Below are 67809 nucleotides of genomic sequence, written 5' to 3' on the forward strand. Positions count from 1 at the left end.
GTGGGGTTATTTTTGTTTGGTTGCTTGTGGGCTGGTTGGTTGGTTGGTTGTTTTGTTGTTGTTGTTTTGTTTGTTTGGGGTTTTGGTTTGGTTTTTTGCTTGTTTGGTGGATTGGTTGGGTTGGTTGGTTTTTTTCTTAGAGCAGAGGAAGTAATGAGATCTGGGTTCTGTAGGAAATGAGTTGGTGTTTTGCACCCAGGAAATAAGAACAGGTGATAGCTGGTGAAAAGCTGTTTCAGAAAGCAGCAACTTGATGGAGATCTGATAGAGACGTGGGGCAACATTCCAGCTGAATGGAAAAGGGAAACAGTAATCAGGAGAGTCCCAGCACTGAATTCTGCACTGAAGCTGATGGCTTTTTCCACAGGGCCAAAGATGATCCAAGGGCTGGGGCACCTCTGCTGTGAGCCCAGGCTGAGGGAGCTGAGGTTATTCAGCCTGGAGAGGAGAACGCTCCAGGGGCACCTCAGAGCTGCCTGCCAGTGCCTGAAGGGAGCCTGCAGGAAGGCTGCAGAGAGACTTCTCCTGAGGGTGTCTGGAGCCAGGCCAAGGGGGAACGGTTTGAAACTGAGGCAGAGCAGGGTTAGGCTGGAGCTGAGGAAGAACTTCTTCAGTCCCAGGGTGGTGAGGCTCTGGCACAGGCTGCCCAGGGAGGCTGTGGCTGCCTCCTGCCTGGGGGTGTTCAAGGTCAGATTGAATGAGGCAGCTGAATCTACTTGTGAGGTGTCCCTGCCCATGGCAGGGGGTTGCAGTAGATGATCTCTAAGGTCCCTTCCAACCTGAGCCACTCTGTGTGTTGCTTTTTTTAGTGTGCCTCTCAAGATGCTCTTGCCCAGCTATAGTTGATGGTACCTCTCACTAAAGAGTGGCACCAGTTTCAGGACAGCTCCCTCTTATTCATTCATCCCTATAAAGTCTTTTCTGCTTGTGTCTTCCTTGTTGGCTTATACAGGCGGAGTTGTTTCTCTTTCACATGGAAGCTGTTCAGGCACTGGGGCTCACAAACCAGACCTACTTCATTTTGCAGGGCTTCACTACTCTTCAGGTCTTCACCTTTGAGGTCATTCTTCTGATGTTCCTAATCACAATGGCAGGGAACCTTCTCGTCATCATAGCTGCAAGCACTGACCCTGCCTTGCACACCCCCATGTACTATTTTCTCCAAAACCTGGCTTTCATTGAAATCTGCTTCACACTCAGCATAGTGCCCAGGATGCTCGTGGATTTGTTGCTGGAGAGAAAGGTCATCTCCTTCTTTGCCTGTGCCCTGCAGCTTTACCTTGTGCTGTCCCTCATCACTGCTGAGTGTTTCCTCCTGGGGGCGATGGCATACGATCGGTATGTGGCCATCTGCCAGCCCTTGCACTATGCCACGAGGATGAACAGGAGAGTGTGTCTGCAGCTGGTGGTGGCATGCTGGGTGGCTGGCATTCCGCCTTCACTAGGACTCACGAGCTGGCTCTTCAGCTACCCCTTCTGTGGCCCCAGGGAGATTGATCATTTCTTTTGTGATGTCACTCCTGTCCTGGCCCTGGCCTGCTCAGACACACACTTATTCCAGTACCTTCTCTTCATCACTACTGATATCATTATTTTTCTCCCATTTATCCTGACTGTGGCCTCTTACATCCGGATCATCCACACCATTGTCCAGATGCCTTCAGCTGAAAGAAGGCTCAAGGCCTTTCTGACCTGCCTGGCTCACCTGGTGGTGGTGGCACTCTTCTACTGCACGACTGGCTTGGTACATTTAAAGCCAAAGAGCAGTGTGATGGTGCACAGCAGGAAGCTGGTGGCCCTTTCTTACACGGTGGTAACCCCCATGCTGAACCCAATCATCTACAGCTTACGCAACAAAGAAATAAAGCATGCCCTAAGGAAGGCCCTTGGGAGCAAGGCTTCTCTGCCTTCACAGGCCCACTGACTGGCTGGAAAAAGGTTAAAAATCAAACAGTTAATGAATACTCAAAGGCTGTAAAGGGTCTGGACGTTTTAGAATCATAGAACTGTAGAGATTGGAAGAGACCTTTGAGATCATCGAGTCCAACCGCTCACCCAGAGCTCACAATGCCACCACTGCTGGCAAACCACTGCCACCAAACCACAGCCCTCAGCACCACATCCATGCAGCTTTTAAACACCTCCAGAGGTGGGGACTCCATCACCTTTTGTTGGAAAACACAGAGAAACATCTCTGCTCTGCACAACAAACAGCTTCGATGGCATGGAAGATATTAAATGTAATAATTGCTTGTGATGAGTAGATTTAATGTGCTCTATTTAATGTTACAGGGACTCCATAAACAGAAGGAAAAGCTTTTTCCCTGTGAGGGTGCTGGAGCCCTGGAGCAGACTGCCCAGAGAGATTGTGGAGTCTCCTTGTCTGGAGACTTTCCAAACCCACCTGGATGTGTTTCTGTCTGCCCTGCCCTGGGTGACCCTGTTCTGGCAGGGGGGGTTGGGCTGGATGATCTCTGGAGGACCCTTGCGAGCCCTGACATTCTGTGACTCTGTGCTTCTATGCTTCTGTGACATGGGGGTAGCCTGGTCCTGTGCCTTCAAGACTTTCTATTTGAACAGTGTCCGGTACTCCTCGACTCCCCTGCCCTGCAGAACAGGCTCCCGAGGGCCTCTGCCAATGAATCTCCAGAGCAGGGATCCTGGATGATGCAAAAGCACGTGATGCCACACAATCTTGGGGCAGCAGCGGCGTGCTGGACCCGTAACCCGTATGCTGCTGGCTGGAAGCGCCCCGCTGCTCGGTGCGGTATTTATTACACACGCACACGGCCTCACCTTGCGCCTCTGCCCCAGCAGCACCGCCCCTCCGTGCAGCACACAGCGCAGTTGGGCGTAGCGCGGGGCAGCGCGGTCAGTCCGGCCGGTTAGCTCAGTCGGTTAGAGCGTGGTGCTAATAACGCCAAGGTCGCGGGTTCGATCCCCGTACGGGCCAGATGAGACTTCCGTTTTACTGCCAGCCCGATAACGGCTGATGTCTGCAGTTCTTGTTTTGTACCTTCTGGGGACATTCTCCGACCCTGGCCAATCGTCCAAGACAGAATAACAGAAAGGTTCAACGGGGGCAGAGCTCAGCATCTCCAAGGCAAAAGCTCTCCCAGTCCCAGTGATTTACAGACTTGGGTGAACAGCAGTTTAAAACCCAAACCACACACACCAGAACGTACACCCAGACAGCCCAAGCAAAACACACCCACACTCCCCAATGCACCCCAAAACACATCCAAACACCCCAACACACTCCAAAACACCCCAACCAAAACACGCACACCGACACACCCCAAACAAAACACACACACACACCCCAACTCGCACCGAGGCGCCCCAGAACACCCCAACACACCCCAGAACACCCCAACCAAAACACGCACACCGACACACCCCAAACAAAACACACACACCCCCCAACACGTCTCCCCAAGCCATTTTTCTTCTATAAACATATTAAATAAGAAAATTCAGTTCTTTGCTTCCTGTTTCTTGCTGCCATATCATTTTGTGACTGGGGCCATTGGGGCTGTTTAACTGTCAAGCTTTCCCTTTCCCTCTGTCCTCCTGCTTTGTCTCGCTCAGCTCCGGTCACCCATCGTGCGGGGACCCGCAGCGCCCTTGCCGGGGCCGCGCCACCCGAGGGAGGCAAGCGAAAAAAACCGACAATAATAAAGCTACTAGCAGAGGATGGTTTCGATCCATCGACCTCTGGGTTATGGGCCCAGCACGCTTCCGCTGCGCCACTCTGCTCCTGTTTCGGTAGTTCGCTGCCTGCCTACAAGTACTCAAGATCATGCGGGGCGGTCCCCGTGCGGGCCCCGCCTGTGTCTCCTCACCCTTGAGGATGGCCCTTTGGGACAGCTCCGGCCTCCCCCCACGCATTCCCCACCCTTTCTCTGCCGATTTTGGTTGCTATTCGAGGACAGAGATCACTGCAGGCTGCAGGCCACAGCCAGCAGCACCCATCCAAAGGGTGAAGAGTTGTCAGAAAGCAGCTTTGCAGGGGAAGGGCAGCGACCAGTCACAGTCCAATGGGGCACCCCAGCTGGCACTGAGCACTGCCAGCCCTTCCCTGGGCTTCCCAGCAGTGTGGGCAGCAGGGGCAGGGAGGGGATTCTGCCCCTCTGCTGTCCTCTGCTCAGACCCCCCCTGCAGTTCTGGGGCAGCTCTGGAGCCCTCAGCACAGCAGACAGGGACCTGGTGGAGCCAGGCCAGAGGCCACAGCAGTGGTGGGAAGACTGGAAGCCCTCTGCTGTGAGGCTAGGCTGGGAGGGTTGGGCTTGGTCAGCCTGGAGAAGGGAAGGCTCCAGGGGGACTTTCTGGTGTCCTTTCAGGACAGATTTTGGGCAGGGCCTGTGGTGACAGGACAAGGGGTGATGGATTTAAACCAAAAGAGGAACATTTACATTAGATAGAATGAAGACTTTTATTACAGTGAGAGTGGTGAGACCCCAGCCCAATTTGCCCAGAGAGGTGGGAGATGCCCCATCCCTGGAACCATTCAGCATCAGATGGTTTGGGACGCTGAGCACCCTGCTCTAGTTGCAGATGTCCCTGCTGGCTGCAGGGAGTTGGATTAGATGACCTTGAAAGATCCTTTCCAGGCTACATCATTCTGTGCTTCTTATGCTGAAACACTCTAACAGCATCCCAAATGGGACCAAGCTGAGCACACAGAATACATCACAGCCACCACCACCCTCTGTCTGCTGCACTGGAGGGAAGGTCCCAGCTGCTGCTCAGCTCCCAGCTGAGTGCTTCTCGCACCAACTGGCCTCTGGGGAGAGGTTTGTCTTCCCCCCCACCCCGTGTCTCTGTATGTTGTTTATTTTTCCCTGTAATAAACATTTCTCCTTGGGGCTGATGTGTGCCACCAGCACAGGAATTCTTTGTGCCTGTGAACCTGGCTGGAGTCCAGCCCCAGCCACTGCCCCGGCAGCCCTGCCTGACCCCGAGACATCCCATCCCATTCCACATCCTGTCCTGCCCCTCCAGAGCGCCCCTGGCAGCAGCCTCAGGGGATCTTCAGCCCCCAGCACTGCCTAGCAGCCCAGGACCCCGCGGCTGAGGTGGGCCCCAGGGCGCCACCCCCCCGGGCAGACCTCAGCCACGGCACTGCATTCCAGCCCCACAGGAGCATCCCCATATCTGCAGCACCTGGAGGAAACTCATCATAGTATCATAGAATCAGTCAGGGTTGGAAGGGACCACAATGATCATCTAGTTCCAACCCCCCTGCCATGGGCAGGGACACCCCACACTAGAGCAGCCTGGCCACAGCCTCAGCCAGCCTGGGCTTAAACACCTCCAGGGACAGGGCCCCAACCACCTCCCTGGACAACCCATTCCAGGGCTTCACCACTCTCATGGGGAAGAACTTCCTCCTCACATCCAGCCTGAATCTCCCCACCTCCAGCTTCATTCCATTCCCCCTAGTCCTATCACTGCCTGAGATCCTGAGAAGTCCCTCCCCAGCCTTCCTGTAGCCCCCTTCAGATACTGGAAGGCCACAATTAAGTCACCTCGGAGCCTTCTCTTCTCCAGACTGAACAGCCCCAACTCCTTCAGTCTGTCCTCATAGCAGAGGTGCTCCAGCCCTCAGCTCATCCTGCTGGCCCTTCTCTGGACACCTTCCAGCACCTCCATATCACTCTTGGAATAGGGGCTCCAGAACTGGAGGCAGTACTCCAGGTGGGGTCTCATCAGAGTTGAGCAGAGGGGGATGTGGTGAAGAGGTTATTAAATTTATGAATATGAAATATGAATTATGAAAATATTATTTTTATTAATTATCAAACTATTAATAACCGATGAATCACCAACTTATATACATGTTCTAGTGCACATTTGTGAAATAGATTCCACAAGTGGCTTAGTGTTATGATTATAACTTAATTCAACTATCTATAAACCCTTTCTACATTTATATAACAAAGGGTGCAGTTCCACCGCTTAGCCACTAGATGGAGACTCGGCAGGACGCGGGCGGCTCCTGGCTGTACACGGCAATATTACAATCTTTCTGTGCGTCAGCGCTTACTCTGCTAGACGCGGATACTTTGAACTGAGTGCTAATGGATGGAAAGCACGTGAACAACATTCTATTCCCTTCAGACAACAGGGATCGGTCCTGGTCGGGGTCGGCCCGTGGTGTCGGTGCTCAAAGTCGACTCGCACGGCAGGGTGGGACGACGGTGGCCGGTAGGTGGGCTGGGACGACGCAGCAGCAGGCAAAGCTACAGGGGTCGGCCCAACCACTGCGGTTCTCCGGGCTGATGCAAACAGCCTCAGGGAGAGAATGCGGCTGCGTTAGGTGGCAGATTCTCGTTTACTGAGCTTAAAGGAGCAGCGGGACTCTCGGAGTGGTCCCGGGTTCGGTGCAGTATAGACACAAACAATGCCTTAGTCCTCCCTGAGATTTGCAGGGCTCAGAGCGGCACTCGGCGGCTCCTCTCCCGCTACGGCGGGGCTAGGCATACATGGACTCGGTATCAATCAAGTCCCTTCTCCCCGGCAACTGGGCAGATCTTACCCTCGGGGGTTTGGTCCAGTCCTCCGGTGGCACGGTGGGCTCTCCCGGTCGGTACGACTGGCTGTAGCGACGCTGAGCTCAGGCGTCGCTAAGGTCCTCCCTCTGGGCTTCTTAACGATGCAGATGCTTCCAGTATGCGTGCATGTATAACAGAAGCTAAATAATAATCTCAATGGCAAAGGCTGCAGCTCGAGAGTTACTCTCTCGAGCAAGCACAGAGACAAAGTGAATGAGGGGGCAACGTGTTTACCAACTGGGGTGATACTTATAGATTCCTCGAGGCTGGCTTTGACCAATGGGCACTCTCATAAGCAACTGGCTTCAGCCTATAGAAAGCGTGAAGCTAGAATTATGCCCATACTTGGTGTCAGCACGAGTGCTGCATGCGCTGGGTGCGTGCAGGCCTGGCTAATGCCTTGGCTTTTGTCTTCCTCCTGGAGGAGGGGGAACTTGCCCACATGCTGGGACAAGACTCAGTATCGGAGCATAATGTGCCTTCACCACAGGGGAGAATCACCTCCCTTGCCCTGCTGGCCACACTTCTGATGCAGCCCAGGATCTGCTTGGCTTTCTGGGCTGCAAGTGCACACTGAGAGCTCCTGGTGAGCTTCTCCTCCCCCAGCACCCCCAAGTCTCTCTCCTCAAGGCTGCTTTCCAGCCAGTCCCTGCCCAGCCTGGATTTGTGCCTGGGATTGCCTCGACCCAGCTGCAGGTCCCTGTACTTGGTCTTGTTGAACTTCATGAGGTTGGCTTGTGCCCACCTCTCCAGCCTGTCCAGGTCCCTCTGGATGGCCTCCCTTCCCTCCAGCATGTCTGCTGCACCACACAGCTTGGTGTCATCAGCAAACTTGCTGAGGGTGCACTCAATGCCACTGTCCATGGCACCCACAAAGATGTTGAGCAAGACAGGTCCCAGGACTGATCCCTGATCCTCCTTCTTACCCTGGTTCCTCCTTCTTACCCTTTTTGCAAATGGGGGCAATGTTTCCCTTTTTCCAGTCTGTGGGGACTGCCCCAGACTGCCATGACTTTTGGAATAGCATAGAGAGGGGTTTAGCAACCTCCTCTGCCAGTTCTCTCAGTACCCGTGGGTGTATCCCGTCGGGTCCCATGGACTTGAACACTTTCAGGTTCTTCAGGTGATCACCAACCTGATCTTCACTTACAATGGGCAGTTCTTCCTGCCCATCCCTGGCATTGTCTTCCATAACATCAGGAGTGTGGCTAGAGGCCCTTGCAGTGAAAACTGAGGTAAAGAAGTTATTGAGTACCTCAGCTTTTTCCTCATCACTTGTGACCATGTCACCAGTTTCCTTTCTGAGGGGGCCCACACCTTCCCTAATCTTCTTCTTCCCATTAATACACCTGTAGAAGTTCTTAGTGTTCCCTTTAACCTCCCTGGCTAGATTCAATTCAAACTCTGCTTTGGCTTTCCTAACCAGGTCTCTTGCTGCTCAGGCAGCTTCCTTATACCCCCCCTGTTCTAGCTGTCCTTCCCTCCACTGCCTGTAGAGTTTCCTTTTAAGTAGTAGTGTGTCCAGCAGCTCCTTGCCCATCCAGGCAGGCCTCCTAGCATTCTTACCTGCTTTTCTCTTTGTTGGTATACAGAGCTCCTGGACACAGAGGAGGTGGTCCTTGAATCCTGACCAGCTGTCCTGGGTCCCTCTTCCCTCCAGGGCTTTGTCCCAGGACACTTTGGCTATCAGATCCCTGAAGCAATCAAAGTCTGCACGCCTGAAGTCTGGGGTCCTAAGCTTAGAATACTTCCTCCTGATTGCCCTGAGGAGATTAAATTCAACTGCTTCATGGTCACTGCAGCCAAGGCTGTCTCTGAGCCTCACATTGCTTACCAGCCCTTCCCTGTTGGTGAGAAGAAGGTCCAGCATAGCACCTTTTCTTGTTGGTTCCTCTACCACTGGGAGGAGGAAGTTGTCTTCTATGCAGTCCAGGAACATCCTGGATTGCTGGAGCCTTGCTCTGTTGTCCCTCCAGCAGACATCCAGGTGGTTGAAATCCCCCATGAGGACCAGGGCTTGTGACCTGGAAGCCACTTCTATTTGCCTGTGGAGGGCCTCACCTGCTTGGATCTGCTGGTCAGGTGGCCTGTAGGAGACCCCCACAGGAATATCTCCTTCCCCTGTCCTGCCTTTAATTTTAACCCATACACTCTCAACTAGCTCATCATCCCTCCCCAGGTGGAGCTCCACTGATTCCAGCTGGTTATTGACATGAGGGCAACACCTCCTCCTCTCCTTCCCTGCCTATCCTTCCTAAAGAGCTTATACCCATCTATCCCTACATTCCAGTCATGGGAATCATCCCACCAAGTGTCAGTAACAGCCACTATGTCGTGGCATCCCAGCAGCACAGTGCCCTTAACTCATCCTGTTTGTTGCCCAAGCTGTGTGCGTTCTCACAGAAGCACTTCAGCTGGGCTGGCCCTGTCCTCCTCTTGTGCCAATTCCCCTTGGTTCCTCAGAATGTCCTGGTGGATCATTCGTGGCTTGCCTCAGGGCAGCAAGTTGAGAGCCCTTACCAGCTCTCCATCCCTCTGCCTCTGGTGAGCTGCCCCTCTGTTTGTCACCAGCCAGCAGGAGACTATTAACCCCTTCCCCCCTCAAACCTAGTTTAAAGCCCTATCAATGAGCCCTGCCAATTCCTGCCCCAGGATCCTCTCCAGGAAATGGGTCTGGTCTGCATATTGGGCCCTCTGCTCCCTTCAGTAGGGACACAATCTCAAGCTGTGCCAGAGGAAGTTTAGGCTGGAGGTGAGGAGAAAGTTCTTCACAGAGAGAGTCATTCGTCATTGGGATGTGCTGCCCAGGGAGGTGGTGGAGTCCCCATGCCTGGAGGTGTTCAAGAGGGCATTGGATGTGGCACTTGGTGCCATGGTCTAGTCATGAGGTCTGTGGTGACAGGTTGGACTCGATGGTCTTTGAGGTCTCTTATAACCTTTGTGATACTGTGAGTCTCCTATAACGATGACCCTAGGAGGTTTCTTTTCTGGGTAAGTTTTGATGGCTGGCCTGAGGCAACCTGTCAGTGGTGCAGCTTCTGACCTTCTTGAGTCCTCATCCTCACCTATGACCTGTTCCTCCTGCAGAGCCCTTTACCTGTCACTGGTGCAGCTTCTGACCTTCTTGAGTCCTCATCCTCACCCATGACCTGTTCCTCCTGCAGAGCCTCATCCCTGTTCTGTAACTGCACTGCAGGCAGTGTGCTGCTCACAGTAGCAGACTTTCTCCCTTTGCATTTCTTCCGTCGGGCAGAGCCCTGTTCCCATCGGCCCTGCTCATGTGGGTTACTGCAGGGAGGCTGAGAGGCTTGCTGATGGGAGGGTATCAAACTCCCTGTTCCACTAAGAGTTACCTACCCCCTGTTCTGCTTTTGAAGAGGTTAGATTACGGGAATAGTCAGTTTTCCTTTTGCTGTCTCTTACAGCTCTTAGCCTTTCCTCCTCTTCTTTTAGCTCAGCCACCCTGCTCTTCAGAGCCCTGATCTGCTCACACCTAACACAGGAGTTGTTCCTTCCATCCTCCATAGCGAGTGCCAGGTTCCAGCACTCACTGCAGCCTGAACATCTGCATGCTTGTGAGTGGTCTCTGTTTGGGTGCCCACTGTTCTTCTGTCAGCCTTTGCTGTAGCAGTAACCATCTTGCAGTGACCACCCTCTCCACCCGGCGGGTGTGTTTTCTCCTCTGTCAGTGAGCAGCCTGAGCTGAGCTGAGCTGAGCTCCTCGAGCTGCCTCCTCTCCTCAGCCACACGCTGGGCTCTGTTTGGTTGGCACGGTTTCCATGGCAACCCCTCCCCCTGCTACGGCACTGCCCTCAGGCACATAGCAACCTGAGCCTGCTGCCCCTCTTCAGGAGGTGCTGAGCTGCCAGCCCCCTCCCACCTGAAAAGCAAGGGAAGCAAAGCCCAAAGCAAGGGAAGCAAAGCCAAAAGCAAGGGAAGCAAAGCCAAAAGCAAGCTCCCAGAGCTGAGCTCCTCACGCTGCCTCCTCTCCTCAGCCACACGCTGGGCTCTGTTTGGTTGGCGCACGGTTTCCTCGCCCCTCAGCGAGGCTGCAGGGGCACTGGGAGGCCCTGAAGCCAAGGGCAGTCCACTGTTCTCACACCATCCACCAGGCAGCCACAGCCCAACAGAGAGCAGCCAGGCTGGGCAGCACAGCACAGAGCCCCTGAGGGGAAGGTCTGCAAAAGCTCCAAAGCAGCACCAGCTCCAGGGGTGCCTCACCTGCTGCAGGTGTTTTGAAGGACCAGGTGTGTTGGGTTTGTGTCTGGTGGGGTTGTGGTAGTAGAGAAAGGATGACTGCTGTGGAGTCCTGTAAGAAACCTGGAGAAGTTCCCCCAGCTCCAAGCCAAGCCCACCTCTGGACAAGATCAAGCCCATTAGTACCTCTGCAGTCACTATGCAAGAGGTGAAAACCTGCTGGACAGGTGTCCCAGGGGAGCACTCTTGTTTGGGAGGCAAGGGGTATGTAAGAAAGAGAACCACACTGAGGAGCACCCTGAAGCAGCCAGGTCCCCTCAGCCCTTGGTGAGATGTCAGCCTGAGCCCCTGCAGCCCTCAGACACCAACAGTGGAGCAGAATCCTGCCTGCAGCCCATGGAGGACCCCATACTGGAGCAAGGGACTGATGCTGAAGGCTGTGACTCTGAGGGAAGTCCCTGCTGAGTAGCTCACCACTGGGAGGGGCCCATCTCTGGCTGGAGAGCCTGCCCTACAGCAACAGGCTGGGAGGGCTGGGGCTGTTCAGCATGGAGAGGGGAAGGCTCCAGGGAGACCTCAGAGTGGCATTTCAGTATCTGAAGGTGCTACAGGCAGGCTGGGCAGGGACTGCTCAGGAGGGGCTGTGGGGACAGGACCAGGGGCAGTGGTTTGGAACTGGAGCAGGGCAGAGTTAGGTTGGACACCAGGAGGGAGTTGTGCAGAGTGAGGGAGGGGAGACACTGGCACAGGCTGCCCAGGGCGGTGCTTGAGGCCCTGTCCCTGCAGCCATTCAAGGTCAGCCTGGCTGTATCCCTGGGCAGCCTGCTCCAGCTGGAGCTGTCCCTGCTGCATGAAGGGGACTGAACCAGGTGACATTTAGGGGTCCTTTCTATGAACCACATTGATTATCTGTTCCAGTGTTGAAGGCTCCGTATCTGGACACAGTGCTCCAGGTGAGGTCTCACCAGATGACCAACCTCAGCAGTACTCACCTTGTAATCCAGGCAGCCAGCCTCTGCCGCTGTAAGTGGCACAACCATGGCCAGAAAGAGTTTAGAAGAGGCAGCCCAGAAGCATGCCTGCTTGGGAAGGTGATCAGCCGCGGGCAGCTCACAGGCGGCAGGGCTGAGCCGCAGGGCTGAGCCGCACGGCTGCCGGCACCAAGAGAGCCTCCTGGCTGGAGCGCAGAGAGCGGCACCTGCCGGGGGCAGCCAGCAGGGAGCAGGAGCCTCTGTGGCAGCTTGGGCAAAACATAGTGGTCAAGTGGAATATATGTATTTAACAACAATCAAACCCCCAAACTTATCTCAGCTGCCTGAAGGGATCCAGCCATGGTAGCAACTCAGCTACAGGCTACTAGAAAGAACAGTAGGTACCCAGACAGAGCCGGTGCACAAGCACACAGCTGCCCAGGCTGCCAGCTGCAGAGAGTGCTGGGGCCTGGCACTTGGAATGGAGGGGGAAGGAGACAACACCTGTGTGAGGTGTGAGCAGGTGAATTATCTCCTCAATCTGATGGCCGAGCTAAAGGATGAAGTATCTAGGCTCAGGACTATAAAGGAACGTGAAAGGGAGTTAGGTATGTGGGAGCAGGGTTTACAAACCCCCCCAGCTGAGGGAGGCTACCCCAGAAACAGGGGGGGATGGGTACAGGTCCCTGTTAGGGGAAGCATGGGGAATCCATCAGGCCCTCTTCACCTCCTCCCTTCCCCTTGCACACTAAGTATGAGACCCTGCAGGCCGAGGGCAATGTGGATGAGAAGGCAGAAGAGGACCTTCTAAGGGGATGCCTAAAGCACATCACTCCCCACCAATCATCAGGGCTAGTGCCATAAGGAAAAGGAGGAAGGTAATTGTTCTTGGAGACTCTCCCCTGAGGGGAACAGAGGGTCCTATATGTTGTCCCAACCCATCCCACAGGGAAGTCTGCTGCCTGCCTGGGTAAGGGACATCACCAGGAGCCTACCGAAGCTAATCCAGCCTCTGACTATTACCCATTGCTGGTGATCCAAGCTGGCAGTGATGAGATTGATGAGAAGGGCACCAGGACGGTCAAAAAGGAATTCAAGGCCCTCAGACAACTGATTGATGGGGCAGGAGAGCAAGTGGTGTTCTGCTCAGTTCCCTCAGTGGCAGGGGAGTATACTGAGAGGAAGAGGAGAACCCATGCCATCAACAAATGGCTCAAGGGATGGTGCCAGCAGCAGAATTTTGGGTTCTTTGGTTCTTTGATCAAGGGGCAACTTTTACTGCACCTGACCTGCTGGACCTTGATGGGGTGAATCTATTTAGAAGGGGCAAGAGGGCTCTAGCACTAGAGTGGGCAGGCCTCATTGGGAGGGCTTTAAACTATGTCTGAAGGGAGTGGGTGGTGAAACCAGTCTCTCTGCTGAGGAGAGAGAGGGACATAAACTAGAGTTAGATGAGAAATCAGCAGCCCAGCTGCAGTGCATGTACACCAACACACACAGCATGGGGAACAAACAAGAGGAGCTGGGAGTCTTGGTTCACCAGGAAAGCTGTGATGTAGTTGCCATGACAGAAACATGGTGGGATGATTCACATGACTGCAGCACTGCACTGGGGGGTTACAGGCTCTTAAGGAGAGACAGGCAAGGGTGAAGGAGGGGTGGCCCTGTACATTAGGGAATCTCTTGATGCCTCAGAACTTGAGGTAGAGGATGAAAGGGTTGACATCCTGTGGGTTAAAACCAGAGGGAGGCCTAACACAACAGACATCCTGATTGGAGTCTGTTACAGAGCACCCAAACAGGACGAGGAGGCGGATGAAATATTCTATAAGCAACTGGAGGCTGTCTCAAGATCATCAGATCTTGTCCTTATGGGTGACTTTAACCTGCCAGACAGCTGCTGGGAACTTAACTCAGCAGAGAGGAGGCAGCCCAGGAGGTTCCTAGAGCATATGGAGGATAGCTTCCTGATGCAGCTGTTAAGTGAGCCTACCAGGGGGCAGGCTCTGCTTGATCTGCTGTCCTCAAATAGAGAAGAGCAGGAGATTGAACACATCCAAGTGGCCAGGTTATACACATTGGCCACAACAACCCCATGCAGAGCTACAGGCTGGGGTCAGGGTGACTGGATTGCAGCCAGGCAGAAAGGGACCTGGGGGTGCTGGTTGACAGCTGCCTGAACATGAGCCAGCAGTGTGCCCAGGGGGCCAAGAAGGCCAAGGGCATCCTGGCCTAGCATCAGGAAGAGTGTGGCCAGCAGGAGCAGGGAAGTCATTGTGCCCTGTGCTCAGCACTGGTTAGGCTACACCTTGAGTCCTGGGTCCAGTTCTGGGGCCCTCAGTTTAGGAAGGACATTGAGAGACTTGAAGGTGTCCAGAGAAGGGCAACAAGGCTGGGGAGAGGCCTTGAGCACACCCCTGTGAGGAAAGGCTGAGGGAGCTGGGGTTGCTTAGCCTGGAGAAGAGGAGGCTCAGGGGAGACCTCATTGCCCTCTACAACTCCCTGAAGGGAGGTTGTAGCCAGGAGGGGGTTGGTCTCTTCTCCCAGGCACCCAGCACCAGAACAAGAGGACACAGTCTCAAGCTGTACCAGGGGAGGTTTAGGCTGGAGGGGAGGAGAAAGTTCTTCCCTGAGAGAGTTGTTAGCCATTGGGATGTGCTGCCCAGGGAGGTGGTGGAGTCCCCATGCCTGGAGGTGTTCAAGAGGGGATTGGATGTGGCACTTGGTGCTGTGGTTTAGCTGTCAGGAGATGCTGGGTGACAGGTTGGACTTGATGATCTCTGAGGTCTTTTCCAATGATTCTAAGATGAGCCATGACTTCTCTGGAGCAACCTGAGCACAATTCCAGGCTTCCTCTTTCCTTGTCCCAGGTACCTGCAGCTGACCCCAGCCCTGCCTGCTACCAAAGGTAGCTCTGGAAACAAGAAGCAAGAGCCCAGCTCCGTGTGGTACAAATCATGTTTGTCAGGGCTGCAGCACACCACAGAGGCAGTCAGCAGGCACAGCTCATGCACACTGTCACTGTCACACCAAAGCACAGCATCCCAAGGCCTCAGCTAGCTGCTGCTGCCCCCCCCACTGCTCTTCCCAGGAGCTGCTGCTTTCTGCAGCCGGCTGGCGCTGGGCTGCCGAGGCATCCTCTGGGCAGATCCTTCCCGGCTGCTCCTCTCCGCCAGAGCCTGGCTCCCGCTGGCTCCGGAAGTGCTTTTGTTTCTCCCTGAGGAAACAAAACACACACATTAGCTGTTTAAGACCCAGCCCTGCAGGGTGCTCACACAGCACCTAAGCTGCAACCATGCAAAAGGCAGAGCTGTGTTAGGTGCCCCCAGACATGCCCAGCCCAGGAAGCAGCTCGGTAAATTCAGCTCAACAGGTGTCGGGGGCCACAAAACCAGGACCAAGTTGCAGTAGCAGCAATACTGCTCATCAGGTTGACTCTCCAAGGTCACCAGCCACTTTGCTCTTGAAAGGCCTGTGTTTGGCACAGGAACACCAGCACTGCATGCAGCACTTCAGCAACATGAAGAGCACCTCATACCCTGAGGCTGGGATGAGTGTCCACCACCTTCTGAAGCCTGGAGCCACATGGGCAGATCAGAAGCCCTCATGGCACCCTGTGACTCAATGGGCAGGCTTGAATTGCTATCATTTTGGTGTCTCCAGGAGCTCAGACTCCTACCCAGGACCTACTCACAGCTTTTGTTTGTTGTGTTCAGAAGAGTTCTGCTGCTGCAGGCACAGCACAGCATCTCCAAATGCAGCAGAGAGCAGAGGGGGGCAGAAGGCAGAAGCTGGGGGAGGAGAGGGGCCAGCAGAATCCTGAATCTCTGCTGGATGCAGCCAGAGGAGAGGGGCAGGCTGAGATGTGCTGCAGACACATGACAGCAGGGGGGTGGGAGACTGAACTTCTCCTGGCGCTACTTCGGATGAGAAGCATCACAGAATGGCTTGGGTTGGAAATTTGGCCACAACCACTCCAGGCAGAGCTACAGGCTGGGGTCAGAGTGGCTGAGCTGCCAAACAAAGAGGGAACTGGGGGTGCTGTTTGACAGCAGTTGAACATGAGCCAGCAGTGTGCCCAGGGGGCCAAGAAGGCCAAGGGCATCCTGGCCTGCATCAGGAACAGTGTGGCCAGCAGGAGCAGGGAGGTCATTGTGCCCTGTGCTCAGCACTGGTTAGGCCACACCTTGAGTCCTGTGTCCAGCTCTGGGCCCCTCAGTTTAAGAAGGACACTGAGAGACTTGAAGGTGTCCAGAGAAGGGCAACAAGGCTGGGGAGAGGCCTTGAGCACAGCCCTGTGAGGAGAGGCTGAGGGAGCTGGGGTTGCTTAGCCTGGAGAAGAGGAGGCTCAGGGGAGACCTCATTGCTCTCTACAACTACCTGAAGGGAGGTTGTAGCCAGGTGGGGGTTGGTCTCTTCTCTCTAGCACCCAGCAGCAGAACAAGAGCACACAGTCTCAAGCTGCACCAGAGGAAGTTTAGGCTGGAGGTGAGGAGAAAGTTCTTCACTGAGAGAGTCATTCATCTTTGGGATGTGCTGCCCAGGGAGGTGGTGGAGTCCCCATCCCTGGAGGTGTTCAAGAGGGGATTGGATGTGGCACTTGGTGCCATGGTCTGGTCATGAGGTCTGTGGTGACAGGTTGGACTCAATCTTTGAGGTCTCTTCCAACCTTGCTGATACTGTGGAAGGGACCTCAGAGCTCATCTCCTCCAACCCCCTGCCACAGGCAGGAACACCTCTCATCTAGACTTGTCTGCCCAAGGCCTCATCCAGCCTGGCCTTGAACACATCCAGGGATTAAAAAACCAAAACAAAACCCCCACGAGGCAAATGGGTCACAGCTTTTAGCCAAGACAGCAAGCTCCAAGAAGCATGACCAAAGAATAACAGGAAGGAGGAGCTCAAGCAAGCTGCAGTGAGCTGCAGCTGCTGCAGTGAGACTTCAGCAGAGCAACCCAAACAGCAGCAGCTCCTCCCCCAGCCCAGGCTGGAAGCCATTCTCCTGCAGCTGTGCCACGGGCAGCACACACCTGAGACAGGTCTGCTTTACTTACCAAACCAAACCATCCCTCCAAGCAGCTGTCTGACAGCAGCACTCAGCTCCATGCCACAAGGCAGCCCCTTGCAGCACCAAAGGGACAACCTGAAGGCTTCCAAACTATGGCATGTGAGCTTGGTAGCTGTAAAACTGCACACATGGGAGTGGCAAAAGGAGGTCACTGATCCCATCCCCCTCTGGTGCTCCTGAAGTCTGTACTGGGCACACAGCAGTGGTCTGCCAGCAGCCACCACCCTGGGGGCAGCCAAGCAGCCCTGCACTCTCTCTGTGGGTGAAGCACTTCCAGCAGTGTTCCCAATGCAAGTCCATGGAAACAGACTGCAGCACAGCTGCACCTGATCTCACAGCACTGGAGAGGAAGGGGCAGGGACAAGAAGCTACAGAGTTTGCCATGACTCTGCCAACCCAGGACAGAGTCATTGAATGTGCTGGATTGGAAGGGACCTTCAAGATCACCCAGGTCCAACCCCCTGCCATGGGCAGGGATAACGCCCCTAGGGCAGGCTGCTCAGCAGCTCTGGGAGTGCCCTCCCCTTTCCCACATGCATCTACCTGGTAGGAGTGCAGGTCCTCAACCTGTGTATGACACACAAACAGCTGGACCATTAAGCTCTACTGGCAGGCAGGCCCTAGATCTTCTGACCTAGCTGAAAACAACTTGTGGAGAAAGAATTCCAGGCTGGGTGAGGAGTGGCTGAGAACAGCCTGCAGGAGAAGGCCTTGGGGGGGTCAGGTGGTGACAGAGTCTCCAGGAGCCAGCACTGGGCCCTGGCAGCCCAGAGCCAGCTGAGTGCTGAGCTGCAGCCAGAGCAGGGAGAGCAGCAGCACAGGGAGGGGATTCTGCCCCTCTGCTCTGCTCTGCTCAGAGCCCACCTGCAGCACTGCCTCCAGCTCTGGGGCCCCCAGCACAAGCAGGACCTGGAGCTGCTGGAGAGGCTGCAGAGGAGGCCACCAGGATGAGCAGAGGCTGCAGAGCCTCCCCTGTGGGGCCAGGCTGGGAGAGTTGGGGCAGTGCAGCCTGGAGATGAGAAGGCTGCAGGCAGAGCTCAGAGCAGCCTCCCAGGAGCTGAAGGGCTGCAGGAGAGCTGGGGAGGGACTCTGGAGAAGGGCTGGGAGGGACAGGCTGAGGGACAATGGCTTTGAGCTGGGAGAGGGGAGGCTGAGAGTGGAGAGGAGGAAGAAATTGTTGTCAGTGAGGGTGGGGAGAGACTGGCACAGGTTGCCCAGGGAGGCTGTGGCTGCCTCCTGCCTGGAGGTGCTGAGGGCCAGGCTGGATGAGGCCCTGAGCAAGCTGGGCTAGTGGGAGGCGTCCCTGCCCACGGCAGGGGCTGGAGCTGGATGATCTACAAAGTCCCTTCCAACCCAACTCATTCCATGAATCTAGGAATCCAGTCAAGAACAGCTCCTGAGCAGCACAGGCACAGCCTCCTCTGTGACCTTCTGCCAGCTGAAAGCCTCCCAGAGATCAGAGAGCAATTAAGACAGAGCACAAAAGCATCTGGACATCCACAACCTCTCTGTAACTCAAGTACCAGAGACCAGCAAAAGGATTCCACTGATACCTGCCTGGGTGACATGAGAGGTCCTTATCTGGATGAGGCTGCCTGTCATAGAAGAGCTGCAGCACAAGCAGCTGAGGATGCTAAGAGAGAGCCCAGTCAAGCAGCTGCCCCTGCCTGGGAGGTCTCCAGGAGCAGCACCTGCATGTTTGTCTCCTGGAGAGCCAGACACAGCCTGATCCATGCAAGCAGGGGCAGAGTCATGTCCTACCCACCTCTGATTGCTGTTTTAAACCAGCACTGCCCACAGTGCAGGAGCTGCTCACAGTCACATCATGGCTCCACACAATGGCTCAGGCTGGAAGGGACCTCACAGATCAGCTACTGCAACCCCCTGCCATGCCCAGGGACACCTCTCAGCTAGGCTCAGCTGCCCAAAGCCTCATCCAGCCTGGCCTTGAACACCCCCAGGCAGGAGGCAGCCACAGCCTCCCTGGGCAGCCTGTGCTAGAGCCTCACCACCCTCACACTGAATGAAGAACTTCTTCCTCAGCTCCAGTCTGACCCTGCTCTGCCTCAGCTCCAAACCCTTCCCCCCTGGCCTGGCTCCAGACACCCTCAGGAGAAGTCTCTCTGCAGCCTTCCTGCAGGCTCCCTTCAGGCCCTGGCAGGCAGCTCTGAGGTGCCCCTGGAGCCTTCTCCTCTCCAGGCTGATCACCCCCAGCTCCCTCAGCCTGGCCTCACAGCAGAGCTGCTCCAGCCCTGGCAGCATCTCTGTGGCCTCCTCTGGACTCTCTCCACAGCTCTGTGTCCTTCTCCTGCTGGGGACAGCAGAGCTGGAGGCAGGACTGGAGGGGAGGTCTGAGCAGAGCAGAGCCAAGGGGCAGGATCCCCTCTGCTGCCCTGCTGCCCACACTCCTCTGGCTGCAGCCCAGCACACAGCTGCCTGCTGGGCTGCATCAGGGCACTGCTGGCTCCTGGGGAGCTGCTCAGCACCCAGCACCCCCAGGGCTCTTTCTTCAGGGCTGCTCTCAGCTCACTCTGCACCCAGCCTGGAGCTGTGCCTGGCCTTGGCCTGAGCCAGCTGCAGGACCTTGCCCTGTGCCTTGTTGAGCCTCCTGCAGCTGGCACTGGGCCACTTCTCCAGCCTGCCAAGAGCCTTCTGGATGGATCCTCTCCCTCAGGTGAGTCCATGGCCCCACACAGCTCTGTGCCAGCAGCAAACCTGCTGAGGGTGCCTCAGTGCCACTGCCCATGGCTGTGACAGAGATGCTGAAGAGCCCTGGGCCCAGGACACAGCCCTGAGGAACTCCACATCACTGCTGATCATCTCTGACAAAACCTGAGGCCAGAAGGCTACAGCAGCCCTAGGGGCACTGAGGCAGGAATCTGCAGGGTGGTACAAGGCAGGAAGCCTTCAGCAGCAGAGGGAGGGAGAGGAACCTTCCTGTGCCAAGCAGGAGGCAAGTGCAGACTGAGCAGATCCAGGCCAGGCACCCTGACCCCAAACATGCTTCCAGAAGTGAAAACCTGAATCCTTCTCCCTCAGTGCCCTCTGTGCTCAGGGTGCTGCTGTCCTCAGGGGAACCTTTCCTGCTTCTGGCCACAGATTTTCCTTCTGCTGGTAACCAACCACCCACCCAGCCACCCACAAGCTGTTTGCTGCATTTCTCTGTGGCACAGCCAGGTGTGTCTGGGGACAGCCCTGCAGGGCACCCTGCCAGTAATTATGGGCACCCCTCACAGCCTCCAAACCCCTGCCCCTGCTTGTGTCCCACAGCAGGCACAGCAGCCCAGCCAGCCCCTGCAGCCAAGCAGAGCCTCAGGAGTGAGTCAAGGCAACTTGGAAGAGCAGAAGTGTCTCCTGTTTAGGGAACCACAGAATTCTCTAGGTTGGAGAAGGCCTCCAGGCTCACCCAGCCCAACCCTCAGCCCCACCATGGCCACCACACCATGGCCCCAGCTGCCATGGCCACAGGGTTCTGCAGCACCTCCAGCCATGGGGACTCCACCACCTCCCTGGGCAGCCTCTGCCAGCCCCTGACCACTCTGCCACCAAAGGAATTCTTCCTCCTCTCCAGCCTAAGCCTCCCCCAGCACAATTCCAGGCCAGTTCCTCTCCTGCTCTCCCCTGAGCCTAGGGAGCAGAGCCCAAGCCCAGCTGCCTGCAGCCTCCTCTCAGGGAGCTGCAGAGAGCAATGAGGTCTCCCTCAGCCTCCTCTGCTCCACACCAACCCCCCCAGCTCCCTCAGCTGCTCCTCCCCAGCCCTCTTCTCCAGACCCTTCCCCAGCTCTGCTGCCCTTCTCTGCCCTGCTCCAGCCTCTCAGTGTCCTGCTGGCAGTGAGGAGCCAGACCTGCAGCCAGCACTCCAGGTGCAGCCTCAGCAGTGCCCAGCACAGGGCACAATCCCTGCCCTGCTCCTGCTGCCCACACCAGTGCTGCTCCAGGCCAGGCTGCTGGTGGCCCCTCCTGGCCACAGAAGAGTCTCAGGCACAGCTGGAATTCAGTGCACAGAGCAGTCCCAGGATGTGACAGGGGCAGAGGTGAATCATTCCCCTGAGAGACTGACAGCTTTGCCTTGCAGTCTTGCCTGCATCCCTACTTAGACCTCTAAGTGGTCCCTCTCTGCACCACTAACTGCAGGTTCTCCAGTCTCCAAAGCTGCTGCCATAGCCCAAGCAGCCAAGGGGCTCTCTCCAGGGCCAAACCCCACCCTGCTGAGGCAGCTGCACTGAGACATCAGAGTCTAGCAGACAGGCAAAACTGGCACAGCAAGCCCCAAATCCAGCTGATGGACAACTCCCCAGGAGCCAGCAGTGGCTGCAGCCAGAGCAGGGAGAGCAGCAGCACAGGGAGGGGATTCTGCCCCTCTGCTCTGCTCAGAGCCCACCTGCAGCACTGCCTCCAGCTCTGGGGCCCCCAGCACAAGCAGGACCTGGAGCTGCTGGAGAGGCTCCAGAAGAGGCCACCAAGATGAGCAGAGGATAGAGAACCTCCCCTCCTCCTGCACACACTGAGCTGGAGAGAAGGACTTGAAACAAGAAGGGAACAGGGTGGAGGCCTACACAGGCCCAGCAGTCACCACCACAGAACTTGAAGTGGTTGAACTCTGTGACCTTAAAGGTCTGCTCTAACTAAACCAGCACTGCTCTCTGATGCTACACCTTCCTCTGTCTCCTCAGGCAGGTATTCAGCTGGATCACAAAAGCAAGATGATATTAACCAAGTCCCAGACCCTGACAAGCTTCCTTAGGTGCTCAACCATCTCAGCTTAACACTTTGGGACAGAAGCTGCTGAGGATGTCTGCAGGAGGGTTCAGGTGCAGAGCAGACCCCTCCCTGCCCAGAGCAGAGGACTGCATGAGTTTGATCACTCTGACAGCCCTTTTCCAAGGCAACTCTCTTCATTCTCATCTCCACAACTCAACCTTACTCTAGGACCTGTATTACCTGGGGAGGCTGCCAACTTAACCACCCATGAAATGCTCTGGTTGATGCACCCTGGGCTGCATCCAAAGCAGTGTGGCCAGAGGAGGAGAGAGGGATCCTGCTCCCCTGCTCAGACCTCACCTGCAGGACTGTGTCCAGCTGTGGGGTCATCAACACAGGAATGACTTGGAGCTGATGGACAGGGACCAGAGAAGGCTACCAAGACGATCAGGGGGCTGGAGCACCTCTGCTGTGGGGACAGGCTGAGGGAGCTGGGGGTGTTCAGCCTGGAGAAGAGCTGCCGACTGCTGAGCGGGGGGCAGGCTCTTTTGGAGGCAGCGTGAGGAGCTCAGCACCGGGAGCTTGTCTTGGCTTTGCTTCCCTTGCTTCTGGCTTTGCTTCCCTTGCTTCTGGCTTTGCTTCCCTTGCTTCTGGCTTTGCTTCCCTTGCTTTTCAGGTGGTAGGGGGCTGGCGGCTCAGCACCTCCTGAAGAGGGGCAGCAGGCTCAGGTTGCTATGTGCCTGAGGGCAGTGCCGTAGCAGGGGGAGGGGTTGCCATGGAAACCGTGCCAACCAAACAGAGCCCAGCGCGTGGCTGAGGAGAGGAGGCAGCTCGAGGAGCTCAGCTCAGCTCAGCTCAGCTCAGGCTGCTCACTGACAGGGGAGAAAACACACCCGCCGGGTGGAGAGGGTGGTCACTGCAAGATGGTTACTGCTACAGCAAAGGCTGACAGAAGAACAGTGGGCACCCAAACAGAGACCACTCACAAGCATGCAGATGTTCAGGCAGGAGGCTGCAGTGAGTGCTGGAACCTGGCACTCGCTATGGAGGATGGAAGGAACAACTCCTGTGTCAGGTGTGAGCAGATCAGGGCTCTGATGAGCAGAGTGGCTGAGCTAAAAGAAGAGGAGGAAAGGCTAAGAGCTGTAAGAGACAGCAAAAGGAAAACTGACTATTCCCGTAATCTAACCTCTTCAAAAGCAGAACAGGGGCTAACTCTTAGTGGAACAGGGAGTTTGATACCCTCCCATCAGCAAGCCTCTCAGCCTCCCTGCAGTAACCCACACGAGCAGGGCCAATGGGAACAGGGCTCTGCCCAACAGAAGAAATGCAAACAGATAAAGTCTGCTACTGTGAGCAGCACACTGCCTGCAGTGCAGTTACAGAACAGGGATGAGGCTCTGCAGGAGGAACAGGTCATGGGTGAGGATGAGGACTCAAGAAGGGCAGAAGCTGCACCAGTGACAGGTACAAGGCTCTGCAGGAGGAACAGGTCATTGGGGAGGATGAGGACTCAAGAAGGTCAGAAGCTGCACCAATGACAGGTTGCCTCAGGCCAGCCATCAAAACTTACCCAGAAAAGAAACCTCCTAGGGTCATCGTTATAGGAGACTCACAGCATCACCAAGGTTGGAAGAGACCTCAAAGATCATGGAGTCCAACCTGTCACCACAGACCTCATGACTAGACCATGGCACCAAGTGCCACATCCAATCCCCTCTTGAACACCTCCAGGCATGGGGACTCCACCACCTCCCTGGGCAGCACATCCCTATGGCTAACAACTCTCTCAGGGAAGAACTTTCTCCTCACCTCCAGCCTACACTTCCCCTGGTGCAGCTTGAGACTGTGTCCCTACTGAAGGGAGCAGAGGGCCCAATATGCAGACCAGACCCATTTCCTAGAGAGGTCAGCTGCCTCCCTGGTGTCCAAGTAAAGGACACTGTAGGTAAAATTCCCCAACTTGTGAGTCCTTCAGACTCCTACCCACTGCTGGTCTTTCAGGTGGGCAGTGTTGATGCAAGAATGAGAGGCTCACAATCAAGAGAGGTTTCAGAACCTTAGGGCAACTGCTAAAGGGATCAGGAGCTCAAGTTGTGTTCTCTGCTATCCCTCTAACGTCAGCAATGGATCAGGGAACACTGAGGAAGGGCCGACAGATCAATTCATGGCTCAGGGGCTGGTGCCATCAACAGGGCTTGGGGTTCTACAATCATGGATTGGTTTTCAAGGCACCAGAGCTGAAAACAACTTATGGGACACACTTGTCCCAGAGGGGTAAAAGAATCCTGGGGCAGGAATTGGCAGGGCTCATTGATAGGGCTTTAAACTAGATTTGAAGGGGGAAGGGGTTAATAGTCTCCTGCTGGCTGGTGACAAACAGAGGGGCAGCTCACCAGAGGCAGAGGGATGGAGAGCTGGTAAGGGCTCTCAACTTGCTGCCCTGAGGCAAGCCACGAATGATCCACCAGGACATCCTGTGGAACCAAGGGGAATTGGCACAAGAGGAGGCCAGGGCCAGCCCAGCTGAAGTGCTTCTATGAGAATGCACACAGCTTGGGCAACAAACAGGATGAGTTAAGGGCACTGTGCTGCTGGGGTGCCACGACATAGTGGCTGTTACTGACACTTGGTGGGATGATTCCCATGACTGGAATGTAGGGATAGATGGGTATAAGCTCACCAGGAGCTCTCAGTGTGCACTTGCAGCCCGGAAAGCCAGTCAGATCCTGGGCTGCATCAAGAGAAGTGTGGCCAGCAGGGCAAGGGAGGTGATTCTCCCCCTCTACTCAGCTCTGCTGAGACCCCACCTGGAGTACTGCTTCCAGTTCTGGAGCCCCTACTCCAAGAGGGCTCTGGAGGTGCTGGAAGGTGTCCAGAGAAGGGCCAGGAGGATGATCAGAGGGCTGGAGCACCTCTCCTGTGAGGACAGACTGAAGGAGTTGGGGCTGTTCAGTCTGGAGAAGAGAAGGCTCTGAGGTGACCCAATTGTGGCCTTCCAGTATCTGAAGGGGACCTACAGGAAGGCTGGGGAGGGACTGCTCAGGATCTCAGGTAGTGATAGGACTAGGGGCAATGGAATGAAGCTGGAGGTGGGGAGATTCAGGCTGGATGTGAGGAGGAAGTTCTTCCCCATGAGAGTGGTGAAGCCCTGGAATGGTGAAGGGTTAAATCTTGGAGAGCCGAGCTCCAAGCACTGCTGGACTGATAAGGAGACAGCGCTGGCCTTGCTGGCTTGTGAATTGTGGGAATACAGTGCAGCAGTGCTGCTGGAGCAGGGCAGATTTTTGATTACGAGTGGTTGTTACGACCTGGGAGGGTCAGACTTCAGACATGTAGCAGATTGATGTAACAGAGTCCCTGGTTGTTCCTGTTGTAAACTGCTTCTGCGTTGTATTAGCTTTATAAAGGAGAACTCTGTATAATAAAGTGGACACCTGGCCTGCATCAGGCTGCGTCCCGTCTCTTAATCGCGGCAGAATGGGTTGTCCAGGGAGGTGGTTGGGGCCCTGTCCCTGGAGGTGTTTAAGCCCAGGCTGGATGAGGCTCTGGGCAGCCTGATCTAGTGTGGGGTGTCCCTGCCCATGGCAGGGGGGTTGGAACTAGATGATCCTTGTGGTCCCTTCCAACCCTGACTGATACTATGATACATCAGAGCAGCCTTTGAGTAGCTGAAGGGCTCCAAGCAGGCTGCAGAGGGACTGCTCCCAAAGGCCTGCAGGGACAGGCCCAGGGGCAATGGTTTGAAATGAGAGCAGAGCAGAGTGAGATTGGAGGTGAGAAACGAGAGCAGAGTGAGATTGGAGGTGAGAAACGAGAGCAGAGTGAGATTGGAGGTGAGAAACGAGAGCAGAGTGAGATTGGAGGTGAGAAACGAGAGCAGAGTGAGATTGGAGGTGAGAAACGAGAGTAGAGCAGAGTGAGATTGGAGGTGAGGAACAAGTTGTGCCCCAGGAGGCTGCTGGAACACTGCAGCAGGCTGCCCAGGGAGGTGGCTGAGGCTCCAGCCCTGGAGATGTTCAAGGGGAGGCTGGACAGGGCTGTGAGCAACCTGCTGTAGGGGAGGATGTCCCTGCTGCCTGCAGGGGCTGGGCTGGGTGACCTCTGCAGCTCCCTCCCAACCCAAACTGTTCTATGAACCTTTCTGAAGGCAGCCTGCCTGAAGCTCTATCCAGATGGATGCTCCAGTACTCAAACACAGCCACTTGGGGCCAGTATCACAAATCCACTCTGCAGCCAACACAGCTCCCTGCTGAGCACCACAGGAAAATGAAGAATAAACTCATTGCTGCCAGACTGCCAATGGCTTTACCTGGGACAAAGCTGAGAGCTGCCAGGGAGCAGCCCCTGTCCTGACCCCCATTGCTGGTCAAAAATGTTGCAAAGCTTTCTCTAGCTGATCTGAAAACCCTTCCTGCATGGTGATGGGCTGAGCACCCTGAGCTGGGATCTTGGCTAACCCTCAATGAGACCTGGATTACTTCAGCCACTTCTCTGTCTTCTGACTCAAGACAAACATTGTGGAGAGAGCAGAACTGCAGGAATGGCAATCTCTGGGAGATGGAGAGGAGGTATCTGCCATCTCCAAACGCTTGGTCCTGCATGGAAGCTTCACCAACCTCCTCTTAAATGGAAGCAGCATTGGCAGGGCAAATAACAGGTACAGCTCTAGTTCCCCTTCCCTGCAGCAGCTCCTAAAGGGAAAGGAGGCAAAGCAAGCCAAAAGCTCCTGCAGGTCAGAGCCAGCCCAGAAGACAGCCCCAGCTGCTCTGTTAACACTTACCCAGCTCCTGAAGGCAGCTCTATGTCCACCCTTCAGTATCTGAGGGGATCCTGCAGGAAGGCTGCAGAGGCACTTTGCTGAGGGTGTCTGGAGCCAGGCCAAGAGGCAATGGTTTGAAGCTGAGGCAGAGCAGGGTTAGACTGGAGCTGAGGAAGAAGTTCTGCAGTAGAAGGGTGGGGAGGCTCTGGCACAGGCTGCCCAGGGAGGCTGTGGCTGCCTCCTGCCTGGGGGTTTTCAAGGCCAGGCTGGATGAGGCCTTGGGCAGCCTGGGCTGGTAGGAGATGTCCCTGCCCATGGCAGGGGGTTGCAGTAGATGATCTATGAGGTCCCTTCCAATGTAAGCCATTCTGTGATTCCATGATGTGATTGTGAGCAGCCCCATCCCCACGGGCACTGCTGGCTTTGAACAGGGAAACCAGTCTGGAGAAAAGGCTGAGAGGGACCTGATCAATGCTTATCAGCAGTTGAGGGCTGGCTGGCAGGATGGAGGTGCCAGGCTCTGTTTGGTGGTGCCCAGGGACAGGACAAGGACCAATGGGCACAGGCTGGGACCCAGGAGGTTCCACCTCAGCAGGAGGAGAAACTTCTTTGGGGTGAGGCTGCTGGAGGCCTGGAGCAGGCTGCCCAGAGAGGTTGTGGAGTCTCCTTCTGTGGAGGCTCTCCAGAACCCCAGAACTGTGCTTTTTACACATCCAGAAATGAGGATGCAGCACTAAGGCTGTGCCAAGCCACAGCAGAACTCAAGTTCTGCTCCAAGAGTTTTCTGAGAATTGGCTTTTCAGTGGTGGCTTCAGCCACAGATGGTGATTAACCACACTGAGGGCTTTAATCACTCACATCAGGGGATGCCAAGTGACAGCAAAGTCACTTAGCCTGTTGAGTTCACACAGTATCAGAGTCACAGAATGTTAGGGGCTGGAAGGGAGCTCCAGAGATCATCCAGCCCAGCCCCTGCCAGAGCAGGGGCACCCAGGGCAGGGCACACAGGAACACAGCCAGGGGGGGCTGGAAGCTCTCCAGAGCAGACTCCACAACCTCTCTGGGCAGCCTGCTCCAGGCCTCCAGCACCCTCACAATAAGAAAGTTTTCCCTCCTGTTCCCCTGGCACCTCCTCTGCTCCAGCTTGCCCCCAGTGCCCCTTGTGCTGTCCTTGGCCATCCCTGAGCACAGCCTGGCTCCAGCCCTGCACATCTTTAGCCCCAGCAGTGAGGGCAGCCCTCAGGCTGCTCTGCTCCCAGCTCCAAGTCCCAGCTCCCTCAGCCTGGCCTCACAGGAGATGTTCCACTGCCTGCAGCAGCTCTGTGCCTCAGGGCTGGACTCTCTCAAGCAGTTCCCTGAGGTCCTTCTTGAGCTGAGGGGCCCAGGACAGGACACAATATCCCAGCTGTGGCCTCAGCAGGGCAGAGCAGAGGGGCAGGAGAACCTCTCTGGACCTGCTAACCACAGCCCTTCTAATGCACCCCAGGATGCCCTTGGCCACCTTGGCACATTGCAGTTCCTGCTCTCATGTAACAGAAGCTTCCAGAAACCAAGCAGCACAGACATTGCTGGGGAAATCAAACCCTCTGCCACAGACACCTCTCTCGCTAGGCTGCATCTGACCCACTGATCTCCATGTATCAACCAGCCCTGCATACCCCTTCAGCTTGGTGAAGCAAAGCAGCCCCAGCAGCCCCTGAAGGCCAGGCTGAGGCTGCATACACCATAAGCAGCACGAGGCTAACACTGCCTCTGAACCTCACCAAGCTGCACTGCTGCTTGCCAGGGCTTGTCCCAGCACATCTGAGGACATCAACATCCATAGCAAAGGCAAACTATGGAGAGGGGAAGCCTGGCTGGACACAGGAGGACTGCACTCTGGCTTGGACACTGCCTTGGACCAGGACGTATTCTGCTAAAGATGCACAGTGAGCATCCTTGTTTGACACAGGCACAACTCTATCAAGCTGCCAGGACAGATGGCAACTCCTGCAAACTCAAACCTGCAGCACCTCAAAGTGGCAGAAAGCAACAGGTGAGGGCATACAAACTCTGCCTTAGGGCTTCTGGCATTTCCTACAGAGCAATGTTAGGGTGAAGAACAAACCAGCTCCCATCTGGCCAGCTCAAACCTGAGCCAACCTACTACTAGCAAAAAAGTAGCTGGTGGCAGCAGCCCAGTGTCAGAAAAAAAGAGCTCCTTTTGCCAGGAAGCCCCACAGGGGCAGGCAGCATACAGGAGAACCAAAGCTCCTTCAAAATGACAGAAACAGAAACCTTACCAAAGGTCCTCCACAGTTTAAGTGGCCATCACACCTGAAGCACCAACAGGGGAAGGAGAGAGAGCAGCATTTTGTTCAAAGTCATTGCTGTTTTGAGATGATTCTTCTCCATGGGGCACCAGGAGAGCTGCTGCTCAGCTAAAGTACCCAGGTGCTGTCCCTCTCTCCTCTTGCTCAGGAAAAGCAGTCAGCCAGGTGACCTTTTCTTCCCCTGTGCATATTCAGAGTCACTTCTCCATCACAAGTGAGGCTGCTCCTTTACAACACCAAGGTGTCTGCAGGAAATTCTGGATACAAGAATCTCTTGAGAAGGGGGAACCTGCTCATGGTGAAGCTCATGGAGCCCTGGACACTTTACCCATACCCTCCAACTCCCATTCCAGCTTTAGCAAGCTTCCTAAGAGCCCCTGTATGGCCATCCTCAGCTGCTTGGTGAGATGACTCTCACCCTTCACTTACCATGTGGGCACCCACAGAAGCAGCAGCAGCAGGCTCTGCTGGTGCCTCAGACTGGGGCCTAACGCCTCTTACCCCACTTACAGTTGGGCCAAGCAACCTCACCTTTCAGCTCTGCTGTCTACAGGACTTAGCAGCAGACTCAGAGGCACAGCCAGGAGAATTCACAGCCCTTACCACCAAGGCAGCCTCAGCAGTGAGACCAGACTCAGAAAGAGAGAACTTACCCCCCACCCAGCTCCACTCACCTGCACCTACCAACTGTTTCCTGCTGGCCACACTGCCCATATTCCCAGCAGAGTCTTTGCCAACAGCTCCTTTCTAAAGGTTTGCCTCAAAATTCATCATGGGTCAACAGAGACCCACCAGCTACAAGTGTTTGCATCTCAAAACAGAGAGAGGGAGAAGAGGATACAGCAATATAGCTCTGCATGGCCTGACCCACCCCTGGGTTCCTGCTGAGTGCACCCAGAGCTCCTGTGGCATGCTGTGAGCTGAGCTCTCAGCTGAAAGCTTTGCTCTGGACAACCACAAACAGCAGCCACAAAAGCTGGCAGGCTTGGCCACTGCCCCTTTCTCCTGCACAAGGAGAATGAGAGCCTTCTCCCAGGGAATCCCAGCTCAGCCACAAGCTTCTCCCGGTCACCCCTTCCAAACCTGTCGTAACCCACAGAGGGCTGTGAGCTACCAGCTGAGATTCACTTCAGGATGTTCAGGGAGTAAATAAAAGTTTTATTAGAAGTGGTTAGGAATAAAACTATAGATGTGTGGCAGAGTTTCAGGGCTACATGTGTAGCTGCCCACCGACATCAGAGCAGTAGCAGAGGATAATTGCACTGAAAAGCAGTTGCTATCGCAGCTGACAGCCTGCCGTCTCACCTTCCCACCTAGCCCGCCGCTGGCAGAGCGGCGCAGCGGGGGCGCAGCAGCTCCTCTCCTTTCCGGGAGAATTTCTCACGTACTCGGAACTTTACCTTTCTTTGAGTCAGGCAAGCGAAGCAGCACCGTGTGACACTGTGCGCCCAGAGTTCAGTGTTAGAGGCTCGCAGGGCAGCGCCGGGAGGCTGCAGAACCCATCGCGGGTGCCTGCAGCAGCGCCTCCCCCAGCACCGCAGCGCTCCGCACAGCCGGCCCTGCGCTGCACGGAGTGAACGGGACCGCAGGGCGCGGGCAGCGGCCAGAGCCGGAGGCGGCGGCGCTGGGGCCGCCTCGCCTCGGGACCCCGCGCAAGCCCCCGCCGAGCCCGGCCCCGCGGCTCACACCGAGCGGGCGCCCCGGGGCCCTGCCGAGCCCGCCCTCGCGCCCAGCCGCCCGGTCCGCGGCCCCCTTCCCGCGGCGGGGCGGGCGGCGCGGCCGGCGGGCGGCGCGGGGAGGCCGCGGGGCAGCAGGGAGGCGGCGGCGGCGCCCCGGGACAGCGGCGAGCGGGCAACGAGCCGCGACGGCCGCAGGGCGGAGACAGGGGCGAGCGGGGCGGGGGCCCGGCCGTCCTCCGGGGGCTCTGCGCGGAGGAGAGACGGAGGTTAGGGCGCGTCACCGCCGCGGAGCCCTCGCCCGCCACCCGCCCTCGCCCCCTGCCTACCTCGGGTGTCGGCGGGCAGCGGCGCCGGGGCGGCGGGTCCGGCCTCGGGTGCGGGCGGCAGCCGCTGCCCGGCGCACATGGACTTGAGCACCTGGAACACGGCGAGCGGCGCCACGTTCATGCGCAGCAGGTCCAGCAGCACCCTGCGGGGACACCGGTCAGCGGCGGGAGCGGCGGCATCGGGAGCACCTGCGACGGTACCCGGGACCGCCCCCGCCGCTCACCGGAACACCTCCGGGTCCAGCCCGCTGCCCGCCGCCTGCGCCAGCTCGAACAGCTCCGCCTCCTCCGCGCTCAGCAGCTGCTTTCGCCGCAGCCGCGCCTCCACCATCACCGCCGCCATCCCCGCCGCCGCCTCCGACATGGCCGCGCCGCGCCCCGCCCCGCGGTGCCTCACCGCCAGCCTTCCGCCGGCACCACAGGCGCCGCGCCCCGCCGGGCCCCGCTCCTCCCCTCCGCGCCCGCCAGGTGGCAGCCGCGGTCCAGCCGCAGCCGGGGCGGGCTCGGGGACACGACCGGCCCGCCCGCCTCCCCTCGCCCGCCTCCCCTCGCCGGCCTCCCCTCGCCGGCCTCCCCTCGCCGGCCTCCCTTCGCCGCCTTCCGCGGCTCTTCCGCTGCCCAGGGCAGGCCGCGGGTATGCGGCTGGAAAGCTGTGTCCGTGTGAGAGTCTCCTCCGGAGCCGGTGGCTTGTGCGCAGGATGTGCGCTCAGCTGGCTGGCAGGAGCCTCCGGCTGCCCTCCCTGCCCTGCCGGGTCAGCTCTCCGTGCTCCTGCCCCACAGCGGCCCGGCCCTTCCAACGGGAGCCGTGGGCTGCCGTGGCCTCCCCCCCTGCGGGGCTTCTCTGGCCTTTGTGCCCTGCGGCATCCTGCTCACCAGGCCGGCACGGCCGCGGGCTGGCCAAGGCTCAGGCCACGGGCTGGGTGGCCACACTGCGCTGTGGTCAACGACTCCGTGTCCAAATGGAGAGCAGTGAGAAGTGCCCCTCAGGGGCAGTGCTGGCAGCAGTGCTGTTAGCGTGGGAGCGGTGCCATGGGCAGCGGGGCTGCCGCAGCCCCAGCCAGCCTGGGGCAGACACCAGGCTCTGCAGCCTGGCTGAGGCTCTGCAGGGAAGGATCCATCCAGAGGCGCTTGGGCAGGCTGCAGAGCTGGGCACAAGCCAGCCCAGTGAAGTTCAACGAGGCCAAGGGCAGGGCCCTGCAGCTGGGTTTGAGCACTCCTGAGGATAAATCCAGGCTGGACCAGGAGAGGCCTTGGGGGGGTCAGGTGGTGACAGAGTCCCCAGGAGCCAGCCCTGGGCCCTGGCAGCCCAGAGCCAGCTGAGTGCTGAGCTGCAGCCAGAGCAGGGAGAGCAGCAGCACAGGGAGGGGATTCTGCCCCTCTGCTCTGCTCTGCTCAGCCCCCACCTGCAGCACTGCCTCCAGCTCTGGGGCAGGAGGATCATCAGAGGCTGCAGAACCTCTCCTGTGGGGTCAAGCTGGGGGAGTTGGGGCTGTGCAGCCTGGAGATGAGAAGGCTCCAGGCAGACCTCAGAGAAGCTTTCCAGTAGCTGAAGGGCTGCAGGAGAGCTGGGGAGGGACTCTGGAGAAGGGCTGGGAGGGACAGGCTGAGGGCCAATGGCTTTGAGCTGGAAGAGGGGAGACTGAGAGTGGAGAGGAGGAAGAAATTGTCAGTGAGGGTGGGGAGAGCCTGGCACAGGTTGCCCAGGGAGGCTGTGACTGCCTTCTGCCTGGAGGTGTTGAGGGCCAGGCTGGATGAGGCCTTGAGCAAGCTGGGCTGGTGGGAGGGGTCCCTGCCCATGGCAGGGGCTTGGAGTAGATGATCTTTAAGGACCCTTCCACACTAAGCCATTCTATGTTGGTTTTAATCTCCTTTCCCTGGGCAGGGGTAAGGAAGTGAGCTAGGGAGCAATGGGAGCAGTGCAGCAGGTTTGGGTGGGCAGCAGCCGTGCGTGCCAGCTGCCTCATGGAGCTACACAAAGTGCCCAGGTGCCCACCTTTTCTGGGCTGCTGTGTCCCTAGTGCTCTTCAGCTCCCCAGCCAGCACAGAGCATCTGGTGTGGTGTGGGGAAGGAAATTGGACATTTGGGCTGAGTCGCGGTGTGGAGAGCAGAGGCGGAGGTGAGATTGAAACAGCTCCATCTAAATGGAAATGAGCAGCGGCTGTGCCCCTGGCCAGGGCTCCCTGCAGTGCTGCGCAGCCCAGCGCACAGACAGCACTCAGCACACACCGACAGACAGCGCACGGACAGACAGCACACACCGACAGACAGCGCACAGACAGACAGTGCACAGACAGACAGCACACGGACAGACAGCACTCAGCACACACGGACAGACAGTGCACGGACAGACAGCACTCAGCACACACAGATAGACAGCACTCAGTACACATGGATAGACAGCACACAGACAGCACTCAGCACACACGGACAGACAGGACATGGACAGACAGCGCACAGACAGACAACACTCAGCACACACGGACAGACAGCACTCAGCGCAAACGGACAGACAGCACTCAGCACACACGAACAGACAGGACACGGACAGACAGTGCACGGACAGACAGCACTCAGCGCACACAGACAGTGCACAGACAGCACACAGCACACACAGACAGCACTCAGCGCACACGGACAGACAGCACTCAGCACACACGGACAGACAGGACACGGACAGACAGCACTCAGCGCAAACGGACAGACAGCACTCAGCACACACAGATAGACAGCACTCAGCACACACAGACAGAGCGCACAGACAGACAGCATTCAGCGCACACAGATAGCACAGCACACATGGATAGACAGCACACGGACAGCACTCAGCACACACGGACAGACAGGACACGGACAGACAGCGCACGGACAGACAGCACTCAGCGCACACAGACAGTGCACAGACAGCACACAGCACACACAGACAGCACTCAGCGCACACGGACAGACAGCACTCAGCACACACGGACAGACAGGACACGGACAGACAGCACTCAGCGCAAACGGACAGACAGCACTCAGCACACACAGATAGACAGCACTCAGCACACACAGACAGAGCACACAGACAGACAGCATTCAGCGCACACAGATAGCACAGCACACATGGATAGACAGCACACGGACAGCACTCAGCACACACGGACAGACAGGACACGGACAGACAGCGCACGGACAGACAGCGCACAGCACACACAGACAGCACTCAGCACACACGAACAGACAGTGCACGGACAGAGGGCACTCAGCACACACAGACAGACAGGACACGGACAGCACACATGGACAGACAGCACACAGCGCACATGGACAGACAGCACACAGTGCACACGGACAGACAGCACATGGACAGACAGACAGCACACAGCACACAGACAGCGCACATGGAGACAGCGCACATGGAGACAGCGCACATGGAGAGAAAGCGCACATGGAGAGAATGCACATGGACAGACAGCACATGGACAGACAGCGCACAGCACATGGACAGACAGCAGACATGGACAGACAGCACGTGAACAGACAGCACTCATAGCACACAGACAGACAGAGCACAGGACAGACAGACTGCACATGGAGACAGTGCACATGGACAGACAGCACACAGCACATGGACAGACAGCGCACACGGACAGACAGACAGCACACATGGACAGACAGCACACTTACGGACAGAGCACACGGACAGACAGAGCACATGGACGGACAGAGCACATGGATGGACAGTGCACATGGACAGACAGCACACACGGACAGACAGCGCACATGGACAGACAGCACACTTACGGACAGAGCACACAGACAGACAGAGCACATGGATGGACAGAGCACATGGATGGACAGTGCACATGGACAGACAGCACACACGGACAGACAGCACACATGGACAGACAGCACACTTACGGACAGAGCACATGGACAGACAGTGCACACGGACAGACAGCACATGGATGGACAGACAGTGCACATGGACAGAGCACACGGACGGGCAGAGCACATGGACAGACAGAGCACACGGACAGACAGCACATGGACAGACAGACAGCACTCATGGGCCGGCAGCACCCGCGGCCAGCGCAGCCGCGCCGCCGGGGAGACAGCAGCACGGGGCCTGGCTCGGTGCAGCCTGCCTCAAGCGCGATGCTCCCATCCACACCCCCAGCGAAGTTATCTCCTGCCGGAGGCGACCCCGCGCCGCGCCCGGGCAGACACTCACTGCGGCTGCCACGATGGCAGCGAGAGGAGCGGGCATCAAAGACCTTGCTGCTGGGGGGCATCAAAGACAGACCTTGCTGCTGGTGGTCCTGAACGAACGGCACGGCAGGGACGATCGCCGTGGTGCTGACAGTGGCAGCGGCTGCTGCCAGCCCGAATCACCCGCGCCCGGAGCCACAAAGCCTGACATGGCCATCAAGGAGGGGCGTCCGGAGGGCCCCCCGGCTGAGCGCGGCGGCGTGGGGGCTGCAAGGCAGAGGGCACCGGGCAGCGGCCCTGAGCTTGCTGTCAGCCTGCTCTGGTGTACGATGGGCTCTGCCGGTGGCACTGGCTGGAGGTCAAACGCGAGGGCAAGAGCCCTCACTACGTGCATGATGCAATCTCCAACCCTTCCTGGGTCCCACGTGGAGCACTTCCCCCAGCCCATGGCACCTGGGAGCTCAGCTACAAGTCATAGCAGAAAAGGGCAAGGTGAGTTTTAGCTCAGCCTCTCTGAGAAAAACAAAACAGAAAGAGGCACTGAGCCAGCAAGCAGCTTCCTCACAACAAACAGAAGTCTCAGCTCATACCTCCTCTGACCCAGCCAGCTCCACCTGGCAGTTCTCCCTGCACACTGGTCACCATCATCACAAACAGGGCTGGAAACCTTCCCAGGGCAACAGATGCCTCTGCTGTGCTTCCTTCAAGGCATAGGCCTTGGCTCTGGGTTATGCCTTCATCACCCTTCTGGGTGCAGGCCTGGATGGGCATCATCTGCAACTTGAGGTGACAACACTCTGCCCTGGACTGCATGGTCCCTTCAGCCCTCCAATGCATTTCTGAGCTCCTGCTGTTCCAGTTTTCCCCTCTTGCTCTCCCAAGCCAGCAGTCAGGAGATGCAGCTATGGGGATCTCATTCCCTGAGAAGACCTCAGCTGCTGGAGCTGCAGCGTGGCTGGCACCTGGCACTGGGGCTGAACTGACACTTGGCAGCACGCTGGCCCTTGCCGTCCACCAGAGGCACCCTCCTTTACCTCCAGCAGGACTTTACAACTTGTCACCACAAAGCCCATGGATTCCAGAGCAGGACATGAGCCAGGACAGCCCAGGATGGTGGTGCCAGGATGGATCTGAGCCCTTGTAAGGCATGGGTACAAGAGGGTCTTGTCTTACAAGAGCAGATGGGGCAGTGGGAGCTCAGCCAGCCTGCCTGTGCAGAAGGAAAAGGGAATTAGGTGCATCAGGGAGCCAGCTAGAGCTGGGGGTTGCTCCAACATCAGGATGTGATGCTTGTGCCTTGCACACAGGCAGAAAGCACCTCCAAGGTGCCATGAGCCAGCAGCTAATGCAGGTGCAGTAAATTAGGCTGTGAGGACATGGAGGGTTCACAGTGCTGCAGGCTGGGAGGTGCAAGAGCCTTCTCCATGCAGCAGGACCTGCTGTGCAGGGCCAGGGGCTCCCCCAGAGCAGCTGTGCTGCTGCCTGCAGAGTGCTGCATGCTGGGCACACACAGCCAGCCTGCCCCTGGCTGCCACACGGCTCCATGCTGTGCACAGCCACTTCGTGGAGACAAAGGCAGCAGGCAGAGGTTTCTCCTGGAAATGAAGACAGACCTGTGGCTGTGCAGGCCATGAAGCTGAGCCAGCTGTGAAGGACAGAGACTGCCTGAGGCACAGCCATCAGATGAGGACATGCTCTGAGTGCATGAGATGAGGGTCAACAAGGAGGTGCTGTGCAAGATGGGGGAGGAAAGAGGCAAGGTCACCTCACTGAGAAGGAAGGACTAGATTTAGGGTAGCCTGGATGTGGCTCAAGAAGCAAATAAATGCAGCTCGTGGTGGAGAGTAGCTCTGGGGAAAAGGATCTGGTGGCCAGAAGGATGCCCAGAAGCCAGCAATGTGCCCTTGTGGCCAAGGCCAAGGGGTGGGGTGGATTAGAGGGATTGTGGTTAGCAGGTCCAGAGAGGTTCTCCTGCCCCTCTGCTCTGCCCTGCTGAGGCCACAGCTGGGATATTGTGTCCAGCTCAAGAAGGACCTCAAGGAACTGCTTGAGAGAGTCCAGCCCTGAGGCACAGAGCTGCTGCAGGCAGTGGAACATCTCCTGTGAGGCCAGGCTGAGGGAGCTGGGGCTGGGAGCAGAGCAGCCTGAGGGCTGCCCTCACTGCTGGGGCTAAAGATGTGCAGGGCTGGAGCCAGGCTCTGCTCAGGGATGGCCAAGGACAGCACAGGGGGCACTGGGGGCAAGCAGGAGCAGAGGAACAGAAGGGAAAACTTTGTGAGTGTGAAGGTGCTGAGGCCTGGAGCAGGCTGCCCAGGGAGGTTGTGGAGTCTGCTCTGGAGAGTTTCCACCCCCCCCGGCTGTGTTCCTGTGTGCCCTGCCCTGGGTGCCCCTGCTCTGGCAGGGGGCTGGGCTGCATGATCTCTGGAGCTCCCTTCCAGGCCCTGATTTGGGATGTGCCTCCCACATCCAGAGAAGGGAAAAGAGGGATCAAACACATCCAGGCTTTTGTGCTTTCTGGGGTCTTCTTCTGAAGGAAACTCAGCCTGAAGAGAGGAAGGCAAAGACAAACAGACTCCAGCACAGCTGCATGGGCTCAGTGCAGCGATTTGCCTGACAGAGCAGATGATGCAGCACATTTTGATTGAAGGGAGGAGTCTGATCTGCACCCAGTCTAAACCAGTTTCCAATGCTGGAAGTCATGGGTATGGATATGGCAGAGGAGGAACCAGCTAAGCAAGCAAATGAGGGTGCCTCTGAGCAAGGAGATGCTTCAGTGATGTTCCTCCACCCTCGTCCTGGGATCACCCCAGCAGGGTAGCAAGCAGTGCAGGGCCAGGAGTGTGGAGTCCTGATGCCTGGAATGTTTGCAGGAGAGACACAGCCACGCCACTGGGCAGGCACTGGGAAGCTCTGACCTGCCCAAACGTGTGGCCTCCATGGACCCATGAATGGTTTGGTTTGCAAGGGACCTTTAAAGGTCCAAGCTCTGCAGCCAGCAGGGACATCTGCAGCTAGAGCAGGTGGCTCAGAGCCACATCCAGCCTGCTACAAATGCTGGCAGCCAAGCCACCCTCCTGCAGATGGCTGTGGCTGGAGAGAGAACACAGGGCACAGTGTCTGCAGGGTACTGTGTGTGTAGCAGTGCTGCACCCACTGTGGCACCCCTCTAGGGCTGGGGGTTAAACTAATCCCCAGGCTTGGTCTTCAGGGAACATCTCCAGGCCAGAGGGGCAGGAAGGGCACACAGATGATGCACCACACCCTACACACATCTGAGGGCTTTGTCCAGTGCCACAAGGATCAGCTCCTGGAGAGAGACACAAAGTGCTGAGGCAGAGCAGGGGTGCTGTGGGTGCTGAGGCAGAGCAGAGGTGCTGGGGGTGCTGGGGGTGCTGAGGCAGGGCAGAGGTGCTGGGGTGAGTGCTGTGGGTGCTGAGGCAGGGCAGAGGTGCTGGGGTGGGTGCTGTGGGTGCTGAGGCAGGGCAGAGGTGCTGGGGTGGGTGCTGGGGTGGGTGCTGTGGGTGCTGAGGCAGAGCAGAGGTGCTGGGGTGGGTGCTGTGGGTGCTGAGGCAGAGCAGAGGTGCTGGGGTGGGTGCTGTGGGTGCTGAGGCAGAGCAGAGGTGCTGGGGTGGGTGCTGTGGGTGCTGAGGCAGGGCAGAGGTGCTGGGGTGGGTGCTGTGGGTGCTGAGGCAGGGCAGAGGTGCTGGGGTGGGTGCTGGGGGTGCTGAGGCAGAGCAGAGGTGCTGGGGGGGTGCTGGGGGTGCTGAGGCAGGGCAGAGGTGCTGGGGTGGGTGCTGTGGGTGCTGAGGCAGGGCAGAGGTGCTGGGGTGGGTGCTGGGGTGGGTGCTGTGGGTGCTGAGGCAGAGCAGAGGTGCTGGGGTGGGTGCTGTGGGTGCTGAGGCAGTGCAGAGGTGCTGGGGGTGCTGGGGGTGCTGAGGCAGGGCAGAGGTGCTGGGGTGAGTGCTGTGGGTGCTGAGGCAGGGCAGAGGTGCTGGGGTGGGTGCTGTGGGTGCTGAGGCAGGGCAGAGGTGCTGGGGTGGGTGCTGGGGGTGCTGAGGCAGAGCAGAGGTGCTGGGGGGGTGCTGGGGGTGCTGAGGCAGTGCAGAGGTGCTGGGGTGGGTGCTGGGGGTGCTGAGGCAGAGCAGAAGTGCTGGGGTGGGTGCTGGGGGTGCTGAGGCAGGGCAGAGGTGCTGGGGTGGGTGCTGGGGGTGCTGAGGCAGGGCAGAGGTGCTGGGGTGGGTGCTGGGGTGGGTGCTGTGGGTGCTGAGGCAGAGCAGAGGTGCTGGGGTGGGTGCTGTGGGTGCTGAGGCAGTGCAGAGGTGCTGGGGGTGCTGGGGGTGCTGAGGCAGGGCAGAGGTGCTGGGGTGAGTGCTGTGGGTGCTGAGGCAGGGCAGAGGTGCTGGGGTGGGTGCTGTGGGTGCTGAGGCAGGGCAGAGGTGCTGGGGTGGGTGCTGGGGGTGCTGAGGCAGAGCAGAGGTGCTGGGGGGGTGCTGGGGGTGCTGAGGCAGTGCAGAGGTGCTGGGGTGGGTGCTGGGGGTGCTGAGGCAGAGCAGAAGTGCTGGGGTGGGTGCTGGGGGTGCTGAGGCAGGGCAGAGGTGCTGGGGTGGGTGCTGGGGGTGCTGAGGCAGGGCAGAGGTGCTGGGGTGGGTGCTGGGGGTGCTGAGGCAGAGCAGGGTGCTGGGGTGGGTGCTGAGGCAGGGCAGAGGTGCTGGGGTGGGTGCTGGGGGTGCTGAGGCAGTGCAGAGGTGCTGGGGCATGCTGGGGGTGCTGAGGCAGGGCAGAGGTGCTGGGGTGGGTGCTGTGGGTGCTGAGGCAGAGCAGAGGTGCTGGAGTGGGTGCTGGGGGTGCTGTTGGGTGCTCACTGAAGCTTCCTTTCCAGCAGCTGGCAGAGCCCAGGGGCTGTGGCAGTGCCAGCACACAGCAGCTCCCAAGAACAGCAAGCTCAGATTCTGCCCTCAAAGAGCCTTCACCCCTCTGGGCTGCCTTCCTTTCAGCCTGAGTACTGCCTTCAGGTCTGAGCACCCCAGGACAAGGACACTGAGGTGGTGGAGGGTGTCCAGAGAAGAGCACCAAGGCTGGTGAGAGGTTGGGAGGGCACTGCACAAGGAGCAGCTGAGGGAGCTGGGGGTGCTTAGTCTGGAGCAGAGGAGGCTGAGGGAGACCTCATGGCTCTCTGCTCCCTGAGAGGAGGCTGCAGTGAGGTGGAGGTGGTCTCTTCTCCCTAGCAGCTCACAATAAGAGAAGAAAGAGGCTCAGGTTGTGCCAGGGAAGGGTTAGGTTGGAGATAAGGAAAAGTTTCTTTGGTGCCAGAGTGGTCAGGGCTTGGAACAGGCTGCCCAGGGAGGTGGTGGGGTGCCCATCCCTGGAGGCATGCAGGAAGCTGCAGCTGTGGCTCTTCAGGACATGGTTTAGTGACCATGGCAGCTGGCACTCGATGATCTTGGAGGGCTTTTCCAACCTTCATGATTCCATGGTTCTGGCCAGTGTGCCCTGTGCAGGAGTAATGCTGGCCCCGAAGTGGCACAGCCCCAGCAGAGTGGTGCAGGGCTCGGGCACCACGGAGGTGCTCTCCCAGCAGCGCTAATCGTATTGCACAACGAACTGCCCGAGGCAGCGGCCGCGGCGTGCTGAGGCAGCTCCGAGATTAGGGAGGGTTTAGCAAGGGGCTGGAGATCAGGCAGTGAATGGCAGAGCTGTTCCCCTTGCTGGGAGGAGGGAGCACAGGGGCAGCCGTGAGGACACGGAGGGGATTGCTGGGACAAGGGGATTGGGAACTGCTGCAGACAAAGAGGTCTCTCGTCAGCATTCATGCTCCCAGGGGGCTTAACCTCAAAGCCACGTTGGGCTGCTCAGGCCTTTGTCCATCCCATGTTAATCCACATCCTCATGAATGAGAGTCCTGTCACTCCTCTAACCCTGTGGCATGGCTGCAACCACCCACCCCGCTCTCAAACAACCCTCCCTTCAGTTATGGGACGGAGAAGGTGGCACTGAAATACCCTCCCAAGGGATCTTCTGAGGAGCTCCTGCCCAGCTCCCATCACAGAGAGGATGCAGTGCACCAGCCAGCCAGAGTCATAAACTTGCTGTGTATATCAGAGCCTCTAGGTCCAAACAGGACCCAGGACCTGCTTGGATCTGCCCCACTCAAGATCAGGTCCATCCCTGACCCAGCATCAAGCTGTAGGCTGGCCCTGTGCTGTGATTCTGCATCCTGCGCTCTCCTCCTACCATTGTTCTTGCTGGACTTCCTCCACCACCAGGGCCCAATGCAGCTGGAGGCTGCACTGGACTGGAGGCTTTGTCCTCAGATTGCAGTGAATTCACAGCCCTCTGTCCCCAGTGCCCAGTGCCTCATGGCAATGCTGTGGAGAGAGGGACAAAACCAACTGAGCTGGGCTTGGGAAGCTTCTCTCCCAAAAAAACCCTTCTTGGCTCTGGTCAATGCCAGAGTCAGTGTTCAAGGATCACCAGGAGCAAGGTTCACCCACAAAGAGGAAAGCAGGAAAGAATGCTGGGAGGCCTGCTGGATGAGCAGGGAGCTCCTGGACACCCTGGCACACAAAAAGAGACTCTACAAGGAGTGGAAGAGAGGAGAGGTGGAATGGGGAATGTAAGGAAGCTGCCTGAGCAGCAGGAGGCCTGGTTAGAAAAGCTAAAGCTCAGCTAGAATTAAATCTAGCCAGGGAGATCCAGGGGAGGAGTAAACATTTCTGCAGGCACAATCATGGTGAAAAGAAGCCTGGGGAAGGCGAGGAGCCCTCAGAAAGGAAACTGATGAGCTGGTGACAAGTGACATAGAGAAGGCTGAGGCTCTCAATGATTTCTGTACCTCAGTCTTCACTGGCAAGGGCTCCAGCCACACTCCCAGAATGATGGAAGATAATGGCAGGGACTGGAGGAAGGAGCTGCCCATGGTGAGTGAAGATCAGGTTGTGCCCACCTGAAGAACCTGAAAGTGTTTAAGTCCATGGGACCCAATGGGATACACCCAGGGGTGCTGAGGGAGCTGGGGAGGAGGTTGCTAAGCCACTCTCCATCATACTCCAAAAGTCCTGGCAGTCCAGGGAGGTCCCCAGGGACTGGAAAAGGGGAAACATAACTCCATTTTCAAGAAGGGAAAGAGGAATGAGCCAGGGAACTATAGGCCAGGCAGTGTCACCTCTGTGCCCATAAGATCGTGGAGTAGATCCTCCTGGAGGCACTGCTGAGGCAGAAGAATGACACAGAGGTGATTGGGCACAATCAGCAGGGCTGCACCCAGGGCAAATCCTGCCTGACAAACCGGGTGGCCTTCTGTGACAAGGTCACAACATCAAGAGATGAAGGCTGAGCAGCTGAGGTCGTTGACCTGGAGCTGAGCAAAGCCTTTGACACTGTCCTGCAGCACATCCTGGGCTCCAGGCTGGGGCAGGATGGTTCCATGGACGAACCATTCAGTGGATGCAGAACTGCCTTGAGGGCTGCACCCAAAGGGTGGCTGGCAATGGTCCATGGCCAAGTGGAGTCCCTCAGGGGTCAGTCCTGGACCAGTCCTGTTTAACATCTTTGTTGGTGCCATGGAGAGTGGCACTGAGGCTCCCTCAGCACCAAGCTGTGTGCTGCTGACTGCTGGAGGGAAGGATCCATCCAGAAGGACCTGGACAGGCTGCAGAGCTGGGCCCAGGACAACCTCCTGAGGCTCAACAAGGCCAAGGGCAAGGTCCTGCAGCTGGGGCAGGGCAATCCCAGGCACTGCTAGAGGCTGGGCAGGGACTGGCTGGAGAGCAGCCCTGGAGAAAAGGCCTTGGGGGTGCTGGGGGAGAAGAAGCTCCACAGGAGCCAGCAGGGAGCATTTGCAGCCCAGAGAGCCAAGCAGAGCCTGGGCTGCAGCCAGAGAAGTGTGGCCAACAGGGCCAGGGAGGGGATTCTGCCCCTCTGCTCCACTCTGCTGAGACCACAGCTGCAGCTCTGGGGCCACTTCTGGAGCCTCTGTGCCAGGAAGGCTCTGGAGGGGCTGGAAGGTGTCCAGAGAAGGGCCCCGAGGAGGAGCAGAGGGCTGGAGCTGCTCTGCTCTGGAGACAGCCTGAGAGAGTTGGGGTTGTGCAGGCTGGAGAGGAGAAGGCTCCCAGGAGAGCTTCTGGTGGCCTTCCAGGAGCTGCAGGGGGCTGCAGGAAAGCTGGGGAGGGACTTTGGAGGGTGTCAGGGAGGGATAGGACTGGGGGGGATGGAGCAGCACTAGAAGTGGGGAGATTCAGCTTGGATGTGAGGAAGAAGTTGTTCCCCATGAGGGTGGCGAGAGCCTGGCACAGGCTGCCCAGAGAGGTGGTGGAAGCCTCCTGCCTGGAGGTGCTCAAGGCCAGGCTGGATGTGAGCAACCTGCTGTGGTATTGAAGGGGGGGTTGGAGCTGGATGATCCTTGAGGTCCCTTCCAGCCCTTATGATTCTATGGTTCTATCACTGCTTGGAGCAGGAGGGTGAACTAGAGACCTCCTGTGACCCCTTCCTACCCCAGTCATGAGATGAGTGTAGCCAGATCAAAGGCAGTGGCTGATCCCCTTTATTTGGCACTGGTGATGCTAAATCTGGGTACATCTGGTCCATGACTGTCCTGGGGAGCTGGTGCAGTGCACACAGGTCTCACATCTCTTGGTGTCCAGCATAGATGCCCCTGAGAAGGAGCCAGGAGCAGGATTCCAGTGTCAGGCTGCTCCAGCCAGCACTGGCTGTAGTTTGCTCCCTGCCACAGCTTCCCAAGAATATAAACCAGACAAGAAGTGTCCCTCCTGGGGCTTCATTCCAGTGTGCCCTGGGATGAGATCTGTGCTAGAGCTGTCAGGGCACAGCAGGGCTGCTAAGGGCCCCTGAAGCCTTTTACAGAGCATCTAAGAGCATCTCCCTCTCTGCATCTCCAGCCCTTTCTGCAGGCTCTGCTGTAGCACTGCTGAGAGAAAAGCTCTCCAGCTGGAGTCACCTCTGTCCCTGCCAGACAAGATGCCTCCCTGGGATGGAGAGAGGCAGCCAGGGAGCTGCCAGCAGCTGAGCAGGGCTGTAAGGAGACACCGGGCGCCCAAGCAGCTCAACCGCTGCCTTTTAAGGAGTGGCAGAGCCTGAGGCATCCTGGAACAAACCACCGCAGCTTCTGCAGGCTCCGAGCCACGGCGTGCACTCAGGGACCATGCTGGCTATGCTTGAGGGTCCCCACAGAAGCACAGAGTGATGAAGGGCAGCAAGGACCACAATCCCCTGCCTACAGATTGAACCTGGAACACCCAAGTCCCCAGCGGTAGAGCAGGGTTCCTGCTCTGGCTGCGGCGCTCACCCATGCAGGGTCCCTGCGGTGCCATCACCTTCACAGGACCAGCTCCTTCCCGGGAGCAGGCGGTGGGGAGGATGCTGCATCTTCACAAGGCAGCCATGGAGCCCCTGGCAACGCAGCCACCGGCAGCACAAGCACTTTGCTCCACCAATGAAGGTGCTGCCGGTCCAGCTGCCAGCACCCCCTCTGCTGAGCGGCGCGGAGGGGAAGGGGCCGCGCAGAGGAGAAGGGGCCGCGCTCAGCGGAGGAGCTGCGCGGAGGGGAAGGGGCCACGCTCAGCGGAGGAGCCGCGCAGAGGGGAAGGAGCCGCGCTCGGGGAGGAGCTGCGCGGAGGGGAAGGGGCCGCGCTCAGCGGAGGAGCTGCGCGGAGGGGAAGGGGCCGCGCTCAGCGGAGGAGCCGCGCAGAGGGGAAGGAGCCGCGCTCGGGGAGGAGCTGCGCGGAGGGGAAGGGGCCGCGCTCAGCGGAGGAGCTGCGCGGAGGGGAAGGGGCCGCGCTCGGGGAGGAGCTGCGCGGAGGGGAAGGGGCCGCGCTCAGCGGAGGAGCTGCGCGGAGGGGAAGGGGCCGCGCTCAGCGGAGGAGCTGCGCGGAGGGGAAGGGGCCGCGCTCAGCGGAGGAGCGTGGGACCCAGCTTGGTCGGAAGCACGGATGGAGGATATGGACGTGCGAGGGCAACACCACAGAGCAAGGTTAACAGGCAAGGGATGCATTAAACGCTCAGAGCACCAGACACAGCTTCAGCCAGGTGGAGAGGAGCAGCAAGCTGGCCCAAAGACAAGGCAGCAGGAGTCTGAAAACATCCAGAGGAGACGGGAGGGGGTGAAATTGAAGGGATTTGCCAAAGACTGGCAGGGGGTGAAGGAAACAAGGAGGCCAAAGATCCCCAGGAGCACAGCCTTCTGCAGGCAGGAACAGGCAAGCCCAGCATCCGCTCAGTGCTGCTCAGGAAGGGTCCCAAAGACACAGCAAGGACATGGCCCCTCGTCCACCGAGCCTCCTGAGGGAGCTGGCTGTGCCAACTGGGCACAGGGGGCTCGGTGTGTGCAAGAGCCAAGGAGAAATCAACTCGCTCAGAGCTTTGTGTAATGAGAGCCCCCTCCCCTCCACCACTGCCCCAGCAGCCCCCTCCCTTCTCAGGGTGGTGGGATGCAGGCAGGCAGTGCCGGTGGCACAGGAGGTGCCCATGCACCGCTTTATTGGGCAGTGGTGCTGCAGCTGCAGCCCAGACTGGGCACTATTTACATTTGGCAAAGGACGGTGGCAAGTACCAGGCATGTGTGGGGGCCACCACCAGCCTGCCCAGTGCCTCGCTAGCCCTGGGAGGCCCCCGCCTGCCCCCTGCCAGCCTCACCTGTGGGCACAGCCCTTCCATCTCCTGTGAGCACAGCCTGGCACCCTCATGGTGGCACCTCAGCCTGCTACTGGATGACTTCCCCCTTCTCCTGCACACAGCCCCCAGCCTGGCCTCTCCAGGGCCCCAGTTCCAGTCCTCGTGTCCCAAGCTCTGCCCGGAGGCAGGTGAGGGCAGCGGGCAGCCAGTGAGCTCCACTCCGCTCCTCCAGCGCTGTCCCAGCAGGCAAACCAGCAGACAGGAGGCCCCGAGAGGGCAGGACGAGGGCTCCGGCCGCAGCAATCCCCAGCAGCAGCAGCCGTGCCCGGCAAGCCGCTCGCGGGCTGCCAGCCCAGAGCTGGCCCGCGCTCCGGGGGCGCTGCGGAGGGGCCCGTGCCAGGCTGGCAGGGGCCAGTACTATAAGGTACGGATGGCCACCGGGTAGAGCAGGGACATGTGCTCGGCCCCCTTGATGGGCAGCTTGCGGCTGGCGTAGTGGTGGATGATCTCGGGCACGCTGTCAAAGGGAGGGCTGTGCTGCCCCAGCACGTACTTGTTCTCCTGCGTCCGTGACAGCTTCATGTGCATGAAGCCCTGGCTGCTCCTGCGGGACAGAGTGAAGCAGGGGTAAGGGCTCCAGCCTCCCATCAGCTCCCCACCCTCCTGAGACACATGGCCTGCCCCTGAAGCTGCAGCGGGGATGCCCCTGCCTCCTGTCCCCAGACACAGCCCTGCCTGCACCATCCTGCTCCTGGCCAGCTCCAGGCAAAGCCCCCAGCACAATGCAGGGACACAGTGCATGGAGGGATGGGGCTGGCCACACCGCACTGCGTTCCCTCTGGGGAGTGTGAGGATGAGCAGGTCAAGCATGGTGCCAAGGCTGGGGTAGGTGGCACAACCCAGGCAGGAGCAGTGCCAAGTCTCGCCGCAGGGTGATGCTGGGGCAGCAGCTTTCACACCTCCCATGTGTCAAAGCCCCTTTGCAACCACCCTGGCTCACAAGGGAGGCCTTCAGCTCACAAGGGAGGCTTCCAGATCCCATCTCCAGCCTCTCAGCGGCAAAGGAGGATTCTCTCCTCTGACCCACAACCCTCAGCCCCCTCTCCCGCGGCAGCACGGCAGGCTCCATACAGCCTGCTCCGCACAGCAAAGTCACTTACTGGCAGGGGCAGGCGGCGCGGGCAGCCCCTGCCCACCAGTGCTGATGCCGAGTGACGAGCTAATGGCCCTGTTGCTATTAATTTGTGTCTCTGAGGAGAGCCACAGCCTGTCTGCAGCGTCTGGAATGCACATTACGGCAAAATATTGATGACTTAAAAGCAGACAGGACCTCATCAGCCATGCTGAGCTTCCAGCGCCGCAGCCCGGCCCCAGCCCCATCCCCCGCTGCAGACGCTGCCCGTAATGGACGCGGCGCGGCTGCATTAGCAGAATGAGTTTGCAATCCACTTACGGAGGAGAGCCAAGGAGCTGCCTGCCCCCAGGGAGGGCAGGGGCAGAGCTGCAGCCCCCCGCCAGGGGCCAAGGAAAAGCAATCTCTGGCTGCACCCTGCGTTTCGGCAGCGTGGCACCCGGGAAGGCGCAGGGGCTGACCCTGCACACACACGCGCACACACACACACACAGACACACACAGACACAGACACACACACACACACACACACACACACAGACAGGCGCACACACACACACAGACACACACACACACAGACACACACACACAGAGACACACACACACAGACACACACACACAGAGGGAGCTGCAGCCTGGCCGCAGGCAGACCCAGCCCCTGCCCGCTGCTGGCGGGAGCCCAGAGCAGTCAGCACCGGCCAAGAGCTGGAGCACCGATAGGTCCACAGAGGGGAGATGCTGCTTGCCCACATCACTCTGCAGGGCTTTGTCACCAGCTCAGGGACATGACTGAGATTGGACCCCCGGAGAGATGTCCGAGGGAGCAAACCAAATCACCTCAAAGCCAGCAGCAGGGACAAGACAAGAACAAAGGACAGGTGCTGCTCCTGCTGAGCTCCTTACAGCTGTGAGGAAGGACCCAAACGTTTGCAATGTGGCCTCAGCCACAGAGGCACAAGCCAGGGGGTCTCATTCTCTGAGTGTCTGAGGCAATGACCCTGTCCAGGACAGGCCCTGTGGGGCTGCAGAGCCTGGACCAGGCAGGACTGAATCCTTGCAGCCACCTGCCATGCCACGGGGACAGCCCACTCCTGCTGCTCTCTCTCATGCATATTTTGATTTAAAGCAGCACTAAAGGGCTTCAGGTCAGCGCTGGAGCTCTCTTTCAGACCACTCCTCTGCTGGCCTCCTTCCTCAAGGTAAAAAACAAAACCCAAAGGAAACCAACACAAAAGGCATTTAAAAATAAATGAAGAATTGAGGGCAATGCAGGCAGGCAGCTTCAGACAGATACAAAACATCCCAGGGGACCTGCCTTGAGAAGACCCTGCAGAGAGAGGCAGTGGACTCAAAATCTGCTGCCAAGGCTGTGGGCTCTCTGCAAGCACTGCTGGTGGACAGCCCAGGCTGCTGGATGGGATACAGGCTCCCCTGGGGAGGGGGCACACAGCTGCAAGGCCACAGCCTAGCCACACATGCCACTTGAGAAGAGGATTTGGCCATTTTTGTCACTAGGGGTAAAGACAAGCAGTAAGAGGGGGAAAAAAAACTCCCATGGCCTTGTAGAGAGGTGATGGGAAGAGGCAGCAGGGGCTGGCATGGGAGGAAGCCCCAGCCCCACCTCCCTGGCTGTCCAACACACACACCAGCCCATGCTGCCCGTGAGGGCATGGCTGAGAGGACCTCTCACAGCCTCAAATCTGGCTTAGCCAGCTGGCAGAGGCTACTGCTTCAAAACTGCTCACAAACCAAGGCAAGGAAAAACTGATGAGAACATTAAAACATCAGTGAAAGTTCTGAGCAAAGGCAAAGAGAGGAGGGAGCCTTCCCAGCAGGGCTGCTTGGGCAAGCTGAAAGCTACAAATGCAGATGGAAGAAAGAGGATTTTCAGCTCAAATTCTGCACTGGATTGGTGCTGAAGGCAGCAAGAAAAAGGGAAATTCCATCTCTCTCTATACAGAGAGAGAGAGAGAGCAATCTAGTGCCAGGCTGCTGGGCCATGGCTTTGAGCTGGGAGAAGGGAGACTGAGACTAGAGATGAGGAAGAAATTGTTGGCAGTGAGGGTGGGAAGAGACTGGCACAGGTTTCCCAGGGAGGCTGTGGCTGCCTCCTGCCTGGAGGTGTTGAGGGCCAGGTTGGATGAGTAGATGATCTTCAAGATCCTTTCCAACCCCAACCATTCCATGAACCCAGGAATTCACAGTTGTGTCACTGGGAAACACAGAGGGCAGTCTGAACCCAGCAGGGAGCAGTGCAGGTGCAGACACCACCAGAGAAAAGCATCAGGCTCAGTGGGCTGTGGTTGGGCAGAGCAGGCTGCAGTACTCCATAAATTCTCGTTTCCCATCTGCCAGCAGCAGAGCTAACAGAGCCATCCAGCAGAAAGGCAAGAAGCTGTCAGCTCATCCATCATCATCTTCAGGACACTAACAGCTTTGGGGTTTGGGCTGCCCACAGATGAGGAGCTCTGGGCAGCTCCTCCTCGCAGCCTCAGCACTCAGGAGATCTGGAAAACACGGGCAGGGGGCAAAGATCCCCCCCCCAGAGAACCCAGGGCAGGCTGTGGGGTGAGGTGATCCTGCTGGGAGCAATGGCAGCAGTGATGATGAGGGCTGGGGAGGCCATGGGGAGACTAGGGAGGCCCAGCACCACACAGATTTGTGAAACTAAGCTACAAAAACAACCATGGTAAGGTGAAGCCAGAGCTGGAAGCTGTAACCAGATACAGTCAGGCAAGCACTGAGGCACATCCCTGGAGCCATCTGAGGGATTTCTAGCACTGCCAGGGGAAGAGCAGCCTGCCAGCAGATCCACAAAGCCTCCTAGATTCATGGAATGGGTGGGGTTGGAAGGGAGCTTAAAGGTCATCCAGCTCCAACCCCCTCCCACCAGCACAGGCTGCTCAGGGCCTCATCCCTCCTGACCCTCAGCACCTCCAGGCAGGAGGCAGCCACAGCCTCCCTGGGCAACCTGTGCCAGTGTCTCCTCACCCTCACTCACGAATTTCTTCCTCATCTCCACTCTCAGTCTCCCTTCTCCCAGCTCAAAGCAAATGTTCCTTGTCCTGTCCCTCCCAGCCCTTCTCCAGAGTCCCTCCCCAGCTCTCCTGCAGCCCTTCAGCTCCTGGGAGGCTGCTCTGAGCTCTGCCTGGAGCCTTCTCTTCTCCAGGCTGCACAGCCCCAACTCTCCCAGCCTGTCCCCACAGAGAAGGTTCTGCAGCCTCTGCTCATTTTCATGGCCTCCTCTGGAGCCTCTCCAGCAGCTCCAGGTCCTTCTTGTGCTGGGGGCCCCCGAGCTGGCTGCAGTTCCCAAGAATTACTTCTGCCAGACAGCAAAAGCGAAGCTGCTCCCACACCACCAAGCGCAGCCCTCCCAGGCCAGCCACTTCCGCCCAGCCCGTGGTCATCTCAGTCCCCTCCCATCAAGAGAGTTCCCGTGGGGCACCCACCCACAAGGGGTCACTCAGGGCAGCAGGTCAGGTGTGCTGTGGGCCCAGCAGCCCCCGAGTGCCCCCAGGCTCACTCACTTGAGGGAGAGGGAGAAGTCGTTCTTGCTGGTCTCGCTGTTGCGCACCAGGTAGCTGGCCTCCTTGCACAGCCGCAGCAGCGTCTCGGCGTCCGTCCGGCTGATGGCTCCGTGGTACCAGCTGCGGGCGGGACAGGGGCGGCTGTGCCACGACTCTGCCCGGGGCGGCCGCGGCGCCGGCGCCTCCCCGGGGACGGGGATGTAGGTAGCGCCACCAGGACTGGGGGACAAGGTTCAGGGCCTTCCACTGGGCAGCACAGGGCAGCGCGGAGGGAACGCCGCGCCCGTGAGATGGGCGGCAGGGACAAGCAGGCAGAAAGGCAGCGCCAGGGAAGAGAGTGAGAAGCAAGTCTGCCCTGCGGCTCATCGTGGTGTGGCCACAGGGATGCTGGAGCAGGCAGGACTCACCACTGGCTCTCCAGGGGCAGGGCAGGGTCAATTCTCTCCCCAACAAAGGGTCCGGGCTCGGGGATCAGCGTCTTGCTGCTCTTCAGGCTGCTGGAGCCGTGCCTGAGGGCAGCTCTGGCCTTGTCCTCCCTGCAGGGCGAGGTGCGGCCATAGCCCAGCGCCTCCGACGGACCTGCCGGACAGACACACAGCACAGCTGGCAGTGAGGACAGCTGGACAGGCTGACACAGAGGGAGCCCCCACAAAAAGCCAGAGCCGCATCACATCGTCCTGGGTCTCCTCAGACTGCCCTATGCCTCTGCTCTAACCAAGGGCAGCCTGCTGCTCACTACAGCCCCCCAAGACAGGCATGGTTGGTTCCCCACCACAGCCACTGCACCATGCCGGGACTGGGACCCTCACAGCACCACAGCCCCTGGAAAGAGTTTCCTGGGAGGTTTCAAAATGCCAGTGAGGTTTGGCTGATGCAGCCAGAGAGGCAATGGGTGCAGCAGAGAGCTAAGTGAGGAGTAAGGCCACCAATATGCCCTGGTGGCCAAGAGGGCCAAGGGCATCCCGGGGGGCAGCAGGAAAAGTGTGGCCAGCAGGGCTGGGGAGGTTCTGCTGCCCCTCTGCTCTGCCCTGCTGAGACCACACTGCAGGACTGTGCCCAGCTCTGGGCTCCCAGTGCCAGAGAGACAGAGACCTGCTGGAGGGAGTCCAAGGGAGGCTGTGAGGATGGTGAAGGGACTTGGAACATCTCTGCTGGGAAGAGAGGCTGAGAGCCCTGGGGGTGCTGAGTGTGGAGAGAAGGCTGAGAGGGACCTGATCAATGCTGAGGGGTGGCTGGCAGGATGGAGGTGCCAGGCTCTGTTTGGTGGTGACCAGGGGCAAGACAAGGCCCAATGGGCACAGGCTGGGACCCAGGAGGTTCCACGTTAGCATGAGGAGAAACTTCTTTGGGGTGAGGCTGCTGGAGGCCTGGAGCAGGCTGCCCAGAGAGGTTGTGGAGTCTCCTTCTGTGGAGGCTTTCCAGACTCACCCTGGCTGTGTTCCTGTGTGCCCTGCCCTGGGTGACCCTGCCCTGGGTGCCCCTGCCCTGGCAGGGGGTTGGGCTGGATGATCTTTTGAGATCACTTCCAACCCCTAACATTCTGTGACTGTGATACTGTGTGAACTCCACAGGCCAAGCGACTTTGCCATCACTTGGCATCCCCTCATGTGAATGATTAAAGCCGAAGTTGGAGCCAAAGAGAATCTTAAAATGATGGACACATTTCTGCTGGCCCAAGTAAACCTCTGGGGGGAGGTGGAATATCCCAAGGTGGGAAGGAGTCATTTTGACTGCAAGGTGCCTCCCCAACACAAACTCCTGCCCGGCACCAGCCCAGCCGCGGGCACCACGCACGGCCGAAGCACAACCACCGCCGTGTGCTGTGGGGACAGCGCTGCCCCAGGGACCCAGCCTGCTGCTGGCTGTTGTTTCCATGCAGGGTGATTTCAGCATGAACAATTTTGTTTCTCCCTCCCCTCCTCCAAAGAGTTCATCACTGCTCCCCTGCCAGAAGCCCTCTCAAACAGATTGCTTATTGATCAGCAGTGCTGCCCTGGCGAGAGGCTGTGGTGCCTGCAGACAGAGTTGGCCTGGATGTGGCCAAGCCTGGGGAGCTGCAGCTCCCAGGGAACTTGGGATGACCTGGGCCGTGCAGCTGCCCCCCAGTCCACACTCCCTGGCAAAAAGGAGAAGGGTGCAAAAGCAAGGAAATGCTGAAGTCACTCTGCTGCAGGGCAGAGACAACAAACACCCTGAAGGGGATGTTGTTCACTCTAGCAGGGCAGATTGAGACTGGAGATGAGGAAGAAATTGTTGTCAGTGAGGGTGGGGAGACACTGGCACAGGTTGCCCAGGGAGGCTGTGGCTGCCTCCTCCCTGGAGGTGCTCAGGGCCAGGCTGGATGAGACCTTGAGCAACCTGGGCTGGTGGAGGTATCCCTGTCCATGGTGAGCGGGTTGGAACTGGATGAGCTTCTAACCTAACCCTTTCTGTGATTCTATGATCCTCTAAGGTGGCTACTTGAGCGACATCATGCCTGGACCCTATACAGGCAAGCAGGTCCCCAGCCCCACCCCCAGCATCAAGAGCAAGGCAGCTGAAAGAAAAGCCAGCAAAAATCCCCAGCAGCTTAGCTGGGGGGCTCAAACCCCCCTGAGAAGGAGCTCGGGGAGGAGGTGCCTGGCACTGAGGTTTGCTAAGCTCTGCCTCTGCAGCAGTCAGCCTCTCACTGGCCAGGTTTGCCCTACTACATACAACATCCAGGCTTCAATTTCAATTCATGTCCTTAAATACACAGGAGTGCTCGTTAAAAAGCCAGACAATCAACACACCAAAGTGTCTGCTGGCCCTGCAGAGCGGCTGTGCTGGAGGCTCAGGCAAGATGCGCCAGGCAGAGGCATGTGCATGACTAAACAGGATATTAAAAACCAGCCCCTGGGAGCAAGAGGACTGAAGAAGTTCAAGTCACCTTCAGACAGGGGAAGCAGAAAATGAAACAAAACTCTGGCAAGATAAACCTAACCGAAGAAAGCAGTCAGGGGGTGAAAAAAACCAGAGCCTCTGTGTTGCTAAAGGCAGGAGAAACGAGGGCCTGATGTGTTAATCGGCAGGGAACACGTGTCACAGCCACTGCGGGGATAATAAACGATGAGGGAAGAGGGGAGGCTGCACAGCAAAGAAATTAATTTTTCTTGACACCTGCATTTATTGTAGGAAGAGGATCAGGAAGTTTCCCCCTGGCAAGACCTGATCTCAGCCCGTAGCATCCCTGTGGGTTTGGGGCAGTGCCTCGACGCGGCCCAGGCAGAGCATCCGGATCGCAGCTACCAAGGGCAGCCAAGCCGGCTGTCATGTGCAGCCTGATGCTCAGCTCCACCTGGGAGGCAGCAAAGCCAGACTGGCTTTTCTTTCCCAGGCTCTGCAGGGATCTGGGTAGCTGCAGATAAGGCAATCAGCCATCTGCACCTGGCACACGGTGGTGCCGGCCGGGAGCAGCGTCAGCACCGCAGGGGCAGCCATGGCACACGTGCGAGCATGTCAGGGCTCACACACACCTCCTGGTGCCCTGCACAAAGAGAATCCTTGGGTTCTCCCAGCCCTGAAAGCCTGGCATGCCTTTCAACAAACCCCTCACCTCCTGGCAGAACCCAAATCCACTGCAGCACGGAGCAAGGCCCTTAAGATACCAGCAATGAGCCGAAGGAGCAGCAGTGATCTTTGGGCTCCATAAGCGACAGTGCCAGAGGAGTCCAAGGGGGATTTCCACCAGGGCCCTGCCGCTCCACACGCACGAGAAAGGCTTCACAACAAAGCAAACTGAGATGACAAAGTGCACTTGGGAGACTTGGCTGCTCAGGATGGCAGAAAGCAGAGCAGAGAACCCAGAGGGACCTCCTGCCACTGAGCAGGGAGGTAATAAAACGCCGGAGGAGACACCGCGGTGCTCAGTGACAAAGGCAGGGAACCAACCCCACTGCAGCACTGGGACTTGCTGCTCCCACACCTCCAAGGGACTGGGGCATTGAGAGCTGAAAGAAAACATCAACTGAATGTTCATAGTGGTTGTTGAGAGAAGCATAAAATCAGCCCTCAAACCCCGGGAATTTGGAGACAAAGAGGAGAGAACAAAAGAGGAGGCAGCAACTCTGCCAGCAGTGCAGCTCGGCTGCAGCATGCACAGAGGCACAGTGAGGCTGCAGAAGATGCAGAGGAGGTGAGGACAGACGCCTGGTGTCCAGCACAGGACACCTGAGTGAGCCAGGAGCTGGGGGAAGGCAGAGGAGGAGAGTGGGTGTCTGGCAGCACCGTCCAGCAGCAGGCAGGGCCCGGGCAGGGGCGGGCAGGCCACAAGTGTCGGCGCTGGCAGGGCAGCACGGCAGGGTCGCAGTGAGCCGGGCACAGTCCCCCCGCACGCCCCACTGTCACCCACCGTTGGTGTCCTCGAAGCTGGGCTGGCCGTGCTGCAGAGGCACGGAGGCACCGCCCTCACCCTCCAGGGGGCTTTCACTGCTGTCCAGCTGTCCCACCGGCGGGGGCCATGGCAGGTCTTTAATGACCTTGATTTCAACTGGATGGAGGGGGGAAGGTAGGGATGGAGAGGAAAGAGAGAGAAAGAGAGAAAGAAAGGACTTAGAAAAAACCACGAGTAACACCAGGCCCATGGAGAAGAAGAGCAGCTGGGGGGGAAAAGACTTGAGGGTAATTCCTGGGAGCTCTACACCAGCTTGGCCATCTCATCCTCTCTCCAGCACTGAGCAGGAACAGGCCTGATGTGGGGCACACTCCCAATGGAGAGACCCTGCTCCTCCATCAGCTGTCCCAGCCGACCCTCTCTGGGGTGAGGGGCGAGCCTGTGACCAGCCCCATCCCCCTGTGCATATCCATGCAGGAGACCTTGGCAGAGCGTCCCATTGCCATCTGTCCTGCCCAGGCATCCTTCTTGCTCTGGGTGCTTCCCCACGGGGCCCACATTTTCCTTCCAGGCACCAGTGGGCTGCTGCCCATTAGCACACCCCGCAGGGGGTGAATGGGCCTGCAGAGATTCTGACAGCACCGCAGAGGAGAAGCTGCCTGCAAGCCGCAGTAAGACCTGCTCCAGCTCTGAAAGAAAACAGGCAGCAGGTCCTAACGTGGGGCACAGGGACCCGGCTCCCTCAGGACTCTAGGGAGCACCCACACACAGACCAGACCTGCAAGCACCTCCACCCAAGCACATCAAGCAAGGTGGCTCCTCTGCCCAGATCCAAGGCACAGACAGCTCAGCACAAATCCAGCTCCCTGATGGAGCCTGAGAAGCTGAGTCCTCAGCCCAGCTGTGCCACGGGCACCAGCCCTGTGCCTAGCCAAATCCCCACAGCACAAGCTCAGCACTGGGCGTGAGCAGGCACCACATCACTGAGCCCAGCACAGGCATCTCCAGCTGGCAGAGCCCAGACCCAAAGGGGAGTCACTGCAAACCCCACAGTGCCCCAGCCCGTGCCCCTGCCCAGCACTGGCACCCCTCAGCTGCAGCCACACCAAAATGCCATTGAAATGCAGCCTGGCTGGCAGTGCTCAGGCACAGTGTGGGGCTCATCAGCAAACACAAACACCATGATCCTGCAGTACCAGGGCAGGGCAAGCACAGCTGCCTAGCTAGAGGCTCCCATGGGGAGCACCCAGCTCTCCTCTGCCCCAGGCAAGGAGATCTGCTTGAGACCAGGGTTGAGCTTCTCCCCTGCAGTTTGAGGCTGGGGAGGTTGCACTGCAGGCTGTGGTCAGCCAGAAGGAGGACGAGGCCATGAGAGAGGGCCACTAGAGGGGCTGCCAAGGCAGCTCCATCCACCACTCCACCCAGCCCAGCCTCCTGCTGAAAAGAAATAGCCTCTGCAAGTGCACCAGAGCTCCCCAAGGCACAGCAGTGCAGAGGCCAACACTCCTGACCCCAGAAGTCCAAGGAAGCTCAAGGAGCCAGCCTGGCTCCACAAATGCAGCAGCAGCGGTGTTAGGGCAGCTCTCTGTCCTTCATGGCCACTCTGTCCCCGCTTCACGGCCGCCCCCTGTCCCCGCTTCACGGCCGCCCCCTGTCCCTCCCCGCTTCACGGCCGCCCCCTGTCCCTCCCCGCTTCGCGGCCGCCCCCTGTCCGTCCCCGCTTCACGGCCGCCCCCTGTCCCTGCTTCACGGCCGCCCCCTGTCCGTCCCCGCTTCTCGGCCGCCCCCTGTCCCCGCTTCACGGCCGCCCCCTGTCCGTCCCTTCTTCTCGGCCGCCCCCTGTCCCTCCCCGCTTCTCGGCCGCCCCCTGTCCCTCCCCGCTTCGCGGCCGCCCCCTGTGCCCCTCTCTGCCCCTCCCCGAAGGCTGCTCTCCGCCCACCACTCACCAGCGAAGGCTTTGGAGATCCTCTCCTTCTTCCACTCCCAGGGCTGGTCATACTCCTCGGGCGGCCGCTCGTCGTCCTCGGGCAGCCGGGACTCGCGGGGCCGGGGCCCGGCCGGGCGCTCGCCGTCCGCCAGCGCTGCCAGCACAGGCTCGTAGGGGGTGTCATAGAGGTGCAGCGGCCGGGCAGGGGCCTCCCGCAGCCCCTTCTGGCGGATCTCTGGCAGAAGAGGGAAAAGGCTGTGAGCGCTCTGCCCAGCTGAGCCCAGCCTTGGGCACCATAGCCCTGCTCAGCTGCACCCAAGGCAACGCAGGGCAGGGAGCCTCAGGCATGCACACCTCCTCCCAGACCTTCAGCAAACACCTGCCAGAAGCAGAGAAGCTGTTGGGCACCTAGGTCCCAAGCAGTCCACAGCATGGAGATGCCTCCTCTCCCCGTGGTACAACACCCCCACTCCTGGGCAGCCCTACAGAGTGGGGCGGCTGGGGGCACATGGCCAGCGTGCAGCAACGTTTGGTTTCTGCCCTGGATGCCAGTTAACAAAATGTCCTTCCCACAGGCACCAGCAGCCTCCTCACTGCTTGCTCATCTTAACAAGGAATCACAGAAACACTCAGGTTGGAAGGGACCTCAGAGATCATCCACCTCAGCCTCCTCACCATGGGCAGGGACACCTCATCCAACCTGGCCTTGAACACCCCCAGGCAGGAGGCAGCCACAGCCTCCCTGGGCAGCCTGTGCCAGAGCCTCACCACCCTCACACTGAATGAAGAACTTCTTCCTCAGCTCCAGTCTGACCCTGCTCTGCCTCAGCTCCAAACCCTTCCCCCCTGGCCTGGCTCCAGACACCCTCAGGAGAAGTCTCTCTGCAGCCTTCCTGCAGGATCCCTTCAGGCACTGGCAGGCAGCTCTGAGGAGCAGGCAGCTCTAAGGAGCAGGCAACTCTAAGCTCTGGAGCCTTCTCCCCTCCAGGCTGATCACCCCCAGCTCCCTCAGCCTGGCCTCACAGCAGAGCTGCTCCAGCCCTGGCAGCATCTTGTGGCCTCCTCTGGACTTTCTCCACAGCTCTGTGTTCTTCTCCTGCTGGGGACAGCAGAGCTGGAGACAGGACTGGAGGGAAGTCTGAGCAGAGCAGAGCCAAGGGGCAGGATCCCCTCTGCTGCCCTGCTGCCCACACTCCTCTGGCTGCAGCCCAGCACACAGCTGCCTGCTGGGCTGCATCAGGGCACTGCTGGCTCCTGGGGAGCTGCTCAGCACCCAGAACCCCCAGGGCTCTTTCTTCAGGGCTGCTCCTCAAAAAGCCACTTGAGCTTTCAAGAAACCACTCACTCTAGGGAACTGATCAGGGCCAGAGCCTGGAGCATGCCAGGCAGCACAGCCACCCCACGCAGGCTGTAGCAGCAAGGGTTATGCCCTTGGGAGTGCAGCCGCCAGCCTGCTGGGTCCCTGCTGCTGCAGCAGCCACGCTCTGCCCACTCCTAACCAGATGAAGCAGCTCCCACATCCGTCCTGGTTTGATGCTGCCTGTGTCAGCCCTCTCCTGGCTCGGCCTGGCCAGCACACACCATAGTCTTGGAGGAAGCAGAGAGAAATCTGGGGGTGCCTTGAATTGCTCAGGCAGCTGGGGAGTGCTCTGGCCACAGCCAGCCCATCACACATGGCCAAAGCTCTGGAAATGCACCACCTGCAGAGGTGTCTGTGGGCCACCAGGGACCACCCCAGCTTGCCTCGTCTGGGGAGGGCCCAAAGCTTCCAAAGGCTGTCAGGGACAGAGCACAGTAGCCACCAAATTCACACAGCAGGTAGCAGAGGCACAAGGAGTGGCCCTTGTGCAGAGCCTTCCAGCTTACCAGCCATCATCTTCTGGGCTTCATAGGGCTCCATGTAGCCATCGTTCTCAGCCACCTTCTCCAGCCCTGCCTGGCTGCCAGCCACCTGCGCCGCGTCGAAGGGGTCTGCATAGTCCTCCAGGACAGGCAGCTGGAAGAGGGGAAGGGTAGGAGAAGGGTTAGAGTACCCCCTGCCTCTCTGAGGGCAATGAGGCACCACTTGAAGCCCTTTGAAACTTCACCATGTGTTCCCCTCAGCCAGAGTGGCAGCTGGCACCCCGTGCCCACAGCATGGCAGAGCAGGTGCTGGCAGCCGGTGGCTTTCCAGGCACTGGCACTGGGCCGTGGAAACGCTCCAGCCTTTGTCCCAAAAGCTGGGAGGAAGCCAAGACAAGCAGAAGGCTGTCCAGCCTCCTGCCTTACCATGGGCTCAGCACTGCCAGCACCTGTGAGCAGATGCCCCAGCAAGGCTCCCACCATGGCATGGGGTTGCTGGCGGTGCCATCCCTCCACAGCATGCAGATGCTCCTCCTGCATGCAGCCACATTTCCTCACCCAAAGTGGAGAAGGGGCGCAGATCTTGTACAGGGGTGTCAGCTGGCACTGGCATGACTGGGAACTCACTGGCTGTTTTCCAGTGCTCCTGCAGGCTCATCTGAGGACGTCTCTTAAAGACAGGGCTAGGAACAGCCTCTCTGCTCACTCCCAAGCCCCCACATCATCCTCACATGCATCCCAAGGACACAAGAGAGCTCCTCCTGGGAAGCAGGACCAGGAGCCTCTCAAGTGCCATGACAGAGGCACAGCACAAAATGCCCAAGGTTTGCCCTCAGTAGCCAAAAGGAGATGATCCTGCAGTAGGATATGAGGCCTGTCCCAGAGCTTGATCCCCTCCAGCACAAAAGCCAACTACCTGCTCCAGCTCCTCAGCAGCTTCCCAGCTGGAGCACCCCATCACATGACGCTGCCTCCCCTGGCAAGCCTGGATCCCACTCCAGCCCCAAAGCCTGACCCCACAATGGAGCCAGGCAGTATTTGCAGTAGGGTCTGAGTGCACCCAGGCATGTTTGTGGGGTCTGAACCCCATCCATAGAGATGGGTTTTGGCAGCATAGTGCCAGCTGTGGAACTCCCACAGCAAGGACCAAGCAACCCAAGCACAGCATGGCAGCTGCCTAATCCCACCCAGTGCCAGGCTCTGTCCTCAGCACTGCACTCTCCCAGCTCCTGGCCAGCCCTGCAGACCAGGGCCACAGGCATTCCTCTCTGGCTCCCATAATCGGCTTAGAACAAACCACTTCTTCCTCCTTCCTGTGCAAAGTGACCTGACAATAGCTTGGAGCAGCAAAACCCAGCAGGAAAAGGGAACAGGAACTGGAGCTATAAACACCTCTGTGCTGCCCTGAGCCTTCACATCCCTCTGAGCTGTGGGAGCAAGGCAGCTCCCCAGGCCTCTGCTCCATCATCTCCTTCATGACCATCCCAGCTCCAGGCAGCAGGGAGCCAGGGCAGCTCTCCCAGCTTGGCTTTTCTGTTCCACAGCACAAGCAAGCAGCACAGTAACCCCCAGAGCAAGCCTTGCCAGCCACAGGGCTCCCAGCCCCACAGAGCCAGCACAAGCAGGGCTCAAAGGTGGCAGCCAGCAGCTGCTCTGACACCTCAGCAAGGCACCGTCAGGACAGGCAGCTGCTCAGGGTGCCAGCCTGCCCTGCATGAGAAGGAAAGGCCTGAAGAACCTCCCCTGTGGGGACAGGCTGGGAGCTGGGGCTGTGCAGCCTGGAGAGGAGAAGGCTCCAGGCAGAACTTAGAGAAGCCTTCCAGTACCTGAAGGGGCTCCAGGAGAGCTGGGCAAGGACTGTTCAGAAGGGGCTGTGGGGACAGGACCAGGGGCAGTGGTTTGGAACTGGAGCAGGGCAGAGTTAGGTTGGACACCAGGAGGGAGTTGTGCAGAGTGAGGGAGGGGAGACACTGGCACAGGCTGCCCAGGGAGGTGCTTGAGGCCCTGTCCCTGCAGCCATTCAAGCTCAGCCTGGCTGTGTCCCTGGGCAGCCTGCTGCAGCTGGAGCTGTCCCTGCTGAGTTCAGGGCTTGGACAAGATGCCCTTGGTACATTCCAACCCAATCCAGTCTGTGAACCTGAGATCCCACGGGCTGCCCCCACGCCTCAAAGAGCTGGGAAAGATACCTGCAGAGCACAGCCCCACGCTGGTGCCAGCTCAGTGACACAGACTGCGGTGCCGAGGGAGCAGGAGCGCGGGCAGGCTCCCGGCAGGCGCAGAGGCAGCGGCTGGCCCCTGAGCCAGGCAGGCAGCACCGTGCCCCACGCTCACCCGCTGCGAGGAGCTCTCGTGGCTCCAAGCGTGCTCCAGGCTGAGATGCACTTTGCTGAGCCTCCTGGCTTCAGGAAGGCCTTCTCTGCTCCGGCCCCGAGCCCAAGCCGCCCACGTTGGAACCTGCCAGGAACCCCCTCCCTGGATGCGTTTTGCTCAGCAGACACAGACCCAGCTCGCTGCTGGCGCCAGCAGGGCCCCGGGCGCTGCCTCTCTCACCACAAACAGCTCCAGACAAGGCAGGGCACCGGCACGGCAGCCAAGAGGCTCCTCCATGCGGCCATCCTGCTGCCCAGCTGGAGCAAAGTCCCCTCCGCATCTCCTCGGTGCCCAGGTCTGGCTGCCCAGGGAGGGAGCACAGGCTCAAGCATGCTCACAGAGCAGCCCCCACTCAGCTGCCTCCAGCTCCAAGGCCAGGAAGCAGAGGAGTGTGGAGTATGCCAACATGTCCCTGCTGCCACTCCTACACAGGCTGCCCTGCTTGCAGGGGGCTGCAGAGGCACTTGGCAGCAATCAGCTGGGCTCTCTGTAGACCAGACCTGGTTTGCTGGGCTTAGCTGAGACCCAGAGCAAACAGCTCAGATCACAGGCTTGAATCTTGGGGATCCTTAGGGGTTGTGGGGCTTTGCCATGCCGGTTTTACTTCTCTGCTGCCTCAAGAATGCCTCTTCATAGGAATGAAGGCTCCCCACCATGGAGGGCTGGGAACACAAACTCCTTTGCTCAGAGCCTACAGTGGAGAGCCACAGGTAAACAACCCCAAAACGTCCCCAGGAGACTTCAGCCTCGCCATGCACAATCCAGCAAGCGAGAAGAGCACCCCAGATCCCAAGGCTGGAGGCTCCAGCCAGTGCCAGGCACAGGGCAAGGCTCTTAGAGGGCAAACAGCAGGGATCACACAGTTACCACCTCCATCCCAATCCCCTTGCACGTGGGGCCAAATTAAGGTTGCCTGGGAAACCACATCTCTGACATCCCCCAGGCCCAGGGCTCTGTGACAGCAGTGCGCCTGCAGCTGCTCTGCCAGCATGGGAGGGGCCACAGCCGGCAGCAAGGCAGCTCCCAAGGGTGCCCCAGGCCCCCCCCAGCCTGGTGAAGAGGCCAAGCAGACATTGCCATGCAGAGCTGCTCCTGGCCCGGCTGCCCGCGGCACAGCGCTCAGGTGCCACTCACACACAGCACCAGCTTCAATGGAGGTGAAAGAGCTGGGGGCAAAGCAAAAGCCTGGCACACACAAAGCCAGCACCCCAGGGCAGCTCTCGGTGCAGACCTGTCCTTCAGAGAGCAGCCCAGCACGGCTGGCACTTGGACACACATCCCCTTTGTGCGCCTGAGTGTTTGCCATGCCCTTATCTGCCGTGGGGATGCACACCCAGACCCCTGCCTCAGTACTAAGCTAGGGTTGGCTCCATTACCTGTGCCAGCTGGGAGAACAAAAGTGAAAATCAAAAGGCAGAGGATGAGTTCTTCCCCAGGGTAAAGCAGCTTTTATGCTGCCCACCAGGGAAAGAGACAGCAGCTCTGCAAGGATGTTCCAGGGAAAGAGACAGCAGCTCTGCAAGGATGTTCAGACACTGAGAGCCGGAGCTCTTCACCCCACGTTGCTTACAGATGTCCTACCTGCCACCACCCTTAGCCACAACAAGTCTGCTGTTTGGAGAGTTCCCCAGGGGACACCGAGGGAGAGCCTTTAGTCTATGAACACGTTTCTCACCCTGCAGGTAAAGTGTTTGAGGTCCTCTCAGGAGCCTGCTGGGCTTAATGCTGGAACCACTCTGAGTTATCACAGTATCACAGAATCCACAGAGTCGGAAGGGACCCCCAAAGGTCATCTTGCCCAACCCCTTGCACTCAGCAGGGACACCTCCAGCTGGATCAAGCTGCCCAGGGACACAGCCAGGCTGACTTTGAATGTCTCCAGGGACAGAGCCTCAAGCACCTCCCTGGGCAGCCTGTGCCAGTGTCTCCCCTCCCTTACTGTGCACAACTCCCTCCTGATATCCAACCTAACTCTGCCCTGCTCCAGTTCCAAACCACTGCCCCTGGGTCCTGTCCCCACAGTCCCTCCTAAACAGTCCCTGCCCAGCTGTCCTGTAGGTCACCTTCAAATACTGAAATGCAGCTCTGAGGTCTGCCTGGAGCCTTCCCTTCTCCAGGCTGAACAGCCCCAACTCTCCTGGCCTGGTCCCACAGGGGAGCTTCTCCAGCCTCTGATCATCTCAGTTTGCTCTCTCTGCCAGGTGAGCTCTGCACACCTTGCAGCTCGGCTTTCAGGGGACACCAAAGCCAAACCCAAAAGCAGAGCACTGGCTGCCCAAGGTTCCCAGGGTGGTGTCCCCCAGCCCGTGGGGGGCGAGCGGGCCAGGTAGGGAGCGCCGTGGCAGGGCAGGAGGCGCGCACTGCGCAGGATGAGTCAGTGCGGGAGGCTGGGGCAGGAAGGACACACACCCAGCAGCTTCCTGGCCGGCCATTCCCACACCCTGCCGCGCCGACCCCGCGCTCCCAGCACCGATCCCGGCGGCCTGTCCGGCCCGGCCTGTGACACAGGCATTCCCAGGCAGAGGCCTGACCCCGGCCCCGGGCACGCTGTGACCCCACACCACATCTCCCCTGACTGCTAGTGGCATTGCTCCTCTCATCCAGACACGGCCAAGAAGCCAACTCCGGGGTATCCACCTTGCTGAGGCAAGTCATACAGGACCAGCCTGCTTGGAAAGGACCCAGACCGAGGGGGTGAGAAGGACCTGTGCTGGTCCCCACCGTGTCCAGCAAGCGTTTGTAATGGAGCAGGAGCCGCCGCAGAGCTCAGCCTAAGCGCGTCCCCACCAGACGCTGCAGACACCACGCCAGGCATAAAGATGTGAGGGCTGGTGCTGCACTGGCCCAGGCAGGAAGGATGCCAGTGCCAAGATGTTCCTGCCCTGTCTTCAATACTCCAGAACAGGCAGGGCAGCTACAGCAAGCACAGGGCTTCCAGGGAACGTGCTTGGTCCCTCAACCTCAACACAGAGCCTGCACCACAAACCACATGGCCTCAGCCAAACCACACAACCAGGAACTGCTAGCTGCTCCTTCCTTCTGTCCATCCTCACCCTCCCTGATCCCAAGGGCTGCACATTTTATTACTGTTGTTCACTGACAGTCATTAGGAAGAAAGCTCTCTGCTCCAGCAGCCCTGCCTGTACAACTGGACTTCTGCCTTCATCTTCAGCATCACCACAGATCGGGGCCCACAGCTCCAGTCCCTGCAGAGGGTAGGGAACAGTGCCCACCACCTCTTCCTAAGCATGGCAGCACTGAGCCCCCTGCCACAACCACCATTTCAGTTTGAAGAGCTCAGCAGAGACTCCAGCCTGGCCCTAGTGTGCCTTCTCTACTCCAGGACACCTTGATGTCACCAAAAGCAAGAGCCACAAGCATCAGCAACCCCCCAGCAGGCACCTCCATCCTCCTGGAGCACTTCAGCGATCTTGCAGAAACCAGGGAGCCTCCCACCACTCAGCCCAACACCAGGGCCAGCAGAGGGGAGCTGCAAAGGGTGCTGAGGCCCAGCAGAGATGGTGGATACTGCCCAGATCCTCCACAGCTGCATGCACTATCAAATGCTACCACTTTATCTCCAGCTTCTCCCGGCTTCCAGGGCTCTGCCTGTGCCCATCACATATTGGAGCCCTGAAGAGTCAGAAATCTCCCCACACAGGAGACAATCTAATCACCACCTATCTTGGTCTTCCTCAGCCTAGTGCTGTTACCAGCATTTCCCCCGATGCATCTTCGCTTTGGGCTTTTCTCTAAACTTCCTGGCTTCTCCCCAGCCCTCTGGAACTGCAGAACCCTGCCTGTACCTGTGGGTAGCCCTCACTTCCTGCAGCTCCTGCTCAGCCCTTTGCACATCACAGCCCGAGCCCTTCCTGTGACCACCACCCTCTCCTGATCTCTCTGATCCCACAGGCTCGTCCCAGAAGGAAAACCATCCCGCCTGCCTCAGCAAAGTATCACCACAACGGCACCTCGCTCCCTGTGCCAAGGCGCTCTTCCTCTGCTGCCCACAGTGGCCGCGTAAGGACCTCAGCGCAAAAGGGGTTTTCTGCTCGGCCCCTCCGGAAACCACCCGACAAGGACTAGGCAGTAGGAGCAACTTTCCAACATCCACGTACGCCAAGTTCTTCTATCAGCTCGAAACAGCCCGGAGCAGATTTGGCCAGGCGCTCACCCCGCCGCGCTGCCTGGCGACGCCGGGACCACAGACGGGCTGTTGGCACCCCGCACTCCCTCTGCCAGCCAGAGCCGCGTCCCGCCGAGCTCGCTTGGCAAGCCCGGTCCTGCAGCTCTGGCGGGCACCCGGTACCCTCCCGCCTTCCTCTGTGCAGTGCCCGCATCCATCTCCGCGCCGAGAGGCCCGGCACCGGCAGCCGCCGCGGGTTCATCCCTTCCTCTGCCGGGTCCCGGTGCCGCTCGGAGCCCATCCGCCCACGGGGAGCTTCTCCCCAGCGCCTGCCGCTCGCCGGGGATGTTTCTCGCCGCCTTTCCGGCACCGGCCCCTCTCTCCCTCCCCGAGCAGTCGGCTGGGAGGCAGCAGACAAAGAGGCGCTGAGGCTCCTGACAAAGCAGTTCACGGGAGCCCGGCCGCCGCCGGGACGGGCAGGCCCTGGCAGGCGGGCAGAGGGAGTTCCGCGCCGCTGGGCACGGAGTGCAAGGAGGCCCAGGGCTACCGGAGACGGTCCGGTGCCACGTGAGGCCCTCCCGGGCTCTCACCCCTGCGGAGCTGCCGGCACCTGGCTGCAGAGCAGCGGCAGGAAGGGGGCAGGCAGCCGGCGAGCTCCGCGCTCTCGCACCTCAGCGAGCTGCGCTCCCTGCCGGGACTGTACCTGCCTCCCGCGGGAGCCGCAGCAGCAGCCGGGGCCACCCTCCCGGCGCCGCGGCTGCTGACGTGTGACCGGCATGTCGCCGCTGCCGGGGCGCGGGGGGACACGGAGCGGGAGCCCCCGAGGAGCCCGGCCGCGGCTCTCGCTGTGACAGACGCTTGGGCTCCACCTGCCCCGGGAGCGCTGGCCCCGCTCCTCGCAGCGGGGGCCGAGGGTTCGGCGGGGACACCCAGGACATTCCCCCGGCCACGGGGCAACTGCATCCCGGGGAGGACGGCGGGGTGCCCGTGCCGGGACACTCACCTCCGGCGCCGGCGGCTCCTCGGGCGGCTCGGGACCGGCCGAAGGCGAGCTGGGGACGGCGGGCGTCAGTAGCAGCGGCGGGGGGCTGGCGGGGACCTTCTCGACCGTCTCCACCTTGATGAGCCGGTGCTTGGGCGAAACGTAGCGGGCTCCGTCGGGGGCGGCGGGCGGCGGCGCGCCGCTGTAGGGGTCCTCGAAGTCGCGCTCCTTCTGCAGCCGGTAGGCCGCCACGATGTCGGGCTGGGCGGCGGCCAGCGGCTCGCCGGCGCCCCCCGGCGGCGGGGGCGGCTGCGGGGGCAGCCCGGCGCGGTAGTCGGGCTTGGGCGGCGCGGGGGGCGCGGGCTTGGCGCTGCGGAAGCCCAGGTGCTCACGGAGCCAGCGGGCCATGGTGCCCACGCACTGCGGAGCCCCGCCGGCCGCCGCCCCGCCTGCCGCCCCGCCGCCGCCGCCGCCGCGCTCCGAGCCGGCCGCCGCTCCGCTCAGCAGCATCGGCGCTGGCGGACTGAGCGCGGCGGCGGAGCCCGGGCCGGGGGGGGCGCGGGGGAGGCGGCGGGGGGAGGCGGCCAGTGCCACCTGCCGGAGCCGCCGCGCCGGCTGCGCCGAGTGGGGCTTCCCCCCGCCCGCCAGCTCCGCCCGCCCCGCGTCCCCGGACCCGCTCCCCCCCGGCACGGTACGGCACGGCCCCGGCACGGCCTCCCCGCCGCCCGGCCTGGCACGGCCCGGCCCGGCCCGCCTCCCCCAGGGCCCGCCCCGCTCCCCCGCCGCCCGGCCCGCCTTCCGCCGCGCCCGGCCCGGCCTTCCTCGACGCTCCTGGCGCTTGCCTCCCTCCCAGCGGCCCCGCGTCCCGCCCCGGCCCCGGGAGAGGACCGGCCCCCGAGGGTGCCCGCAGTCCCCCGCCTGCCTGCGGCGGAGCCTGCAGCCCGTGGGCCTGGTCCGGCGCTGGCCGCCGCGGGTGCCCGGCTCTGGGAGCGCAGGAACGGTGCCCGCGTTGGCAGCAGAAGGACTGCTGCCTCGGCAGCAGGGGTAAAGGGCCCTTCGATGGCAAATCCACCGCCCAGGAGCGTTGATGGAGCCAGCTCCGTGCAGGACCCGCACAGCAAGTTGCTCCGGGGAGAGGCCGAAGCACTAGGCTGGCACCGCAGAGTCAGACTGGTTTGGGCATGAAGGGACTTTCAAAGGGTCATCTAATCCAACCCCTGCTGCAGTGAGCTGGACATCTCCGACTAGAGCAGGTTACTCAGAATCCCAACCTGACCTGCAATGATTCCATGGATGGGGCATCTCCCACCTCTCCGGGCAGCCTGGGCCAGGGTCTCACCACCCTGAGCACAAATAATTTTTCTTTTATCAAGTCTAGATCTCTCTCTTTTACTTGAAACCATTCACTCCTTGTCTGTCACAACAGGCCCTGCTCCAAAGTCTCTCCCCAGCTTTCTGATCAGCCTTTTTCAGCACTGAAAGGCCACCAGAAGGTTCTCTCCAAAGCTTTCCAGGCTTAACAACCCCAACAGTCACCACCACGGCACAGGGATGAGCAAAGCTGAGCCAGGGGAAGGCACCTGGGAAGAAGGCTGAGGTGAAGTTAGGTGTGTGGGGACATCAGCAGGGCGAGCACACAGGGCTGAGCCCCAGGACACAAGAGGCCAGGATGTGGCATGGGGGACATCTGGAGAGCAACCCCCAGGCAGGGCTGGGTTTGCTGGTAAGGGGCCAGTGGTGACAGGCATGCAGAGCAGGAGAGCAGCATTGGGAGCAGCCTGCTGGAGCGTGGCAGTGGAGGACAAGGCTGTCGTGACAAACAGCACACTGGCACATGTGGTGGTCACCCCTGCACACACCCATCTCCAGCTACCACCACCCCACAGACCACACAGCAAGGCTGTTACCCTGCACCCTCCTAGCTGCCCCTGTGCACTGCCCTGGCTCTGGACCTGTGCTCCTGAATCATCCACAGCCCTGCCTGGGGGCACTCCGTTCACCCAGCCCTGCTCTTGGGATGGACTCCCCAAAGGCCATAGGTCAGCTGTACCCAAAAGGAAAGGGGGCCAGAGGCAGGACACCCTGAAAACAGGGCCAGGGCAAAGGTGAGGCCATGCAGAGAGAGGGAAGAGGTTCCATGGTGTGCTGCTGCCCTTCCTCA

The 67809-nt window shown here is 59.1% G+C and overlaps 3 protein-coding genes and 2 non-coding genes across 8 annotated transcripts; 2 read left to right on the forward strand and 3 right to left on the reverse strand.

The window, feature by feature from the left end:
• The first annotated feature begins 973 nt into the window (after positions 1-973).
• Positions 974-13036, forward strand: LOC137459018 (olfactory receptor 10A7-like). Its single transcript, XM_068170282.1, has 4 exons — positions 974-1897; positions 6359-6371; positions 10874-10936; positions 12675-13036. Exons 1-4 carry the CDS (start codon positions 974-976, stop codon positions 13034-13036), a joined length of 1362 nt encoding a protein of 453 aa, XP_068026383.1.
• Positions 2880-2953, forward strand: TRNAI-AAU (transfer RNA isoleucine (anticodon AAU)). The gene has a single exon. It is a non-coding gene; the product is annotated as a tRNA-Ile (tRNA).
• Positions 3688-3759, reverse strand: TRNAM-CAU (transfer RNA methionine (anticodon CAU)). Its single transcript has one exon. It is a non-coding gene; the product is annotated as a tRNA-Met (tRNA).
• A 1629-nt stretch (positions 13037-14665) lies between the features above and the next one.
• Positions 14666-30948, reverse strand: LOC137459015 (mitotic-spindle organizing protein 2B-like). 2 transcript variants are annotated; one of them, XR_010992055.1, is made up of 4 exons: positions 30798-30948; positions 30574-30716; positions 29969-30492; positions 14866-14942 (listed from the first exon to the last, which is right to left on the reverse strand). XR_010992055.1 is itself a non-coding variant. In XM_068170279.1 (3 exons), exons 1-3 carry the CDS (start codon positions 30935-30937, stop codon positions 14782-14784), a joined length of 444 nt encoding a protein of 147 aa, XP_068026380.1. In that variant the 5' UTR covers positions 30938-30948; the 3' UTR covers positions 14666-14781. The 2 variants fall into 2 exon arrangements, 1 of the variants encoding a protein (XP_068026380.1); XM_068170279.1 differs by lacking the exon at positions 29969-30492 and having other exon boundaries at positions 14666-14942.
• A 13573-nt stretch (positions 30949-44521) lies between these two features.
• SHF (Src homology 2 domain containing F) lies at positions 44522-66391 on the reverse strand. Of its 3 annotated transcripts, none has more exons than XM_068170276.1 (7): positions 65670-66362; positions 58195-58324; positions 56348-56563; positions 54420-54557; positions 50458-50629; positions 50051-50170; positions 44522-45995 (listed from the first exon to the last, which is right to left on the reverse strand). In XM_068170276.1, the coding sequence occupies exons 1-7, from the start codon at positions 66156-66158 to the stop codon at positions 45809-45811; spliced, it is 1452 nt and encodes a 483-aa protein (XP_068026377.1). In that variant the 5' UTR covers positions 66159-66362; the 3' UTR covers positions 44522-45808. The 3 variants fall into 3 exon arrangements, with proteins under 3 accessions (XP_068026377.1, XP_068026378.1, XP_068026379.1); XM_068170278.1 differs by lacking the exon at positions 44522-45995 and adding an exon at positions 46569-46671 and having other exon boundaries at positions 65670-66391; XM_068170277.1 differs by lacking the exon at positions 54420-54557 and having other exon boundaries at positions 44525-45995; positions 65670-66355.
• Positions 66392-67809: the final 1418 nt, after the last annotated feature.

Source organism: Melanerpes formicivorus, unplaced genomic scaffold (assembly GCF_026170545.1).
Source record: "Melanerpes formicivorus ecotype bairdi unplaced genomic scaffold, bMelFor1.0.p_v2 SCAF_309, whole genome shotgun sequence".
NCBI classification, from domain to species: domain Eukaryota; kingdom Metazoa; phylum Chordata; class Aves; order Piciformes; family Picidae; genus Melanerpes; species Melanerpes formicivorus.

Excerpts from the sequence above, each read along its gene's own strand:
- LOC137459018 (XM_068170282.1), top strand. The coding sequence starts at position 974 with ATGGAAGCTGTTCAGGCACTGGGGCTCACAAACCAGACCTACTTCATT. Across the intron at positions 10,937-12,674 it reads GGACAAGATCAAGCCCATTA|GGAAGTCTGCTGCCTGCCTG; the intron begins GTACCTCTGCAG and ends CCCATCCCACAG.
- LOC137459015 (XM_068170279.1), bottom strand. The coding sequence starts at position 30,937 with ATGTCGGAGGCGGCGGCGGGGATGGCGGCGGTGATGGTGGAGGCGCGG. Across the intron at positions 30,717-30,797 it reads CTGGACCCGGAGGTGTTCCG|GGTGCTGCTGGACCTGCTGC; the intron begins GTGAGCGGCGGG and ends GTGTCCCCGCAG. Across the intron at positions 14,943-30,573 it reads GCTGCCCGCCGACACCCGAG|GGAGAAACAAAAGCACTTCC; the intron begins GTAGGCAGGGGG and ends TTGTTTCCTCAG.
- SHF (XM_068170276.1), bottom strand. The coding sequence starts at position 66,158 with ATGCTGCTGAGCGGAGCGGCGGCCGGCTCGGAGCGCGGCGGCGGCGGC. Across the intron at positions 56,564-58,194 it reads AGCCCAGAAGATGATGGCTG|AGATCCGCCAGAAGGGGCTG; the intron begins GTAAGCTGGAAG and ends CTCTTCTGCCAG. Across the intron at positions 45,996-50,050 it reads GACTTCTCCCTCTCCCTCAA|GAGCAGCCAGGGCTTCATGC; the intron begins GTGAGTGAGCCT and ends TCTGTCCCGCAG.